At 43.0% G+C, this 72,089-nt stretch overlaps 1 protein-coding gene and 1 long non-coding RNA gene across 2 annotated transcripts; one reads left to right on the top strand and one right to left on the bottom strand.

Annotated features, from left to right (window-relative positions):
* The first annotated feature begins 36,877 nt into the window (after positions 1-36,877).
* Positions 36,878-41,232, top strand: LOC135452870 (uncharacterized). Its single transcript, XR_010441720.1, has 3 exons — positions 36,878-36,937; positions 40,036-40,089; positions 40,162-41,232. It is a non-coding gene; the product is annotated as an uncharacterized LOC135452870 (long non-coding RNA).
* An 826-nt stretch (positions 41,233-42,058) lies between these two features.
* On the bottom strand, positions 42,059-61,970 carry MLYCD (malonyl-CoA decarboxylase). Its single transcript, XM_064723335.1, has 5 exons — positions 61,479-61,970; positions 54,083-54,195; positions 52,427-52,583; positions 51,806-51,955; positions 42,059-43,366 (listed from the first exon to the last, which is right to left on the bottom strand). Exons 1-5 carry the CDS (start codon positions 61,959-61,961, stop codon positions 42,833-42,835), a joined length of 1,437 nt encoding a protein of 478 aa, XP_064579405.1. The 5' UTR covers positions 61,962-61,970; the 3' UTR covers positions 42,059-42,832.
* Positions 61,971-72,089: the final 10,119 nt, after the last annotated feature.

Genomic DNA, 72,089 nt, shown 5'->3' with positions numbered 1-72,089 from the left:
TTTGCTGACACAAATCCATGGGGACAGACAAATGGCTGGTCACAAATTGGGATATATTCAAGAACCCCCCAATTTAATATTGTTCAATTTTTTGTGCTGTTGAATGCTTTGCTTATTAAATAAACAGTTTTTCCATTTTTCTCCAAGGAAATCTTTTACCTGAACCAGCTGGGGGAGGACCCACTTGAATTTGCTTTTCTAGAGGAAACTCCTCTGGAGGTTGTTCTCCCAAAATTGCCCTAAACCAGGGCAATTTCGATAGAAATTCTTTCTCCAGGACAACACTGGAGAAGGAAACTGCAATTCTTGGGTCAACCTGGAGCAGGGATCAGTGATTTTTACATAAAAATAGCCACTGCTTTTCTGAGTATTCCAAGGAAATATTTGATTTGTTCTATTCAAGAGACAGAAAAATAATAAAATGCACCTTTTTTTTTTGCATGGAAATTCACATTTCTGAATATCACAGCACCTTTCTACCGGTGAGAGGGAGGGGTTGGTGACACCATCAGGTTAATGTCATTTAAATACTTATTCAAACACTTCTTCTGCACCCTGCCCTTCCCATCAGGTGTCCTGAGTGTTGCTCCATTTCACTACAACTTTTTGTAATTGTTGTTGTCAATAAGACAACTGTGGTTATACAACCAGACAGAGGGGAAAAAAAAAAATTGTAAAAATCCTGGTCTTCTGGTGACTTAGTGACTTCATTTTTAGGAGCATGCTGAAAATTATCACTGTTCCATAAACCAGATCCCTTCAATTACCCCCATAAACCCAACCCAAAGCTGGGGCACAGCTTTCCTCTCTGGTTCTGAGATATTTGAGTGACTTTGGGAGGGCTTGAGATTCCCAAGGAAAGTTCAGGCCCTTGGCAGCTCCTCCAGGCCAAACTGCACTCAGACTTCTCTTGGTGCAGCAGCAACTTCATTTGTCTGGTTCTATAATTAAAAAGATGCTTAGACTTGTCAGCAAGAGCACAGCCAGTTTGTTCTGAGTTTAAGCTCCATGACAAGACAGCAATCTTCAGGCTTTTGAACATAATGCATTAATATAATTATTAATGTCCTGGTGTGTTGGTTTGGTGTTTTTTTTCCCCTCAATTTTCTTCTCTTTCTCCCTGTTTTTTTCTTATTTTTAATTTTCTTTTTTTTTTTTTTAACTAGCAAGGCAACACTGCATTAGAAATAGCTCTTATCATTTTAATAGTCTTTAAATGAGGCTGGCAAAGCCTTAAATAAAGAGATATTTTGTTGGAGAAAATAAAGAAAATAGAGAAACTGTTTGTAAAACATAACTCTTGTGCCCAAAGGGACATATCATTTTCATATTTTAAATCTGAACGCATTTCAGTTATTTTGTGTTTTTGCAGCAATCAGTTCACATTATGAGAATAGGGTAGTATAATTATGGAAATTAAGTACAGATTTCAGTTGAATGAACTCATCAGATGGAATTACAGCCTTTCTAGATTGGTCGTCTGGCTTTATGTCAGATGATTTGCATAAAACATTTAGCTTAATGAGAAGTAAACAACAAGACTGCAGAATGTATTAACCCAAGGGGGTCTGCGCTGACATGTAAGAAATATTAAGGTTGTAGCTTTTTTTTTTTAGTATTATTATTATTATTATTTTAAAGACAAAAAAGAAAGCCTCGAGAGCAGATTAGGGACATAAAGGTAATTCTGGTTTGGATCATAATTCTTCATGAGTGGTATTTTTCACCACCTACAGTTACCCACTGTGAAGTAATTTTTCAGGTTTATTTATTTTCAGTTGCCTGTAAGCAGAATCTGACATAATCTAGTTACCCTGTCAGATAGTGTTCATGGCTGCAAACATGTCTTTGTGTTCAGTAGTTGAATTTTCTTCTGGTCAGTGATCTGGAACTTGCTCAAATTACTTTCTGGGATATGTAGTCATTTATCCATAATCTCTGGAGGGTCTAATTTTCATTGGGAAGTACAGAACCGAACTGCACTTTTGCATCTTTAATCATTAAACTCAGCAATGCTGCCATCCCAAAAGCATATTGATAGCAAGGCTGCTCAATGCACAGAATATTAAAGGGCTCCTTTTGCAGTTCCCATGGCAGCATCTCCTTGTGGGAGGGTGTTCTCCAGGAGGCCCCAGCAAAGGGTGTGAGGGGTGATTTGAAATCCCTGGGTTGAAATCAGGGTGTTCAGGCTCTGCCCCTGGGCTGCCTCCCAGCTGTGCATTCCCAAAATGTGATTAATTCAGGGCTTCATCCCACTGTAAATCCCCTCCAGATGTTTCTCTCTCTTGTGCCACAGACTGAGGGTGGCCATTCACCACAATCCAGAGTGACCCTTGCTCTGTGTGGGAAGAACCAGAATTCCCCCCCTGACTCTGTTCTTCTAAAGTTCTTCTAAGCTTTTTGATGTTTACATTTTTGTAATGGAGTTTCTTGTGCACTTTTCATGTAAGTAATGATTGTTTTGCATTCCTTTCTGGAGGAGGAGAGAATCAATGGACTGTTGGTTTGACCAACAGTCAACAACAGTGTGGTGGGAGAGGTGGCAATTTCATCCTCCAATCCATGGATTGGATTTAGAATTAGAATTCTATAAATATCGAAATCCAAAATAGAGTTCAGAATTCTATAAATATCAAAATCCCCAAATAAACACACTTTTTTACCTTGGACATCTCAGCATGTGTGTGTCATTCATTTCATGTTGTATTGTGACACCTGACATTTTAGACACCCAGGACTAAATGCTTTCAGCTCTGGACCCCAACATGAGTAGGAACAAATCAAACCCTGGGGCTCTACTTTTCATTTAACCCACACGTGAGCATTCCAAGGGAACAGCCCAGGTTAAGCAGTAAAGTGGTTGTTCAATTCCAAGGCAAATATTTTAATTAATGCAGCTCTGATTTAAAAGCATGAAATAAACTGCAGTGCTCAGACAGCCTCCTGATGGTGCAAATTTTAAATATTTTTGTATTTTAATTAAAAAAAAATCCCCATATCAGACTGAGTAGAAGAGGATGAATAATCTTTCAGGCTTCCATTACCTTTGCCCAGGAAGGATCAGTAGTTGGAGAGATTTCCTTTCCCCCATCCATGATTGCTGGTGACAACACACAGAGAGGAGAGTCACCAATTCAGTGGCTTGAAGAACAGCATGCCCCATGTTGTGCTTACATTTCAAAATAAAGAATCATATGGCAGTGGGAAAGGGAATAAACCACTCTGCTTGTGCTGCCTCGTGTGCTCTTTCTACTGCTGAGCTCTCCTTAATGAAAAATTGGCCCAGGCTGGAAGAAGCAGAGCAGGAGATGAGGAGGAAATGGAGGTGTGGGAAACTGCTGACCCTTGTGCCTGCCTGAATACAGAGACAGCAGAGGTGGGGGTGCCTTAAAAGAGTCTGTGAGGGCCAATGAGCTCATGGCTGGCTGCTTTTGGGGAAACAAAGTGAAATGAGGAAACTTCAGCCTGCTGGATGTGATGCCTCAGGTTTTAGCTTTTATATTTTTCACATTCTGCACTTCACGCGAGGGGATGGTGAGCTCTGTGCACAGAGCAGGGAGACAAAACAATTCCTGCTCCAGCTGGGCACCAAGGACAAATGATCCCAATCTCAGCCCAGGAGCACAAACCCCGTGGGCTGGAGAGAGAAAAACAAGCAGGGTGGGACTGCCTGGGCTAAAGCTGGAATGGGACAATGAACTGCAAGGTGCAAATGGAGCAGAACTGATCCCAGGGAGAGACCCCGGGAGCGCTCGTGCATTTTGGGGGGCCATTTTGGTTCATCTTGGGTGCAGCCCAGGCTGGGCTCTTGTGCTGTCCAAGGTGGATCCATTGAGGAGATCCTTTTAATAAATCCCTGCTTTATTCTTTAGCTCTGCCCAGCCTCTGCTCTAGCCCAGCTTTCACAAGGCATCAGGTGAAGGTGCACATGTGGCAGGGATGGATGAACTCTGGTGAATTAAAGGCTGGTGTCTCAGTGGCCACACAGCCAGGGTGAGGAGATCAGGATCACTGCTCAGTTCAGAAAAAAATTATGGAAAAAACATTTGGGGCATGGCCTGCAGCAATTCAGGGAATTGTCCTTGCTCTACAGCTGGCTGTGTGCTCCAGTTTGAAACCAGACATGTGCCACGAGCATCTTTGGGAGTTTCACACCCTTCTGGCTGGCCTGGTGGGTATCACACAGAAGCAAATCCCTGTCACACCTGCAAAGGTCTCTTCAGACAACACTAAAGAAGTTCTGTTCTGATATTTCTCAGCAGTGGGCCCAGTTTTGCCCTTGGGTAACAGATTCTGAGCCACCCACCCACCTCAGCCTGCCCAGAATGCTCCCAGTGAGCAATCACCACCCTCTGTCCCACAGGGAATGATTCCCCTACAAAGCCTCTAAACACCTTGGGATGAAGGAGGTTAGAGAAGTCTCTGAGGCCGGTGTGTTTTAAATGTGAAGAAAACAACATCCGTCCTTGCTCTGGTAGCAGAGAGGTGGAAAATGAGGTGCAATCCATGGAGCTCGAGTGACTCAGCAGCAAAGCTGCTCCTCTCTCCATCTCTAACTGAACTGAAGGATTGTTTCCTTCTCTCTGCCTTGGTTTATGCTCTGCTGTAAAGGCCCTCAGCTCAATCAGCAGCTAAACAAAGTGATAATTCGTGCTTAATGAACACCTTCCACCCATTGAGCACAAAACCCTTTCCAAAGGTAAACGAGCGCTCAAGACGTGGGGAAAAACGACCTCCAATTATAGGGGATTATGAAATGAAGCTGAAACAGACTGAGAGTACCACAAAGTGCACTCCTGCTCCCTCCTGCTGTCCTTCAGGACCATCCTTCACAGAGGTAATGCAGCTTTTACTCAAAATTTCACTGAGTACCTGAAAATTCCATTTCATAGCATATGGTGCAGAATCATCTCTTTTTTTTTTTTTTTTTTTTTTTTGAGAGGAACACATTTCTTGCTTCTAGTTCAGGCTGAACAACTTACACACAATTACAAACACAGCGTTCAGCATTATTTTTTTACTTGGTGCAACCTGGTCCCTTTTCCGGGCCCTTGCAGAGGGTGATAATTCTGCTCATCACTAGTTGGTACCAGCTTTTCCCTGTGGGATATATTGTGTCCCATGAGTTTCTAAAACCACCATTACCTAGAGTTTGGGAAAAATAAAATTTCCATCTGCTAGCCTAGGAACAGCTCCCACTCACCTAGAGTTTGGGAAGAATAACAGCTCCATTACCTAGAGTTTAGGAAAAATAAAATTTCCATCCCCTGGCCTAGGAACAGCTCCCACTCACACCCAGCACCACTAGGTGCAGAGATGAGATGTCCATCAACATTCCAGCTGATCACCCCAAGGGCTTTTCTCCTAAAAATGTAGTCCAGTGAGTTTTCCCAGAAAAAATCATATCCTAGGGGCTTGGAAAGGGTCTGCAAATGTGGATTTCAGAGGAGGAAAGACTGTCGCAAAATGAACACTACCCTCCAAATGTCCTCTTAAAGCTGGGCCTTGAGGGGTTTAGGATTCAGTGAGGAATGGGAGCAGCAGAAAGCACAGCCTGGGGACTGCAGCCCTCAGCTGGAATTCTTTGGGGATGTAATTTAAAGATTGTGAACAATGCTCAAGTGGTTTACTGCAAGTGAGCCCAAGCCACTTGTCCCATAAATCAGTGTTAGAGCTCCTGATGCCTCTCCCAGTGCCTCATCCATCTGTGTTCCACAGACTCCCATTAGCTACAACTTTTTATCAATTTTGCAGCAAATGAAGTAGAGGGTGAGAAAATTCTCTGATCTCGTTGGAGCCAAGAAAGTGATAAGGAAGCTGCAAACTTTCAGAACTATGGGAAGGGAAACCGCAGCAAAACATTAATCCCCCCAGATCATTCCCTCATGGACTGCTCAGAGTCACCAGGACTTCATAGATCTTTCATTTTCTCCTGATCATGAGGGATTTGAGAGCTCTGCACCATTCAGAAAAGCAAACAACACGTCTTGTAATCACAGTTTCATGTTTGATTCTGTCTGAGAGCACACAGGGAAAACTGTGGCTGGAACCACAAGTGTTGGTTGTGTTTCAACAGCTGTTAAAATGCATGAAAATAATATTTTAGTTTGCACAGGCATTGCTGCTCCCACAATTCAGCAAACAATGGCATTTCTGAGTGACACCTTTGAAGCCAAGAGGAGGAATAAGGAAACCTCCTTTTGCATGTGTCCTCCTCCTCCTCAGCACCTCCATCCCCTGGGTGTTGTGAGTGCAGAGCAGCCTGGGCACAGGGATGCTCTGCCTTTGATGTCTCAGGTTTTGGCTTTTATATTTTCACATTCTGTGCTGCTTTAGTGTGTGGGTCTGAGCTTCAGATTAGGGGTGGTGAGATCATTTCACAATTCACAAACATTTCACAATTTCACAGGTCACAAACACTGTGGGCTGGAGAGAGAAAAACAAGCAGGGTGGGACTGCCTGGGCTAAAGCTGGAATGGGACAATGAACTGCAAGGTGCAAATGGAGCAGAACTGATCCCAGGGAGAGACCCCGGGAGCGCTCGTGCATTTTGGGGCCATTTTGGTTCATCCTGGGTTCATTTTGGGACCATTTTGGTTCATCTTGGGTTCATTTTGGGACCATTTTGGTTCACCTTGGGTGCAGCCCTGGCTGGGCTCTTGTGCTGCCCAAGGTGGATCCATGGAGGAGATCCTTTTAATAAATCCCTGCTTTATTCTTTAACTCTGCCCAGCCTCTGTTCTAGCTCAGCCTTCTCACCTCACACCTCTGCATCACAGAGAACCCCAAACATTCCCACACCCCATGGGAAGTGATGGCACTCTCTTAAAAGGTGACATCTGAGGAACTTGCCCATAATTGAAATCATGCTGAGTTTTTAATTTTCTCCTCGGATAAATCCTTTCTGTCCACAGTTTTTTCTGTTTTTTTTTTCTATTTACTAATTTATTTAGGGTTAGATTTAGAGCAGAGAGTGTGTGGGGTGGGTGTGCTGCCCTTTGAGGTTTCTTAGCAGTTCAATGAGGTTTGTAAAAATGTTGGAAAAGACCTGTTGATTGCATCTGTGTGTAATTACCAGTTGTGGAATGTGAGCATGCAGTATGTATTTATTGAATTATGCTCTGAATGTGAATAGTACACTGCTGCTCCTTAATTGCCTACTCTGAGAGGTGCCTGACAATGGGGCTTTTCATCTCCTCCCACTTCTGCAGGAAGAAATAAATAAAATTTCCTATTTTTTTGGGTTTTTTTGTTTAACAGTCTGCTGACATTTTGTCAGCCAGAACACATATATTAGGAAATACCATTTCAGTACCAGTGTTGCTTAGTAAATTTTAAGAAGGTTGGGGAAAGAAGCAGCAATAAGAGAGAGAAAAGTACTCAAAACCAGATATTATGAATAATGTTAGTGCTTCATGAAGGGCCCACAGAGGTCATTGAGAATTCAAAGGTATTTTGCATCAGGTTCTTACGTGTTTTGCTCTGTTGTTTTTCTTTTCCCAAAACAAGGTCGAATTTTCTGCCAATGTTAGGGGATGAAACTTCACTGAAATTCTGGAAATGCACCAGCTTATTTCAGAAACATATGTTGTCTGTAATATTTCCACAGAAAGAAAAAATTCCAACAAAATCTGTCCCCGTAAAGGATCCTCACCCATTCCACAGCAGGAATTTCACAGTGATCATACTCATTTATCCACCTCTGCTCACAAACATTGCTCACGAGCCTTAAAGCAGCAAAATCATGGTTCCTTTCCATAATAAATGCCCTGAATATAGAGATGTGTTTATTACACCTGCAGCCATTCACACTAATTTAAAAGGAGCTTCAGCAAAGGGCACCTTAGGACATGGTGTGGAGGTATTGACAATCTCCTGATTTAATGCATTCCCACGTGCCACACGTGACTGGAGCAGTTTGATATCCCTGACAGAGGAGCAGACATGCAGCTTAATTGAGTTCAATTTAGAAGGGCTGTAGAACAAGCCATGTACAGTGGAAATTCTGTATTTTATGGCGGTAGCACTGTAACAATTCTTTAACAGTAGCTGGAACTCATTTCCACACTTCTGACTGAACAAAAGAAAACTCAGCCAGGGCTCCCAAGTATAATTAAATTGGTATTCATCACTCAGCCATAAAGAGCACCAGAGCACTGTGAAACAAAATCTCTGGCAGGGGGTCTGAGCCCTTCTGTTTCAATTTCCTGAAGGCCAAGACAGCTGAAAGAAGATAAGCAAACATCCCTGCAGAAATGGGAAATCAGAATGGATTTCTGTGAAGGACTGGACAGGCAGCAGCATAGCAATGAAAGTGCTCAAGTGTTTACAAATGCTTCCACGGGATGCTGCACAGCTTGGGAGATGGGGACTCTGCATGCAGATGGAGAAATGGAAAAACTCCTTTTTTATTGAGGAGCTGATCCAAATCCTGCTGAAATTTGTGCAAAGAGCTGTAGTTCTGTTTCCATGGATTTGGTGATGTCCTGTGTGATCCATCCCACCAGTGTCACCCAGAGCACAGGACCATGAGGCCACGATAATCACATCACAAATGGGCAAGTTTGAGTCCCTGATGTCTCTGTGGGTCAGGAGCACAGCAGGCATTTCCCACAGAGATTGAAATCACTGAAATCACAGTTATTTCTCTATATACTATACTTCATATATTTCACTAAATTACTTCTATATATATTAATATATTTCCCTATATTATTTCAATAACCATTGAAATAACCACAGTTATTTCACTATATACTATACTATATCTACTATACTTCATATATTTCATGATATTTTCTCTATATATTAATATACTAATATATTTCCCTATATTATTTCAATAACCACTGTATTTCATTATATATTATACTATATATGCCATACTATATATACTATAATTCATATAGTATAGTGAATTATAGTTTATACACTATACATCATTTATTTCACAATATGATTTCTATATATATTAATATACTAATATATTTCAATATACTATTTCAATAACCACTGCAATAACCACAGTTATTTCACTATATACTATACTGTATATACCACACTTCATATATTTAATGATATTATTTCTATATATATTAATATATTTCACTATATTATTTCAACAACCACAGTTATGGTCTTCCAAAAGAACTGTTCTGAGTAACTAAACTCAGAGTACAGAAATGGGTACAGCTGACAAGGGGGTTGCTTGTTTTCACAATCACAGTCATCCATTAAAAAAAAAAAAAAAAAAAAAAAAAAACAAAAAAAAAAAAAAAAAAAAAAAAACAAAAAAAAAAAAAAAGAAAGAGAGAACAACCACAAAACCCAGTGAAACTCTGAGCAAAACCCTGTCACTGCAGGCACGATTTCCTGCTTAGTGGCTCTGTTTTGCTGCAGTTTCTTGAGCCCTGTCTGAGTTGCAGCAATGCTCAGGCAGTGCTGACAAATGCCCAGTGCAGCATTGTTGGTGCACATTGTGATTTAGCACAGCACAAGTTTTAATCATTTATGGAAATGTTTGATGTGGGGCTTCAGGAAGTACTGCTCAAGTATTGATTGCTGCTTCTGATTGTGCTTGTGCATTCTGAGCTAATGAAATTTGTACAAGGACCAAAACTGGACAATGATGTCAACAGAACCGTGGCTCATTTGGCCATGGCTCAGTCCCCACAATTATATTAAGTGGTTTTATGGGAATAAAAGCAGGAAGCTAGCTGAACTACCCCCGAATGAGCAATGAAAACAATCCAGATATTCTGTTTGCAATGCTCACTTCACAGCACAAGCATCAGACAAACAGCCTTTCCTGGATCTGCTGCACTGTCAGAGTCACAGTGGGCACAGCAAGAGGGACAGAGGGACATCTGCTGTGCAGCATGTGGCACCCCAAAGCCAGCTCTGCGCTGGGAAACAGTGCAGAGTGCCACAGTGGATCCTTGGTGGGATTTCTGAAGCTATATCTAAATAAATTCCTTCTGCCAAGTGCATTTGATGGGGTTCCCAACCCAATGATAACGTGATTTTTCTGTTAGCTCCTCAATGTGTGTTTTTCTCCTGCATTTCTCTCCTGATTTACATGGCTGGTGATGTTTTTTCTCTCTTGCCTCAGGCAGGCTTTGTTATTTTGCTGATTCCCCTGCTGCTGCTCTGCCTCTGCTTCATTCCCTCACCTCTGACCTGGATCACCTTTCAGGTGGAGGGGATTCTCAGCTGCTGCTGCTTTCTGTCTCTGTCCTCTCTCCAGTCCTGCTCACAAGCCAACAATAAAACTAAAAGAACAGCAGCTGAAATTATAGTCACCTTTCTCCAGATTTAATAACAGCATGAGAAGAGTTATAAGACTTCCAAAATCTCATTTTCAGAGCTGAATTTTGTAACTAACCTGAAGTTTAAAAAAAAAAAAAATAATAATAATAACAATAGCAAGAGTCCAAGACTTTTGAATGAAGCAGAGGGCAGGAATCACAAAGTTATTGGAAAAAAAAATTAGAATCTTGCAGGCAACAGAAAGGAGGAAAGGCAGATTATTCTGGTCCATGAATATGCTTATAATTAATCATTCATGAATAAAACTTTGTGTCCTGTCAGCATGGAAACCTCCTATGTTCACTGCCTTGCCTCCTTTTCTGAATAGGTTGAACACAGCAATGAAATTCAGCTTTACACCTGAAATGCTTCCTGTCAAAACTGGCAAATACATCCCCCAAAAAACATTTTTCATTTCAACATCTGCATTTTTTTTCCACAAAATTCCAGCAGGTTGTGCTGAGTGGATATAAGGAGTGAGTTTTTTGTGAGGGTTTGGAGGCCCTGGGACAGGCTCGGAGAGGGGTGGGTGCCCCAGTCCTGGGAACATTCCAGGTCAGGCTGGCTCTGAGCAGCCTGATCCAGTGGAAGATTACAGAGAGCTGGGACATTTAAAAGTCTCTTCCAGCCCAAACCACTCCATTATTCTAAAAAATGTGGGTAACAACGCTGCCAGAGACCAGAAGATGGGTGAGGATGGAGGGAGTGTGGTGTACCCTGCAAATGAAGCTCTGTCCCTTCCCTAAAAAGGAGTCCAAAACCTTGTTTAAATGCTTTTGAATTCAATAATCAGAGCTCAGTGATTTAATGAACTTTGAATCCTATTCATTGCTGAAGCAGGAGCATTCAGACAGGAATTGTGTCCCTGGTAATGAGGCACAGCCTGGCACCCCAGACAGAGCAAAGGGCAATTTCCAGACAGAGCCATTTGGGTTCTGTGCTGGTCTCTAACAGTGGCAATAACACTTCCATCCAGTGGACACCTGGATGCTTGGAACAGGACAGAGAACATCAGCTCATTTCATTTTGGCTTGCAAATAGCTGCAGGTGGCAAAGCTGTTTGCTTGGTCACAGCCCAGGATGGGCTCCAAGTGCAAAGAAAAAGCCTCTGGTATCCCACAGCCCCCTCCTGCACCTTCCATATGGATTCATTTAGGATTTAGCCTGACCCAGATGTAAAATGAAATACCTTCCTCAAGGGGAAAAAAATTAAAATATATAGATGAAGTGACTTTACACAATTCTGTAAATATTTTTAAAATACAATCAGAGCCCTGAATTGTGTGGCATAACTACAATTTGTCACAGCACAGTTATCAAAGGCACTGCAGTGAATTTAATAATAACAGAGCCATCTTTACAGGCAAATGCTGAAAACAAAATATCTGAGTTCTGCTCTTTACAGACACTGGAGTTCTCCATGGTGGAAGCAAATGCTGAAAACACCAGATCTGATTTCTCTTCAGACTCATTTGAGTCCCCAAAGATCAGTTAAACCCTTTCTGTGATGGCTGAGTTTGGGTACCAGGTTTTATCATATTTCCTTTGAAATATGCAGCACAGCCAGGAATCTGTGCTGTGGCATGGAAGTGAAGAACAGATAAGGATGTCCACATAAAGAATGTGAAAAACAGATACTGAGGCCACAGTTAAAAGGGAAAAACATTTCTGGAGCCATAGGAAACTGGGTTTCCAAATTTGGGAATGGACCAGAACTAAGCTTGGAGGTGAGAACCCATCTACCTGGACAGAGTGGAATCCTGCTTTCCTTCCATTTTAAAAAGGGAGACAAACTGAATTTAAATGCATACAAGCTTGAGAGAAAAACAATTTATGAAGCCCATCTAGATACTCAGAAGAGAAAAGTTACATCCCAGGGAGGGAGAAAAGCCACAAATGAAATTGAATGGTAGAAATAAAAAAATGACACAAAGTCCCCACGCAGTTATTTCCTACAAATGCTCTCAGACAATACACAAGACATGGTTAGTGAAAATCAAAGTGATTTTCTCAGCCCAGGCCATTTCCCCGTGTTCCATCTCCACCAGCATTTTTGCAAGCAGAAGCAAATCTTCCCTTTAGTTTATGACACACAGAGCAGAAGGAGATGGGCAGAATCAGGGCAATAGAAACCCACTTTTGTCAATAAGGGAAGCAAGATTTCGCAGGGACAGACACAGCTCCACCTGCCAGCAATTACCCAGCCTTGCCTCTGGAGCCTCCAAGGACATTTACTCCCCACTGCACCACACAGGGGGCCTCAAATGGAAGAAAAATGGATTTGGAGAGGCCTCTGCAGCGAGGGCTGGGAAAGGGACAGGAAGCAAAAAAGCAGAGATGGAAAACTCAGTGAGTTCCATCACAGCTCTGGTGGGCACAGCTGGAAAGAAAGGCAAAGGGAAAATGGGAGAAGAGAGTTCTTCCTCCTTGATTCTCCTATGCCAAGAAATAGGCTCTTCTTTGGCTCTAAAACTGACTTTAAAGGCTCCTAATTTTTAAACAGAAGGCATGATTTTTCTTTCTCATTTCTGTCCCATAATGAGGCCAAATTTTCACAGAAATTTTCCTTTCTTTAGTAGGAAAATAAATCATTTTCTATGAAAGTTGCCATGGAATATGAAAAAAAATAATCCCAATATTATGTAATCTTAATTAATTATATTTTTAAAATTACTTTTCTTCTGCCTTCCTTACAAAACCCAGAACTCCACCGTTTATCTTGTTATATCCAAATTAGCAGCCTCCCCAAGCAGGTGTTACACTTGGAAGACAACATGTTGCAAGCAATTAGAGAATTGTATGTAAATACACAATTTGTCTGAGGAAAAGAAAGCTCTTTGGTGTGATTAAGTATCATTTAAAAAAAAAATTTGTGCTAAAGAAAAGTAAACAACTCCCCAAGTGGGTGATGCAGGATTGGAAAACGTGGTTCCCTGGGGGACCAGCCCAAGGAGCTCAGAAAGGTGTGAGAGAGCTGCCTCATTTTGCAATATTTGTTCCTGAGAGGCTTTGCTCTTGGAGGAATTGGTGATTCAGAATGTGATTTCTCCTCCATCAGCAAGTCCTTAATAAAGGAGTGGATTTGTGGCACAAATGTTGGGTGCTCTCACTGCTGGGGGTGGGAAGCACGAGCAGGGAATGCACGAGGAAAAGGGGGACAGGAATGCTCTGAGAAAAGGCCACAGATGGGAAAACTGAGCCCAGCTGGAGAAGCTTTTCCAGCAGATTTTATCTGGAGTTTTGTTATCAACTTCACAGCAGCCCAAAGGGGAGGAGAGGCAAAACCTGGTACAGAGCTGCACAACCCCACCCATGGATTCACAGCTGAGTTTATAAACCATGGAAAACTGCAGGAAAACTCCTGCACTCCACAGAAATCCTACTAGAATGCAGCTGGAATTCTCTCTATTTTACTGCTGGATAAACCCTTGTGAGAGACAGAAAATGATTGATCCTTCTCTCTGCTCACTTTTGGGTGTCCACTGCTTTCCAAATGAGTGAAAATGCCCACCCTGATGCCTCTCTCCTGTCAAATGGCACATTTTAACAGGAAGACAATGGAAAGGGAGGGATTTTTACTCCTATTTCTGCCACTAAGGATTGTAACATCATAGGCTCTGAGGAGACTTGTCACTTTAATTAGACCCTTAAGGCCCTGAGTGGCTGAAATCACTTCTCAATAATCCCACACCTATAAGTAGCAAAAGCAGAATTCTGTATATTTTCCACCCTAGTGTGTACTGGCATTGTCTAGTAAGCACTTTGGGCTACTTGTAGAAAACTTCTTAATAGCAGAACAGAAAATTTCCACCAGGCCTGACCTTTCTCTGTCCCTCAAGCCAGAGATCTGCAAACCCAGTGACCACAGCAAAACCGTAAAAAATTGTTACCACAGCACAACCTTTACCACACCAGCAGAACGCAGCTGTGCATTAAAATACAGTTCAGCACAGGAGAAAATTCCCCAAATCAGTTCCTTGTATTTTTAGGGGGTATGAAATAAATCACTTTTCCCTCCTGCTCACCTGTCTTAGGTACTGAGTGCCTCTCTCGTAGAACAAGGAAGGGATGAAGTCCAAGGAGTGAAGTTTTCCTAGAGGAAAAGCATGAGGAATCACCTTAGATCCATTTAAAAATATGACATTTCAGGAGTCACTGTTAAATCTTGGGTATTTTTCATACATTCTACGAGACAGCATTGCTGGATAGGCTGCAGCTGAAATATCTTTAGTACCTGACCTCCCTCAGCTGAATTGAGCTGGGTCTAAACCTCCAATCTGGGACACTTTACAAACATCCCCTGGTCACAGAGGAGCTGTTCTGCAGAGATATTCCAGAGATATTCCCTGGCCCCTCCAACAGGAGCTGCACTTCTTTCAAAAGTTCAGAATTCAACCCCTCAGCATGGCTTTGGCCACCTCACAGGGAATGGGCAGTGATTCAGGAGCACACTGATAAACCTGAGGGATATTCACACCTCCTGCAGCACCTCAAGGTGGTCCCTGCACCTCAGAAGGGACACAGGAATGTCACCTCTGCTTTCCCTGCCAGCAAACAGCCTCTGGGAGCTGGGTCAGAGCGTGGATGGCAGCAAGAGGAGGACAGGCCAGCCTGAATGATGCCTTGGGAAGCTAGAGCTAGAACAGAGGCTGGACAGAGCTACAGAATAAAGCAGGGATTTATTAAAAGGATCTCCTCAATGGATCCACCTTGAGCACAAGAGCCCAGGCAGGGCTGCACCCAAGATGAACCAAAATGGCCCCAAAATGAACCCAAGATGAACCAAAATGGCCCCAAAATGAACCCAAGATGATCCAAAATGGTCCCAAAATGAACCCAAGGTGAACCCAAAATGGCCCCAAAATGCACGAGCGCTCCCGGGGTCTCTCCCTGGGATCAGTTCTGCTCCATTTGCACCTTGCAGTTCATTGTCCCATTCCAGCTTTAGCCCAGGCAGTCCCACCCTGCTTGTTTTTCTCTCTCCAGCCCACGGGGTTTGTGCTCCTGGGCTGAGATTGGGATCATTTGTCCTTGGTGCCCAGCTGGAGCAGGAATTGTTTTGTCTCCCTGCTCTGTGCACAGAGCTCAGCATCCCTGATGTGAGCCCAGACCCACACACTAAAGCAGCACAGAGTGTGAAAAATAGAAAAGCTAAACCTGAGGCATCATAAAGAATGGTAACTCTTCACCTTGGCTGAAAAAAACCCTCTCTCTCCTTTTGGAGCCTTGATTCTGCCTTGCCTTCACTGTTGCACATGATGAATAGCATCCAGCAAATTAATATTTAAGAATTCATCACCGAGAGGTGATTACTCAGCTAGAGCAGACTCAAGTTATTGATGCTTGGCTCCCTAAGTGGGTTGGTTTTTTTGTTTTATTTGATTTTTTTTTTTTTGGAGTGCCTATAAACTAAATTAAGACATTTTAAACATTGTAGCATTACACATCATTAGTTTCCCTGATCTGCATATTTTAGCAATTGTTTATGTTGTGTAGCATGAAGAGGCATTTCTGGCAAGTTATTTCTGAGCAAAGCTGGGCAGTTTGGCTGCTTGTGTGTAATCAGAATGATCAGAATGATCAAAGAGCCTAAAAAACATCAGGGGCCAAAGTGGAGAAATAGTGGCACACAACAAGACTCAGGAATACAGAACTTTAAAGCATCAAATACAAAACTCATGAAGACCTGGCAAGGCCAAAGATGTGACCAATTTTTTTGGAGAACACCACTGCACTGGAAAAATGTTTGGATTTCCCTGCACGTACCAGTCTGTGTTGAACCAAAACCACACAGCCACTGGTCATAGTCAGTTGGATGAGAGAATGAGGATCCTGAGGGCCTGATGTGGAGTGGTTTTGGGTTAGAGCCAGGTGGAGCTGGAATCACATTTGGCTCCGTGCCACAGGGCAAGAGGACGCCACAAAAATAATTATCCCAACAATATTTTGCACTGTTAAGCAACAAAGGCATGATTTTCAGTGTGTAATGCCTATTCACTTGTAATTGATCCAAATGGGACCTCATTCTTCATGAGAAGGGCTTGGAAAAGGGCCTGACAAATTGTCAGCTTTGTGCTGTACCTACATATGTTCCACAGCATACAGGGGTATAATCTTGAATTAATGCATTTTATAACTCGAGCAAAACTCATCTGGTTCTGTGGTGTAGAACTGAATGGCTGCACTTGGCAGGCTTTTGTAAGCATTTAAGACCTCTCTTTATAGGCAAAATAACAAGACTCATCAATCCCATATTGTCCTCTTTGTAAAAAAAATAAAAAATAAAAAATCCAAACAAGAAAACAACAAAAATTCTGAATCTGGGAATACCATTTGTGAAGTGTCCTTGGGTTACTCTGAAGGCTTTAATAGGCTGTGTTAAATTTTATCTGGTTAGATGTGCAGCCAATAATTCAGTAGGGCTGAATCAGCTGTTGGTCCCCACTCAGCCCAGGGCTGGATTATTCCATGCCCTGGGATGCCACTGGGGAAGTTTCTGGTGTTATGATCAGAGGGAAAAGCAGCAATCATAATTAAAAAAAAAAAAAAAAAAAAGACACCTCAACATGACAGCAGTGCCCGACAGAAAAGGCAGAGCTGGGTGCATCTGTTTGGAGTGAAAGGTTTGATTAAAGGAGGCCAAGCCAGCTCTGGAATACCACGGAGCCATCTACTGGGAAGTGCAGCTCTGTGCTCCTGCCTCCCCCTGCTCTCAGCTCCCAGAATTAACCCCTCCTTGATGCCTTAAGATTTTAGCTGTTAGATTTTTCAATATTTGTAATCCTGCAATTATTTAGTTTATAACTCTGAACTCCACACACAGTGTGAGCTGCTGCTTTCCCATTTTGGACAGACACAACAATTCCTCTCCAGGCCTGGCAATCAAGGACACCTCACTGCCTCAGGCCCCAGAGATGGGAACAAAAGGGAGTTGGGGGGAGCAAAATTGGGTTAAATGAATTCATTACCTGAAGATGTAATTGGACAATTAACCCCCAATATGCAAATGGACCAAACTTATAAAAGTGTGCAAACCCATGACCCATCTTCCATTTTTGGGTGTAGCCCCTGGGGGGCTTTGTCTGCCCTAAATGCACCTGAAGGCCCTTCAATAAATATAAATAAAATCCTTTTTATCCCAGAGAAAGCATCATCCTCACCTGCCCATCCACCTCCCCTGGCTGTCCCTCTTGGTGCTGCAGGTGAATTCCAAACCATTCTTGGCCCTTCCCACCCTCCTATTCCAGGGAAAAGGGAGGAATCCCAGTCCCAGCTGGGTCTGCAGAGGAATGGGATGCTCTGAACACCCCTGAGTTGTGTGAGCAGGGACGTGTGCCCACCCTCCAGGGAGGTTTGAGGACAATTCAGGAGGAATTTGCTGTGCTTCAGGGCTGGCACTTGTTTCTGCAGGGAGCTGGAAAAGTTGATCTTGCTTTTACAATGCACTAAAAATGTCTTTTATGATGGTTTGAGTCAACAGTGCCGGGAATCATTGCTCCTGCTTTGTTGGAAGAAATATTGGGTAATCTTAGGTGCTACTGAGGTGACAGGGGCGTTTTTCACAGAATCACTGGATTGGAAGAGACCTTCAAGGTCATGGAGTCCAACCCAGCCACAACACCCCAACTCAACCCTGGCACCCAGTGCCACATCCAGGCTTTGTTAAACACACCCAGGGATGGGGACTCCACCACCTCCCTGGGCAGCCATTCCAGAACTTTATCACTCTTTCTGTGAGAAACTTTTTCCTAATATCCAACCTATATTTTCCTTGACACAGCTCGAGGCTGAGCCTGAGCACAGGCACCTTTCAGGAGCTGTAGAGAGTGATAAGGTCACCCTGTCTTCTTTTCTCCAGGCTGAACACCCCCAGCTTTTTATTATCTCTTCCTTTTTGCTCTTTTTTTTTTTCCCCTAATTTTCTTCTCTTTTTTTTTCTTGAAAGCTGTTTGTCTACCCAGGCAAATGCTTTGTCCAGACAGCACATGCTACTTTTTCCCCAGCAACTATTCAATTTCCTGCAGCCATTTGAGATGAGGGCCAAGATTAAAAGAATCATTCTCAGCCACCATTTTAAACATAGCCAGAGCTGCATTTGCATCTGCCTTAATCAAGCTGCTTGCTAAGTGAAACAGCCCTGCTAAAAATGAAGCTGATTGCTTTTTGTGTCCTGCAAAATGACTTGGGTAGACAACAGCTGAGCAAATACTCCTTAATCTGCTTTGATATTAATTTCACATCTATATTTGAGCTCACCATTGCATTGGAGTTTCCATGCCACAGGATTTCATCCTTGGGAGAGGAGGAGTTGAAGAGTTCAAGTGGTGCCACAGGGAATCAGTGTAAACACACAATTCCCAATGGTGCAGAAGGGCTCTGTGCTCCAGAAAGCTGAGGGAAAGAGCAAAACCCTCATTTAAACATGGCCAGTTCCACACAGCTCATAAAATTTTGATTTTATTAAATATCATGTATAATTTACATATGTGTAAATAATAAATATATTAACCTTTATCTTTAGTGCTCAGTGCTATTATTTTTTTAAGAGTTTTATGGAACCCAGTGGAACAAAGACCTTCTGTGTGCTTGACCTAAACTCTTGTAGGCTGTAAGGGCAGCTGTGTCAGAATAAGGGAAAAGAACTTCAGGGTTTGGGTCAATACAAATAGAAAAAAACATGGAAGTTTCTATGGATGCAACACAAATATTCTGCTGCTTGGACCCCACACCAATCACAGGAGCTTTGTGGGAGTGCAGGAGCCAAAAGGGCATGAACAGAGACTGAGCTGATAATCCTGCCCTCAGCTCAACTGGCAGGTAAATCAAAATAAGAAAACACACTCCACCAGTGAAAGGTTAATTAGTTGTCCCTTTTTTTCAAATGTGTGGTGTCCTGCTGTCAGGTTTGGGCAGGTTTTCCTCTAAGTGCAGCATCAGATGGGTTGAAACCAAGGACAATGAGAAGGAAATGTTAATTACAGGACAAAAAAGGATTTCTGCCTGGAGCTGGGGCTGGTGGAAATGGGAGCTGAGCCCTCCCTGGAGTTTACACAGCTGGGTAGAGCTGACTATCAAATTTAAGGAAATAACAACTATAGATTACTGTCTTTCCTCTCCTCCGCTGAAGCAATGTGTCCCCCTGCCTTTTTTTTTTATTCCATCCTAAGCTTGCTCTTCCCACACATAACACAGAGCAAAGCTGTCAAATCAGGGAAAATTGTTTCCACCAAATTGTTTAATCTTTAAAAAAAACCCCATCCTTACCTTCACTTTGTGGAAGGCTTTTCTTAGAACCATTTAAAAACCATTAAAAAATGGGTTTTTATCTTTTTTTTCCTTGTCCCTTAAACACTGAAATCCTAAAGCACTTCTAATTAACCACAGTTTGTAGGGGTTTTGTGAGGCCATTATGCTCTGCTAAGAGGACACACACTTTATCAAGGCTTGAGCACGCTCTAATTAATAGAGATCACATGCAGCCCATTAATTAACTCAAATTGGTAATCAAGCATGCAGAAATAGTGCTTAACCAACCCCTGGTGGCCCCAAGGGCAATGCATTCCCTGAGAGGTGGTGCCACAGTGCCCCAGGAGCACCAGTGGTACCCCAGGGTGGGGTGCAGAGGGGTTAATGTGACAGAAAATACAATAGCAGAGGAGGTGTTTGCATGGGAATTTCTGGGCCTGGGAAAAAAGGATAAATCAGCCTTAATGGGAAGTTAAAGATTTCCTTTTTCCCCTGCCTGCTCACCTGCTCTGACCTTGAGCTTGTCTCCAGCTGCACCAAGAGAAATGCAGGTTGGATATCAGGAAAAAGAGTTTTACAGTAAGAGTGATAAAGATGTGGAATGGCTGCCTGGGGAGGTGGAGTCCCCATCCCTGGGTGTGTTTAACAAAACCTGGATGTGGCACTGCGGGCTAGGGCTGAGTTGGGGTGTTGGGGCTGGATTGGAACTCAATGATCTTGAAGGTCTCTTCCAACCCAGTGATTCTGTGAATTCTGTGATTATTGCCCATCCCTATTCATCCATCCATCCATCCATCCATCCATCCATCCATCCATCCATCCATGCCAGCCCTGGAGCAGAGGTGAGGGCAGGGATTGTCCCACAGCCCCACAAAGAGCTGGAGCTGCTGAAAGGGCAGCAGGGGAGCAGAACCCACAGGCAGAGGGACAGGGCTGAACCAGCCCTGAGCAGCTGCAGTCCCAAAGCCAGGCATCAGAGTGCACCTCATTATTTGTAGACGTTGTTGATATTTCTAGAAGTTGTGTCAGCCCATCTTCCTCAGGAGCCCATGACAGCAGAATCATCCTTGGAGATGTTTAATTCCTTCCTTTGGACTCTCTGCAGAACCCACATTCCTAAATCAGAGCAGTTTTACCTCATCCAGGGGAAAATCAGGTGGTGTAAATCCCCACTTGAGGAATTAAACGTGACTCAACAGTGGGAGCTGCTAATCAAGAGTAGCTGTTATCATCTTCATGGGAATCAGAAAAAGAACCCATTCCACGTTCATATTTAGGTCATCAGCTTCTTTCCACATTCCTTAGACCTTCCCTTGGCACATTGCTGTTTCACCAGTGTTACATTTGGGTGAATCATAACTCCAAAAACCACTGTTCCTGTTTTCCAGGAGCCCTTACAGTCTGATGAAGGTCACAATGAAGGCAGAACAAAACAAAAATAACCCAGCTAACGAAAAAATGACTTCTGAAGCACTTTCCCCTGCTCTGATTCAGTGTAGTTAAATTACTAAGTAAATCAAACTCTAATAAAGCATTGTCCTCTGACATGAAATCACCACGCTATAATTCTGCTTCTAATCACTGCTGGTGCTAGGAGACAGTGAGCACTGTCATTACAGGCTGTGATCTCATTCAGCCTCGTGGAATTTTTACACCAGAAGGGAGAACTACTTTAATCTATGTGACTTCCAGTAGAATCCAGGTCAAAATGCATCACTTGGTAACATCCTGAGCCTGTTTTGTGGTAGGAGCCAGGACAGGTTGTAAGAAGGATTATAAAGTGAAATAATGAAAGTTGTTCTATAGTCTGTGTGTGAAATTTTAGCACCTGAAGCCTGAGTGGAATTTCTGCTGGCTCCAGTTTTCTGTCACAGGTCCCATCCTGCCCTCAGCCCCTGAGTTACTGTGTTTTGGCTCAAATTCAACACAGGGCAGTTATTTTTCCACTGACCTCCAGGGCCATAACTTCAATTGGAATGAGTCATTACAGTTAAAGCAAAATTAACTGGATCTCATCCTGCCTTGGCTTGTTAAATTAAGGAAATGTCTGCTGTGCCTCACACAAGCTGTTCCCTCACGTGGGCTTTAATCAAAGCACATCAGAGCCTTCATTCCAGCTGGACAATGCCATGATTACCTTGAGCTTTCCACATCAGCAAGTTGTTCTGAAGCTTTTCAGAGGGAAGCAGCGCTGAGTTGGCCTTGAGCCACTCCCTCAGTGCTCTGCCTCAGCAGAACTGGGGGAGAAAAGGAGATGGAAAAGTTCAGGGGTCAAGATGAAGGCAGGTAAACACTTTAATAATTGAAACAAGGCAAAGTGTGCTGCTACTACTGATTAAATTGTAGTAAAAAGGAGAGAGATATACTCCTATAAAACAAGGTGATGCCCAATACAATTTCCCACAAACCTCTGAGTGATGCCCAGCCTGTCCCATAACCAGTTCCCCCAATTCTTGTACTGGACAGGACCTTCTGAGGTGTGGGATGTCCCCATGAGCATTCTGGGGCAGCTGTCCAAAACTAGCTCCCCAGTTCCCAGTCTGGGCAGGATGTCCTGAGATGTGGGATGTTCCAGTTTGGTCCAATGTCCAGAACGAGTTTCCCAGTTCCCATACTGGGCAGTTCCCCCAGTTCCCATACTGGGAAGGATGTCCTGAGCTGTGGGATGTTGGGCCCAGCTGTCCAGAACCAGTTCCCCCAATTCCTGTACTGAACAGGATGTTCTGAGGTGTGGGATGTCCGTGGGGTTGCTGTCCAGAACCAGTTTCCCAGTTCCCATACTGAACAGGATGTCCTGAGGTGTGGGATGTTGGGCCCAGCTGTCCCAGAATCCATTCCCCAGTTCTCATACTGGGCAGTTCTCCAGTCCCCATACCGAGCAAGATGTTCTGAGGTGTGGGATGTTTCCATAAGCATTTTGGGGCAGTTTTCCCAGAACCAATTCCCCCAATTCCTGTACTGAACAGGATGTTCTGAGCTGTGGGATGTTGGGCCCAGCTGTCCTGGCCATGCTCCCTCATGGCTCCTCCTGCACTCCTCACTGCAGATCCATGGGGATCTCCTTGATTTAGGGTCAGCACCACTCAGCAAGAACCAAACCCACCAGCATTCTGCCCACAGCACCCTCACTGAGCCCCATCCCAGCCCAAACCAGCACAGCCACCAAAATTTCACCAATTTTGGAGCTTCTGTGCTCACCCCATGGCGAGGCCCCAGAGGGAACTGGAAACCTCCCATGAGTGCTGATCCCAGATCCAGAGCTCCCTCTGCAAGCTGCCGTGCAGCACTTGGGGAGTGTTTAGTATGTGCCACGCCGATTTTGTGCAGAGATAATTGGTTTTAATCAGAATGTTGTGCAGCTCTGAGTCAAACACATTACGCAAGTCTAAATATATTGTGTCAACACGGCTCCTGTGCACGAAGCAGGGGTAGGCCCAGCTCAGGAACTCCATGGAGCACCAGGATTCCTTAGGAGCAAATGTTGATTTAATGGTGCCTTGTCCCAGAAGAGCCATATTCCTAATAATGATTTCTGGTATGGAAATAATGGAAGGGAGGGAGAGGAGATTTAGGGACTGTGGTTCCTGTGCTCCCTGTGTGATGTGGGGCCCATTCTGTCTGATCTCGTGTGGGATGGGGCACGATGGAGGTGAAGCTCAACCCTGATTGTGCTCTTACTGCCATTCCTTCACTGCCATCAGCCCAGGAGGCTGCAGGAATTAAACATCGAGGCACCTTTTCTAAATTTAACAATGGCAGGGGGGTGAGGGAGCTGTCCAGGCATTATGTACATATATTGCTTTTCAAAGAAAAAAACAAAAAACAGAGAAACATTTCATATAGACAATAAAGGACATTTCCCAAAGACAGTAATGAACATTTCATATAGACAATAATGAACATTTCACATAGACAATAATGAGCATTTCACACAGACAATACTGAACATTTCATATAGACAATAATAGACATTTCATATAGACCATAATGGACATTTCACACAGACAATACTGAACATTTCATATAGATAATAATGTACATTTCACATAGAAAATAATGGACATTTCATATCGACAATAAAGGACATTTTATATGGACAATAATGAACATTTCACAAAGACAATACAAATAATTTGTTGAAGGTGCTGGGCAATGGGGGATCCCCAGAGCAGGAGAAACCCCTCAATTAAAGGAAAGGGCAGCCAAGCCCCCATCACAAAACAGAGCCCAGTGCTCATGCATTCCCCTGGCACTGGTTTGAAATCAATTTAAATGGGGTGTGAGAAGCTGTGGGCACTGTTCAGTGCAGAAAGCAGCAGGGGATGATGGAGAGGGGATCTGGCTGAGGAGCCAGGCTCCTGTCTCTGGCCATTCCCTCTCACAACCTCCTGTGGTCTCGCAGGGGGAAAGAAAAGAAAACCATTTGCTTCAGCTGGCAGGGGGAATCAGGAACAAATTGTCCTTAAGCACCACTCTAAGTGAATTAAAGTAACAAACTCACCTTAATGATCCCTTTGGAACAGACAGAGCCTTTCAGTATTTTACTGCTCCTTCAATTCTCCACGGAGGAACAAGCAGCTCCTGCTTTTCCTCAGCTTCATCCTGTTCATTCTTTAGACCACAACTCTCACAATGCTTTATTTGAGCCCTCAGCTCCCATTGGCACTCAGAGTCCATCACAATCTGGTCATATTAAAGGCACCATTTTCATTCCTGAGTATTTTAAGAGCTCTATAATTTTTTCCCTTTTACAAAGCCACCCTGCCCCAGCAAAATACACAGTGCATTGCTCAACAAAATAGAGCAAATACAGACATTTTCAGACATTCCAAATAATGGAAAAGAACAAAAGGAAACATGAAAAAATGGCTGCTTAAAAGCAATTTCCAGATTGTTTTTTATTCATTGATGACATAATGCCCATGACTTCTCTTGGGCTGCAGAGCCTGGGCCTGATGATAATGGGAAAGAAATATATTTATTAAGGTGGGAAATTGGGTAGCTTGGCTCTAGAACAGAGCGTTCACCTGTCGCTATCACTGACCTACCTGAGCCAGCACCCCAAGGAGCAGGAGCTCTCCCTTCCCACAGAGACCCTGGTGGTCCAAGAAGCCAATGCAGCCATAAACTCCATGGCATCCTGCACATAATTCTCTTTTTCACAAGCCCATGCCCATTTCACACTGCTGGGCAGTGAAGGACAAGAGTAAAATTCAGCAAAACTTGCAGGCACTGAGAACCTACCAGGGGCTGCCACACAAAGAAATGATCCACCTCATTATAGAAATGATCTTCCTTTAAGCCCAAGAGAAATTCTCCTTGCAGAGCAATTTGCAACAAAACCACTCAACAACATTGTGGTTATGGCACATTTTCATTGATATATATTTTTTTAATCAGAAAAAACCCACATTTTTCTCTGTGCTGGGCCTTGCAGATCAGTGTGTAAAAGAGGAGAATGTGGTGGTGTTCTCAGGGGTCTCAGGATGAGGGAAGACATGAGAATCTTGACTCCATGTTGCAGAAGGCTGATTTATTATTTTATGATATAAATTGTAGTAAAATAAAATGATATATTTAAACTTACTAAATGAATAGAAGAAAGGATTTCATCAGAAGGCTAGAAAGGAATAGAATGGAATGATAAAATCTTGTGACTGCTTCTGGACAGCCTCGACACAGGTGGCTGTCATTGGTCATCAAGTAAAAACAATTCACAAGCTGGGTAAACAATTCTCCAGATCACATTCCAAAGCACCAAAACATGGGGAAGCTGAAGCTTCTCAGCTTCTCAGGAGAAAAGATCCTAACAAAAGGAATTTTCATAAAACATGTCAGTTACAGGAGAATGGGGTTTCCTGTTTTCCTTTTCCCTCACACCAAGCAAGGCTTCACTGGAGCCATTTAAGGACCTCACCACCACATCCCCCCACCCTCTGTCACCTTTCAGAGCCTTCCTCTCTCCTGGGCTTGGACACAGCCCAAGGTGCACCATGTGTGTAGCACCAGCTCCTGCTATTTTGAACAGTGAAGAAGAACCACCCACAACCCTGGCTAAAATTCAGATTAATTATGGCCCCTCCAGTCTCTGCTTTCCGATGATTAAAGGCTTGCAGGAGCCTGCAGAGATGACACCTGTCAGCGTGAGTTATCAAAAGACATTAAGCACACATTTAGTGGGGGCTGGCTGGGTTTTTAACTAAAGGAAGAATTCTGTTTAATTCAAGCAGTGCTCAGTACCACCAGCATAGTTCTTCAGCACAAGGAGTTATTACAAAGCCACAACCCATTTTGAAAAGGGAAGAGAGCAAAGCCAAATTAAACTGGCAGAGCTGGAAATTTAAACTCTGTGGCAGTTCAAGTTATGCACTAAATTTAGCTAAAAAAAAAAAAAAAAAAGCCCAAACCAAAAACCCTAATTCTATTTTAAGGGCTCATTTTCCACAAATGGCTGAGCTGTTTAAGTTAAAGTGAATAAATACCTAATGAGCCATTAAAGTCTATAAGGTTCTATGGCCTCCAGGCACTGGTACCTGGATTCAGCCAATTATAGTTCCATAAGATAAGATGAAGACATCAGGTTGTTATTGGAATATATAAAGGTTGAAGGCACTGTTAATAAGTCACTACAGGATGTGATAAAATTGTTTAAACTGGTTAAAAACTCTCAATGTGCTTTGCCAGACACATTTTTACTGCCCCTTTCTTCCCCCCCCCGAAATGTCTCATCCCTCCTTTGTACAATATTGCATTAACACCAAAAGGTGATTTGTTTCTACATTTCCACGTTTTTAGCACATACTCTGGAGGTTATGAAATATTAATGGTGGCAATTCCTCAGCCACAGCATAGGAAAGAAAGGAAAGAAATTAGGAAATACTGTTAAAAAAAAACAACAAAAAAAGGAAAAAAAATCCCTGAAGCAACCATCTGAGAGAAGAGCCATAAATAGTGAAAGTTATATTTGCCTTTAAGCAATACCAGTCCTATGGAAATTATTCTCACATTGTCCTATATATGTGTCCTTAACATTTTTCTAAGCTGAAGAACTCAGCCTATTCATAATTAGAATTTTCTTGTGCTGAACATATCCATTAATCTTAAATTATTTTCCCACATGCAAGCACATAGGGTTTGACTGTACAATCCAAACACAGAAAGGGAAACATATGAAAAATCTCCCTGAACACAGAGGCTCCAGCCTTGCATATCCATATTTGTGGATGTGCATTATTTTCATCCCACTGGTTTAGGTTTTCCAGGGGGAGCCTGTGTTTGTCTTTTCACTGCTTCACCCTTAATATACCCCTCTTATTCCTCTTCTTTTGAACCCTTCTGTGAGCTCAGCCTTGCCAAAAGCCAGGCCTGGGTAAACTTTTGACTTTCAGACTGCTCATAACATTTTGGCGCTTCCTCTGAGCCTGCTTCCTGTACCCATCTGTTTTCCCTTGGCTTTACCTGGGAGATTGTGGGGCAGAGTCTGTCCTTTTTATTGTGTGTCTGTGCAGCAGCATCCTGATCTCTCTCCAGGGTTTCTTGCTGTTTCTCAGCTTAACTCAGTGTTATTAAAGCAGGGCACCAGGGGGGCTCTCAATGGGACAATTCAGAGCCCAAGGTTAAGCAGATGAATAAATCTGTACAGAATCAGAGGCTGCCTGATGGAGGCTGAAACATTTCATTTGTTGAAATCCTTTTAGCAGGAGAAAATTATCTCCGTGCAATTTTCTTTATGACTTGAGGATCAGTTATTTAAAAAACTGTGGCTCTGTCCTAAGAGCTGCCACATAAACCCATGGCCCACAATATATTTTTACAAGCACATTTTATAAACCTCAAGGGCTGACCAACGTTTCTGACAGGCACATTTCCATATTTTCCTTCCCTCTGCTTTCTCCCATGCCCACATTTCTGTTCACTCCTGCAAAAGGTGCCCTGCTCCACATGTACAATCTGGAAAAATCTGTAATATTTGTAAAATCTGGAATATTTGTAAAATCTGTAATATGCTTCTAAAATCTGTAATATGCTTGTGAAATCTGGAATATTGTAGCCCACCAGGAATTCTGTGAGAACATTTTACTGTCCTGATCTGCAGTAGGCGTCCATTGATGCCACAGGTGGGTGTCGTGGTTTTGGTTTGTTAATTTGAGGTTTCACTAATTTTGAGATTTTTGGATAATTTTGGTGATGAGTGTGGTGGGTTTTAGTGTTGGTTAATTATTAATGTATTTTTTGTTGTTCTGAGGTAGGATTAGGAGAAAGGTAAAGTAGGCTTACAACTTTAAAAGGGCAAAAAGAAAAAAATATTAGCAGTAATAAAAGAAAGAGTAATAAGAATGAAAAATAATAAGGATGAAAAGTTTAATGAAGCACTACAGGCTGCATCAGATCTTCATGGCTGGGTGGAAAACCCTGTCCCCATCCATCTGGTGGGATGATTTAATTGATTTGGACCCCCTGATTTCATCCCCAGCCCTCTCATCAATGCCCTGGGACAGCCCCTGCCTTCAGGGGCTCCTTTCTGGCACTGCTCTCTTTCCCTTCATGGCAACTCACCAGCCCTGGATTGTTCCAGACCTAAAAACAAAATAAAAGGAGGAGGAAAGAGGAGAAAGTTACACAGCAAAGCAAATAAGGAACATGACAGTGTGAAAAATATATTCCAAAGTGCAGCAGGCCTATCTCAGGCAATAAAGAGAGACTGAAAGTTGGAGCATTTAGCCACTGTCAAATTGCTTTTGCATGAGCCCTGCCTCTTTGTGTGTTAAAGATTGCTCATGGCTGCAAATTAAATATTTTGGGAATTACAGATAGTGGAGACCCAGCATGCTAATGGCACTTGGAGGCATAGCTGTGTAATGAAATCTCTTTTTTTATTAAGGGAGGTTCTTTTCTGCTCTCCTGATTGTATTCCCAGGTTATTTCTTTGGTTTTTATTTACTGTTCCTGGTGTGCATGAGGAGCATCCTGTTAGTTACAGGCCAGGACCATCAGTTCAAGGCTGCTCTGAGCAGCTGGGGGCTTGTTGGTCTAAGATAAATTGATTTAAAAGTCACAAAATATCTTACATATATCACAAGATATCTTTAAAAAATATCTCAAAATATCTTACATACCTATAGGTGACAGGGGAAAAAAAGTAAGGGATGTGTAAATTATTATTAATAAATAAAATTAATATTATAATATATACATTATAAATATAAAATATAAATATAAAATATAAATTATATAAAATATACATTATTAATTAATATAATTAATAAATAAAAATATTATTGCAAATATTTTCAAAACAAATAAAGATAGATGACACATAGGTTGGATATTAAGGTTAGTCTTCATTATTATTATTTTTAAAAGGCTCTGTTATTTGCTTACTACAAGTGAAGCAACACAAGTGGCATTTAATAACATTACAGTCAAATACATGCTCAAATTCCCACAAGAAAAGAAAGACAGACTCTTTGATTTGCAGCTGGAAGAAGAAATTTAGAAATTAAAGAGATTGCAGAGTATAACAGTAATCTCATTTAGTATAAACTACAATTACCAGCATCAAAAATGTGATGTGAGAACTACCTGGAGAGACAAAGCAAGATGGCAAGGCAGAACTTTCCCATCTGGGATGGGAGTTAAAGAAGAAGAAATAAAATACTAAAAAAAAATACTATCTATACTAAACAGATAAAGACCTGAAATCCTCCTGCTTTATTCAGAATCTGCTTGGATAAGAGGAATATTGGCACTGGAATATTCCTTCCCTGGGAATTGGGTATTACAGAGAGGGAAACTGAGACACACAGGGATGAAGAGCTGCAAACACTGAATTTCTGTGGCTCAGCTGGCCTGCTTTTTGGGGACACCAAGAAAACTCCTCTTTTCTTGTGCCAGTTGAAGTTGTAGCCTCTGATTGATTTTGCTTTACAATGCAAGGAGAAAGTGAAAGAATCAAGCCTTGGATTTTACTTTCCACATCTAACTACAAAACTGATCTGGCTCCTAAAATAATGTTGTAGAAACGTTTGGAAGAGCCTTTGAACTTAAAATGTAATATACAAGCCAAGGAGAAAAATTATTACACTAAAATTAAATATGGCAACAACAAATAAAGCAGACAATTTGTTGCACAGTATGGATTCTGAAGGAAAACACTGCATCCATTATTTCTTATCATTGCTCCAGGAAAGAAGTTCACAGCGAAGGCAAAAAATGAAGTTAGCAATGATTTTTCACTCGTGAACCTTTCTCCAGGGATGAGTTATAAAGGAAAAATATGTTGCCTGGAAGAAGAGAGAAGGCAAGAATTATTTATGTTTATATATTTAGTAGCACACTTGCACCCATACTTACTCTGCTGTAGGAGAACCATTCAACAGCACAGTTCCACTTTTTCCTAATTTTGTCCAAATACATGAAAGTACTCTATATTCAAGGAGCTGTAAAATATCCATGCAAGCTGATTCTTGCTTTTTTTTCTGGGGAAAGCTGAGCATGAAGGCTTTCTAAATATCATCTGGGTCACAGGGGAGCAATAACACTAACCCAGATTATTTGTATCCAAATGTGCAGGGCACAGGCTGGGACCTCCAAGGAAAACGGGCTGCCAGAACCAGAACAGAAGTTCTCCACAGCAGAGGGGCAGGGGAGGGAGTGCAATTAAGGAAAGGTGTTGATTTTAAAAGTAGTTCAGGAATATCAAAGAGTGGGGAGCCAAAATGATGAAGGTGTTTTGTGGGATCTCAGCACCTCAGGACTGAGGTGTCACCGAGACCACCCTTGGGGGGCTCGGGAGTCCTGGGATGTTGCCAGAAGTGTCTGGTGGCTGGACTTTGACCCTACACAGGAGACGACACCTGTATGAGGACAGGAGGGTTTCACCGGGGTGAATGGTGAAGGGATTGGTTAATTAGAGAGTGAAACACAGGGTTTAGGATTTCTGTACAGGGGGGTTTAGAGAAGTAAGATGGAGGAATTGGGACGTGTCCTGTCCTTCTTCTTCTTCTTCTGTTCCTCCATCTTCTGTGGTGATGGTGCGCTTTGGGATTGGTCATTACTAAAAGTGCACCGGACAATAAGAATAAAAAGGATTGGGGAAAAATGATAAATATTGTACATGTAACTATGGGTATAAAGATAGGTGACCGCCCGGAGGGCAGGGAGTGTGCTCATGGCTGGCTGCTGAGCAGAGCTCTGTCGGGCCGAGAGAAAATCTTTTAGATAAACATTTAATAAACATAAAAACCGAAAGAAGAACTGAAGCCTCTTCTCGTCCTTTGATACGCGGGCTGCCCCAAGGCCACTCCGGGCCTTTCCAGGCCATCCAAACAGCCGAAAACCGGACAGTGTTTGGGGGAAGAGCAGGCATTAGATCAAAGGTAATATGGGCATCAAACATCTCACCAAACAGGAGGCACTGAATGTAAATAATGAGTAAACAGAGGAAAAACTGCTGGAAAGAGGGAAGATGTGGAGGGAGCAGGACAGCCACAAACACAACAGAGCTGCCATTTAATAAATTTGCTCCAGCTGCTCAGGGGAGGATGGAGGGATTGAGTGTGGTGGTTCCTCATTTCAATGGCCAAACCAAACCTTGGAATCTTTGGGCATGTTTGCCTACTACAAAGGCAATAGTAAACCTTTTGCAGAGGCATTGAAAAGAAGCAAAAATGGGTTTTCTGCCTCTGAAGGGGATTAAACCAGTTTGCCAACAGCCTGATGCTGCCCTGGGGTGATCCCTGGCCGTTCATGGCCAGGCTGACACAGCCTGCAGCCGTCATTCATCAGGGTACATCACTAATTAGGTGAAAGAAATGGGAGCACACCAAGATTAAGGCTCTGCACACAACATGTAGCTTGTGGCACTGCAGCTGAGGAAATGAAGAAATGAAGATTCTGAGAGAGAAATCCCTTGGCAGTGTGGTGGGTCCCACCTGGACCTCTGTCAGGGGTTTCCTTGGGAAATATCCTGTGTTGAATTATTGATGATGTAAACAAACAGGGATGGAGAACTGACACATTTCCAAAGGGAAAACAAAGAGCAGAAAGGCAGGAAACGGAGAAATATAGAAAAGCTGAGGAGTGGAAGCACAGCCATTACCCATATCGAAGGATATTCCTGTTATTCCATGGCACAAAAACAGCATTATGCCTTCTCACTCATGGTGGTGCTTTGGTAAATCCCTTAAGTAGATTAGAAGGAATTACAGACACTACTGGACAAGTAAATCCCCTGCAAACAGGTAAAACAAGCATTTTTAGTGTGCACAGCTACCAACAAAACCATGGTGCAGAAATGAGTGGAGAAGCAGAACTTCCCTGGACTCCTGGTGGGGAAGCTGCCGAGGAAAATGGAGGTTAGGGATTTAAAGCCTTACTTGTTCCCTTCTGGTGATTTCCATGCTCAGCTGCTCCCCTTCCCTTCAGACAAGGTTCAAGATAAATTCCTTCTCTCTCATAAAATTTGAACCCTCAGCCACCTACAGGATTGCAGAAACCATCTTTGTGCTGCTTTATTTCATATCTCCATGTGTTGTGATGTGGCTTTTGCACTCAGGGAATTATATCCTATATCCAGGTTAAGCTGGAGGGGTCCCACTGAACCTAAAGGTGTTAATTCCTCTCAAGGTTCTGCTGATTTTCACTCTACAGCTGGTATTTTTATAAACTAAATTTATTGTGTTCTTCTGCACTCCTCTAGTCACAAGAAATGCTTCAAAACAAAACCCAGATCATTCCTTTAATGAGCTGCACAAACAGAAAACCTGAGCATGTATCCATGTCCTCTCCAGCATCTTGGCTGTATGGATGGGTTTACCATAAAGCATTAAATGTCTTTTTTGTTAGCATTCAAAAGAATGCTTGGTTGGTGCCTCCAGACATTTTTCATTTCCCTCTTCAAGCAGGATTCAGTATTTATCAGACCTCCTCATGCTTCTCTAATTGGATTCTTTGCCCATTGGAAATGCACAGCAACATTCTCCTCAGAACAATGCACCCAGACAGAACACACCTTGTTTAAAAATACATAAGTACATTTCTTGTTTGAGCACAGAAAAAACAACATTTCCAATTCCTCAAGAAACACTTCAAGGACATCAGAAGATGCAGAGCAGGCTGGTACTGACCCAGCAGAAGTGAGACCTGTGATAATTTCACTTTAATCCAGTTTTCTCCTACAATCACCTACTGCTTATTATTCCTTGTCAATAACTTGGTTTGTATTTTGAAATGCTTCTCTTTGCCATTCCCTGAAGTTTCTGTACTCCTCAAGAAGCAACAAAGGCGCCAAACACATCAGAAAACACACAGAGCACAGTCTTGTTATTCAGGGGGCACCTACATCCCACAAAACTAAAATACTGACAATAATTTCCCAGAATATGACACTGCATTACTATTACACAGCAAGATTTACTGAATTTACAGGAGGATTTACTGCCTGAAGGACTGCATGAAACAATGGCTAAAGTAGCAAAGCATTATTTTACAGTGCAGAGCAGAAAATCTACAGATCTGAGAGAATTTTAAGGGCTACCATAGACTGCAAACTCTGTAATGATCTGGAGGCTTCTTCTGGGGGCTTCAGTTCCCAGAATCTGAATCTTCCTTTTACTTGAATCCTACTTTCCACATCTAACTACAGAACTGATCTGGCTTCTGAAATAATGGTGCAAAAAGGTTTGGAAGAGCCTTTGAAATTAAAATCTTATAGATAAGCCAAGGAGAGCAATTGTTACACAAAATTAAATATGGCAACAATAAATAAACCTATAAAAAGGCTATGTTGGGGTAGGACCACAGTTTTGTAAAGGAAAGGTGAATATTGGTGTGAATGGAGGAAAATGGGGATTTCTGGATGCGGAGGCACCACAAGGAGTACCCAGCAGGTCTCAGAACAGCCTTTGTTTGTGGCACTCAGATTTGCAGCTCATCAGGGCTCCAAAAATGTCAAAAATGCATTTTCAAAACCTGCACATGGTCACCAGGCTAAGACAGGAGACATGGAATGGCTTGGCAGCTGAAGTTTTCCACCCTGTGATATTACACACTCCTAACCAAACTCCACACCCACAATCCCAGTGCTACCAATCAATTTTGGAAGCCTTCTCCACGGCCTCAGGTCAAATACAGAATTTTTTGGTGGGTTGGTGTGTTTCAGCATTGAAAGTTTAAAATTCTCAGCATCCAGCACTCCAACAGGTGAGCAGGGCAGTGCTTAGGGAATGTGGCACCCAGCTCCCACAAAACCCCATTAATGTTATAGGTAACATTTTTAACCCCAGTGGAAAATGCCACTCTCACCTGACATCCCAGTGTTTCCATTTCAGATTTCCTGCTCATCTGCGTGACCCTGAGAGGATGTGAGAAGCCACACACACGGTGGAATAATAGAAATTAATCACTGCATGGAAAGCAGTGCCTGAAGTGCAGCCCTTTGGAATGGAAATGCCAGCGCTCTCAGCAAGGGCAGGACTTCACTTACTGGATGTACCCTGGCACGGGGCCAGGGGCACTAGATCAGTGTCAGGGTGGCTCCAGTGACTGCTCTGGCACTGATGGAGCGCTGGCAATTCCTCTTTTTTCATTCCCTCACTCCCATTAACACATGCAAATGATGTGCCTTGCTGTGTCTCTTGTTTTAGCAACCTCAGTTAATTCCCTGTTAACACCGATTTTATTTTTTTTTTTCATGCCCAGTAGACATTTAAGCAGTCAATTTTTTTTCCCTTGGGAGGAACAGGAAAGAGAGAGAAACAAGCCCTGATGTGGAGAGATGAAGAATGGCACAGCACCAAAGCACAGCAATGAATGCTGAAGGACTTTCTCCTCCCATTAAGAACCTGCTCAGGAGTCATGGGCTAAAATGCACACCAAGAGGCATTCGGACAGCAGAGGTGTTTATAAACTCCTGAACACACTTGTCAGCCAATTCTGCATTGTGGATAGATCCCCACAGATCTGCAGAACAATGCTCTTTGCACATGCCTTTGTTTGGGACAGATTTTCCAGACAGATGCCACTCACTGGTGGCTGTTAAATGCTCCATCCATAAACCATTATGTGCTTCTGTACTGAGGTTTCTCTGCAACAGGCAGCTGTTTGACAGGGAATAAACTCCTGGGGACAGCAGCAAATCAAATTAAATATATCTCCACAGAGCTATCATAGGGGGCTGCATGGCTTGATAGGCTGCATCAAGAGCAATAAACACACACAGGAAGAGCAAACCTGAGATAAATCAAGAGAGTCCAAATGAGCAAAGGGGCTGACAAATCACCAGGGCCTCTGTGAAAGCCATTAGGAGTTTCAATGATCATTTCAACAGAGCCACTATTTCAGCTGTCTGTCTGTGGGCAGGAAGGTTTTAATCCTATAAAAGTCAGAGATGATCTAATTAGTGTTCTTTTCTCCCTCACTTTATGAACTTGGTTATGGAGAATTACACTCACTGATATGCCAATAAATAAATTCACTGAGGGGGGAAAAAAAGGAAGAAGTGGGACATGTTAATAGTTCTTATTTCATTCATTCTCTTTTCTAATATTTATTTTCCCAATATAAACCTGTAACCTGGAGTTTAGTATGGGCTAAGGAAAGAAAATTGCTTCATGGAACAGAATCAAACATGGATTTGCCTCAAACACTGGCTTATTCTGATTGAGAATGTTTTTTTACCTCCTACTTTAATGTATGCATCAAAGCCTATGGAATACAGACTGGTAGAGACACTCTCTGTACCAGGGAGGAAGGGAAACAGCAAAAGAGATGGCAACATAGTGAATAAATTCCTCTTAATTAATAAATTTCATCACATTAACAATGGCCTAAGCATAGCAGTGAGCACTTCAGGGAAAAGCGCTCTCATATCTTACTTCAATATATTTTATATCAAGAACCTGCTCTTTCAATCCTCCCTTTCTCAGCCACTTGTGTCAGACTGAATAGACTGAAATCCTCAGAATTATTTCCTTCAGGAAAAGAAATGAAGAATCTGTGTAGCAGGGAGAAGAGCCTTGTTCTGTTTTAAAAGCTCTCCCTCCTACATCGTTCATTCTGTTCAGGCTCCCTCAGCCAGCCCTGCACAGGCTCCTGATGCAGCTGGGGAGCTGCACTTTCCAACACCACATTTTATTGCCCTGATGGGCTCTGAGTGATCTTATCTAAATCAGCTGCATGTTAAAAACCAGAGGAATACACCTGTGCTGCTGTGCCTCACGGAACAGATCCTTGCCATCAAATATAAACTGCGGTTTTCCATGGTGGATCTGTGCCAAGAATCCCTCCATGGGCTGCTTGGGAACAGGTGGGGCAGAAGCAGAGAACAGCTGTCCCAAGTTAAACCAGCCTGATATTATTTTAAAATTCAGTCCTTTCAGTTTGAATGCTCCTGTGCACCTCCATACCTAATTTTCAGCAGGGAGAAAAACCCTCAATATCTGAGGACAAAGTTGTGAGGATCAGGTATCACTGTGCTCTGTGACGGTGTTCACAGGGGTCTGAGGGAAGAGATGAGGATCTGACTCCATGTTTCAGAAGGCTGGTTTATTATTTTATGATATATATTATATTAAAACTATACTAAATATGATAAATATGATATTAAAACTATACTAAAAGAATAGAAGAAAGGATTATATTCAAACTATCCTAAAAGAATAGAAGAAAGGATTTCATCAGAAGGCTGGCTAAGAATAGAAAAAGAAGGAATGATAATGATTTTGTCTCGGAGCTTCTGTCTCAGACAGAGCCTGAGCCAGCTGACTGTGATTGGCCATTAATTAGAAACAACCACATGAGACCAATCCCAGATGCACCTGTTGCATTCCACAGCAGCAGATAATCAATGTTTACATTTTGTTCCTGAGGCCTCTCAGCTTCTCAGGAGGAAAAATCCTAAGGAAAGGATTTTTCATAAAAGATGTCTGTGACAGTGCTCTGCTGTTATTGCAACTTCCCAAAGATGCTTCAGCACCTTTTTCCCTCAGTGCTCTGGTGGTGGAACTGGGAGATAACCAGGTTCTTGTGAAAGCTGGACAAATCTCTCCTGATTTGAAGCCTCTGAAAGTCTTTTCTTGCACAGGCCCAGGGGAAATATCAGACAGCTGAATTCTTTGGAGCATTTGCTCCACTGCTTGGCCTGCAGGCTCTGAGCAAGAATCCCCTCTCCAGCTGTGTCCCTGACACCCAGGGCAGGGCAAAGCTCTGGGAACCCCACCTGGTGAGAGCAAACTGTGAGCCCAGCCCTGCTGCTGCTCACCAAGAGAATAAAAAGGACATGAGGGGCTGGGAGCCAAACCAGAGAAAAGCAGCAAGGAGAGCGGTGGGGCAAGATCAGCAACAGGAGATGAAAATCTCAGATCTGAGGAAGAGTTTTACTGGGGTATGAAATGGAAGATTTTATTTAAAATTTAATTTAGATTTTAAATGTTGGGATAAGAGAGGCTGGTGAGCAGCCCTGCAGGAAGGGATCTGGGGGTGCAGGAGGATGTCAGGGGTATCCTGGGAGCCAGGAGAGCAAATCCAGCCTGGGGTGATTCAAATACAGAATAAACAGAATATTTATTGCTCAGAGCAGCTGTGGCTGCCCCTGGATCCCTGGAAGTGCCCCAGGCCAGGGCTTGGAGCACCTGGGACAGTGGAAAGTGTCCCTGGCCATGGATGGGATGGAGCTGGTGATTTTTAAGGTCCGTCCCTACAAACCCCAGCACTGTCCCCTTGCAGGGAGGCTGCGCCATAAATCCAGCAGAGAGCTGCACGTTTGGAGCGGGACATCAAAGATCTACGGTGCAAAATGTGTTTCAAACACAATCTGAAGTTTGAGCAGGACTCAAAAGATGATTATTCAAAAATCCAATTAAAAGTTTATCCTTTGCCTAAAGGCATCCTCTTAACTCCAACAGAACTCGTTAGGAGAACTTTTTAGTTGCAGTAAAAATATGAAATTTCAAGGCTATCTCATCAGGAGGATATTCTCTGAAATAAAACCACAACAACATTTATTTTAAAAAATTTAAGCAAACACAATTTAAATATTTAAATTGCATTTTAAATACCATTCTGGAACATGAAGTCTATCTAAGTATATTCTCAGATACAGACTGTAATAATGTAATGATTTTTTTCCTGTTTAAAGTTCTGGCATCATTTCCTTTTCTTCTGTAATTAGGCAGAAACAACATGTGTCAATTTAATTCTCAATCTTTCTCTTTTCCACCACTCCCCTAAACAGTCCCAAATTCTGACTCTGGCTAAGATTCAGTAAATAATTCCAATCCAATCCCCAGTAGCTGGGTTAATGAATTGTCTCATTTAAAAGTCACATTTAGCAGAGAGTTTTGCAAATCTGCTTCAGTGACTGTTACTTTAATTTTCCTTCATACTTTTCATTCTTTAAAAAGAAAAAAAGGCCTATTAGCTTCAACAATCTAGTAAAAATTACTTTTTTCTTAAAAATGGAAACAGAATATCTTTTATTTCCTCACCATCTGACCAGGTACTGTTTAATTGATCTCTTTCTGCCACAGCTGCTGCCTTCCAGAGATTATCTTTGTTAATTCTGCCCACAATTAAGAGATGATAAAGAGGAAGAGATGGATATTGATTAGCATTACACATAATATAAAAATGCCATACAACCTTCTGGTTTTCAATGCTGAGCTGTTGCAGGGAGCTAATGCATCCTGCAGGCAATTATGGCATCTCCAGCAAAAAAACACAGAAATCTGCATTTGCACATAATCATTACAGCCTTAGCAGCAGATTTTATTTGTTTGTTTGATTGTTTGTTTTTTTTTTGTTTAAAGCCAAAATGTCAGGTTACATCTTGCTGTTCCCCAGCCCTGCTACAGATTTATGAATATACATTCATTTATTAGATACAAGTGGCAAAAAGTGATTTTGTTTTTTGGGTTTTTTTTTTCTGAATAGTTTTGGGTACCCAATAAAACACAAAACTTAAAATTGACTACGAAAGACCTTGAATACAACCCAGTTATGCTGTGTTAATTCCCTGGCTATAAGCATTTAGCTTGGAAGGGACACACCAAGGCAATCCAGCTTTCTCTCATAATCTGTGTTTGATACTTTGATGGAAGATTTATGTGGGAAAAATGTGGAAAAGTGCCAATCACCTGCCAGAAAAATGGGTAAGTGCAGGAACACACCTGGACAGGCTCACGGCATCCCTTTAGGTCCATTTATCCTTTTTTCACTTCACTGTACTCCACAGTGAACATTTATACAACACCCAGTGCTTGACACTCACTTGAGAAAGATTTGGGTTGAAATTTCTTGAAAAATTCAAATGCTTTTGGAAGCACTAAAAATACCAGACAATAAAAGTGATGGCAATAAGTGATTCCTTATTTCCTGAAGAAAACAATGCTAAAAGTGTTTTCACTGCCTCTGATCCCTCCTTCCTGGAGGACTTTCCTCACAAGAGGGTGAAGAATCAACTGCTCTTACATTAATCTATCTTTACAACACCTTTGCACACATTTACCCAAGGAGGAATTCCCACAGGGGGCACATTTGGTAACTTGTGACAGTCAATAACTAAAATAAACTGCAGAGATACACATGGAGAATTTGTCTGCTCAAGCATTTCCTTCTTTTAGCAGTTCTGTGATGGCCCAGCACCTGTAAATGAACTGAAAAGTGCAAATCCCCCAGCCAAGCAGTGTCTGGGCTCAGTGCTCACACTGGGCACAGCTCAGAGCACAGCTCCCAGTCAGCCACACACAGCTGGCACTGAGGGACACAAAAAACACAGCCCTGGGACACAAAAACCAGTCCTGGGACACAAAAAACACAGCCCTGGGACACAAAAACCAGTCCTGGGATACAAAAAACACAGCCCTGGGACACAAAAACCAGTCCTGGGACACAAAAACCTGTCCTGGGACACAAAAAACACAGCCCTGGGACACAAAAACCAGTCCTGGGACACAAAAAACACAGCCCTGGTACACAAAAACCAGTCTTGGGATACAAAAAATACACTCCTGGGACACAGAAACCAGTCCTGGGACACAAAACACAGTCCTGGGACACAAAAACACACTTCTGGGACACAAAACACAGTCCTGGGACACGAAAAACAGCCCTGAGACCCAAAAACAGCCCTGGAACCCCAAAAACAGCCCTGGGACACAAAAATCAGCCTGAGTTGATCATAAACAAGCCCAAGTTACAGAGCAACATAATTTCTATTGATTTGCTCTCAAAGGCAGGATGCAGCTGTGAAACTGAGATGGTTTTCTAAGCAGCCCCATCCAGCCCAGCAGCTCCCAGTGCTCACTGAGGAGAGGCACCAAAAGCTGCCTCTCCTTTTTCCTCTCCACAGCCTTCTGTGCTCCTCAGAAATGGCACTGCAGTGGCACTCAGTGACAGGGACACAGAGGAACTGGGTGCAGAAATGGCACTGCAGTGGCACTCAGTGACGGGACACAGAGGAACTGGGTGTCTCTGTTATTTCAGTGTTGTGAAAACTCCCTGGGACAAAGCACACTCCTCTCCAGGGACATTGTCCTGGTAAGTAGCACAGATGGTGAATATTTAATTTTTTTTCTCCTCAGCATCTTTAATGCTAAAATTTCTCCTCAGTAGCAAGCTGAAAAATCCAACAGAAAGACAAAAATCAATGGCCAGTGAAAGAAAACAAATAGCACTTAACAGCTGACGGCTTTCATGGGCATCCTGTCCCACCTCCATCTCCAAAGATCCCTCTGCAGAGCCGTGGGTGCTGTGATGGGACACAGAGCTCCCTGCAGGAGCCCTGGCCTCACATTGCCACCCCATCAATGGAACAGATGATGTGACCTCAGAAAGCACAGCACAACCAGCACAACTGCTGAAAAGGAAACAACTCTGCAGGTGCTGAGCTTCTGATGGACACCAGATGTCACCTAACAAATGTACCCATCCACAGGAGCTCCAGGAGGAAGCTGCTGCAGCTTTGCAATGTCCTCAGCCCCATCACAACCAGCAGACTGAACTGACTGATGCAGGGATGAGTTCATTCAACACCCAGAGAAAAGGTGGCAGCTGCACGAGGGGACAGGGACAGAACTGGTTGTGACCATGGGTCAGCAGCTGAGGAACCAGTCCTGCAATGTGGATCAGGGAGAGAGAAATGGCAATTGTTTCTCACAGTGAGAATTGTGAGAATTTTAGGAGTTGTAGGAATGTGATACTTGTTAGTACAAACAATCTACAGGTAGCGTTTTTCCACTTTGTTTTCCTCAAGGACAGGATGTGAAAAAAATGTTTTTTATTAACTAGAGGAAGCTGCTGCAGCTTTGCAATCTCCTTCTCAGCCCCACAGGTTGAGCTGGCTGCTGATGCAGGGGTGAGTTCATTCAACACCCAGAGCAAGGTGGCAGCTGCACAAGGGGACAGGGACAGAGGTGACCGGGACATGCCCTGGTTGTGAGCACACGGGTCAGCAGCTGAGGAACCAGTCCTGCAATGTGATGCCAGCCTGGTCAGGGGCAGAGAAATGACAATTGTTGCTCACAGCGAGAATTGTGAGAATTTTAGGAGTTGTAGGAATGTGATAACTTGTTAATATAAACAATCTACAGTTTGAATTTTTCCACTTTGTTTTCCTGTTCTTCTCAAGGACAGTTTGTGGAAATGTTTTTTATTAACTAGCCAATCAAGTAGAATATGTCATATCAGTCTATATAAACCAAAGAATCCTTTGTAATAAAAGCTCTTTTTCTCCTCTCATCTGTTCCTGTGCCATTCTTAGCTCGAGGGTGACACTGCACCCATGGGTGCAGGTGGGAATGTGTTTGCCATGCCCAAATGCCAGCATCCATCCTGATTTGGAGGTTGGTAGGAATCAAACCAGAGAGGAGCCCTCTCTTCCCTGAGCTGTGTGAGATGTGGGCAGGCAGGTCTGGGAAATCACTGCAGTGTTAGTGAAGCATTAGCAGCTTTGCTTTTCCTCCCTCACATGCTGCTATCATTTCATGTCACTGAACCAATTCTCATACAATTGTCTGAGGCTCCAAGTGGAAAAAACTCATTATCCTTCGAGTCCAGCTGTTAAGAATATGGGATTATGTTGTATTTCCATCTGCAATACAGCAGAAGCATTAGCTCTTTTTGAACTATGGCCAGGAGGATGCAGATTTAATTGCCCTCATAGCTCCTCCTGCTTCAAAATAAAACCATCTTTCAAACCCATTGCATTTTCAGAACTCATGCACTTGAAGTGTGACCTGGTTCCCTCAAACCTGAAGAGTTTAACAAGGAGAGGGTTCTCTTGCTCTATTCCTGCCAGCCAAGAATGGCTTGTATGTGATATACAAGCAGCTAAATTTCACCTTGAAACCTGAATTCTAAGGCAGTTTAGAAAGATTAGAAAGCCCAAGAGAATGGAGCCAAGCTCTGCTCATTGTTAAAAACGGGAATGTCCTGAGTGTTCATTGTGTGGTGAAACTGCTGTCAAGGGTCACTAAGTGAAGGAGGGAACCACAAACCATGATTTATTGAGAAAGTTTGTTTTATTGGTTTATAAATCACACCTACCTCGTAATTAAAAAAGCTCTTTATCAAATTAAAACATTACCAGAGCCAACATATAAATACATATTTAGAGACTCCTCACTTGATTCCCAAGTAAAAGTCTGCCTTGTTCTCTCCTATCTGAACACTTCCTTATTGCTCATTACATTTTAGCAGCCAAACATGCAAATCTAACATAACATACCTGCTGTACTGAGACCCTGATTTTTCAACATTACTGCAAGGCTCTTCCACCCTCCAGCAAAGCAAAGATTCTGTGAGTTTTAGATTTAAACAGGAAAATACCAGGACACTTTACATGAGATTTTTCTGAGGGTGCAAAAGACATAGATATTGTAGAAATAAACTGTAAATTGCTGTTTTGATAATATATTTGACCCCAAATTTACCTTTATTCCAGGTACTTTGGTTCTGAACAATCTATAGCAGCATTTTGACAGAGAAGTGCAGCTCCTTTCAAACACAGCTGATATAATAAATTACCAACACAATAACGTTGGCTCAGCTATTTATTTTGAGTCACCCCTGGGCTGTACCTGATGAAGATGATTTTACTCTCCATTAATACAGACCACAGGTGATTCAAGCAGGTGGAGCACACCTTGTGAGCAAGACCTGCTAACCCAGGTAGGCCTGAGCACATTCTGATTGAAATAAGACAGTGCAGGTGAGCACAGCTCTTTGCAGTCAGCACCGCTCACTGTGATGATGATGATGATGATGATGATGATGATGTCCCCTAGAGCTTGCTGTTCTGCTGGAACTGGGCCACCAAGGCCAGCACCTGCTCGGAGGCCCTGACCTGCTTGGAGGCCAGGTAGAGGGCGCTGTTGGAGGCCGTCTCCTCCAGGAAATACCGGTAGTTGACCATCATGCCGCAGGAGGCGCCGATGCCCCTGGGGCTGCTGTCCCCCATCCAGTTGATCCTCCAGAGCACCGAGCCGTTCTGCAGGTGGAAATTGGCCACGGGGTTGAGGGCATAGCCCCTGTGCTTCTCCCCATACAGGTACCAGGCACAGAGCCTCATCAGGGGCGAGTGCAGCACCTGGGCCAGCTTCTCGGACCTCACCCACTCGTTGGTGTTCAGCAGTTTCTTCAGTGTGTTACAGGTGGGGTCTCCTGTGAGCTCAGAGATCTCCTGCCACTCAGATTCTGTAAAAAGTTCATTCCTTCCCTGCTCTTTTGTCTGGGAGGAGAGGAGACCAACGAGCCATTTTGTGAATCCTGGGATAGGGGAAAGTGTGGAAAAAGCTTCTATCTGAGGAAGTTCTTTCTGGAGAAAAAAAAAAGAACAAATAAATCGTGAGTTTGGTTGTGATTGACCCAGAGAAGTTGGAGTCAAAGGGCAGCTGATGGCCTTGGCTTTTTGGCAAGTGAAAACCAGGGACTGATACACATGGACACAAAAAAATGGGAAAAATTCCCCCTGGCAGTAACAGGTTAGCGATGAGAAGGCACTGGGAGCACACAGAAATTTTAACACTGCCTGAATCCATTCCTCACACACCATCTCATAAAAGCACTTTTGCAGTACTTAACACCACTGGGTTCTGCTGTTATCCTTTTACAGGCAGAAATAAACATAAAATCACAGGCCATAAAGAAGTGATTCTGAAGAGAGTATTTTTTAATAGACATGCAAGTTTGGAAAACCATTTAAGTACTATTTATTTTTCATTAATACCTTTTTTTTTTGTTTATTTAGTTTATTACTTTAGTCTATTGTAAAATCAAGAGGTTTTATATTTAGATTTTTATGGAAAAAAGTATTTCCTGAAGTTTTGAACTAAGTTCTTTATAAAGGCCAGCTACCTTTAATGATATTCCCTAAACCAGCAAGAAATACAAAGTGTGTGAATATTTTTTTTATTGCAAGTATAACACTTGTTTTAACCATATAAAATTTCTTATCTGCTCCTGCTAATTTCTGATTAAACTTTGCTAACTATGAAATCATGTAAATCAAAACATACATAAGGAAAACTGTGTTAGCTTTGGGAATAATAAAGTCACTGTCACTTGGAATGAACCCAAATGGATCAGCCAACCCTCCTGGAGGAGTGGGGAGCCAAGGAACAGAGGGAAGACAGAGCTGAGCTCAAACCACCCCAGCGTTGGTTTAATTACTGTTCCAACAGAAAAAAAGGTAAGAACCAAGACATTCATCAACATTACAGAAGCATCTTAACGTCGGCAGAAAATTGTCTTTAAATGACTACAAATGGCGCTTTTCTACCTCGAGGATTACCGAGGTACCCATTAAAAAGCCATCAGGGCTCAGCTGGTGCTGCCAGGTTGTGAGAGCTGCACAGCTGCCACCTGCAGCCGGCCCGGGAGGCTGCAGGCTCCGGGATCCAGCTCGGGCTTCCCAAAACCTTCTCCCTTCCCGCAGCAGCGTCCCAAACCTGGCCCTGCTGTCCTGTGTCGTGTGCCTTCCAGCGCTGTGACACACAGCCAGCCCTGCAGGGTCACTGTGACACACAGCTGGGTCACTGTGACACACAGCCAGCCCTGCAGGGTCACTGTGACACACAGCCAGCCCTGAGGGCTGGGGACACAGCTGGTCACTGTGACACACAGCCAGCCTGGGGACACAGCTGGGTCACTGTGACACACACAGCCAGCCTGGGGACACAGCTGGGTCACTGTGACACACAGCCAGCCCTGAGGGCTGGGGACACGGCTGGGTCACTGTGACACACAGCCAGCCCTGCAGGGTCACTGTGACACACAGCCAGCCCGGGGACACAGCTGGGTCACTGTGACACACACAGCCAGCCCTGCAGGGTCACTGTGACACACACAGCCAGCCCGGGGACACAGCTGGGTCACTGTGACACACAGCCAGCCCTGCAGGGTCACTGTGACACACAGCCAGCCCTGAGGGCTGGGGACACAGCTGGGTCACTGTGACAGCCAGCCCTACAGGGTCACTGTGACACACAGCAGCCTGTGTCCCCCTGCAGCCTGGGGACACGGCTGGGTCACTGACACACAGCCAGCCCTGCAGGGTCACTGTGACACACAGCCAGGCTGGGGACACGGCTGGGTCACTGTGACACACAGCCAGCCCTGAGGCCTGGGGACACTGACACACAGCTGGGTCACTGACACACACAGCTGGGTCACTGCGACACACAGCCAGCCCTGAGGCTTGAGGACACGGCTGGGTCACTGTGACACACAGCCTGCCCTGCAGGGTCACTGTGACACACAGCTGGGTCACTGACACACAGCCAGCCCTGAGGCTTGGGGACACGGCTGGGTCACTGTGACACACAGCTGGGTCACTGTGACACACACAGCCAGCCCTGAGGGCTGGGGACACAGCCTGGTCACTGTGACACACAGCCAGCCCTGAGGGCTGGGGACACACAGCCAGCCCTGCAGGGTCACTGTGACACACAGCCGGGTCACTGTGACACACAGCTGGGTCATTGTGACACACAGCCAGCCCTGCAGGGTCACTGTGACACACAGCCAGGCTGGGGACACAGCTGGGTCACTGCCCTACCCTGAAGCTCGTTGTTAATTAGACGCGGCAGCCTCAGAATTCTTCTGGGACCAGGCAGGGACAAGAAAAGCAAATCAAGTTACATCTTATCAAAGGAACACCTCATTTCATCTCCTTAGAGAAGCAGATAGAGAAAACCAAGCAAATTATTTCCTAAAAACGCTTATTTCTGTATCTTTTTGAACAAATCAGCATTTTTGTCATCAGAGCTCCCAGGAGATCCTGACTGGGTCATGCTCACAACTGCTACAACTGCCACACTCAGGTAGTGAAATTCTAGTAAAGAAATAGAAACTTTTTTCAGGTTTCCACTGAAAGACATGATGATATTTTATTTTTAAGAGCTGATGTCCTTAACACCATCCGTGAAATCCAACCATCAGGTTTCCTTGCATGTGCCATTTTATAAAATTTAAAAAAGTTCCTTTACAGCCGTCTCTCCCACTGCTGTTTGCTCCTGAGCAGAGCTGCCAGGGCTCTCTCTCAGGAGCTCAGCACCCTGATCCTTCCATGGGTACCAACCCCAATCCCGTCAGCCTGCAGAGCCCCAGGGCACCTGTGCACCACCCACATGACAAAAGGGACAATGAATTATTTCCTCCCCTCTCTCTGTGCTAATAACAACCTCTGCAAAGTTCCTGATGAAACAGTGACAGGGATTCCTGGGGCATTGCCTGCTCCTTGGTCATCCCCCCTTCAGGAGTGACCTGCTCACCCAGACACCCCAAACACTTCACAGCTTGGTAGCTCCTTCACTATTAAAAACACCAAATGGGAAATTGTGGGTTTTTACTTCTCAGGACAGATAAGACATGGGGAAGTGACCCCATTTTGAAGTGACAGCACCAACTATTACATATCTGATAAAAGCTTTATTCAGAAGCTTATCTGAGGCATCCATTTCTAGTGGAAAAATAAATAAATGCACTGGAGTGGGAATATTTATGTTTTGCTAAATTGATGTGCTGGTTTCTAAGGCTATTGGTGGAGATCCATTAATGTTTACTTGTCTGTCAGCAACCCACACATCATTAAGAAACAGCTGCTAGTTTTGGTTCGGGGTAGATTTCTGTGTCTGATTGTTGCTTTTTGTTGTTGTTTTCTTTTTCCTTTCCTTGCAGAAGAGCACAGATTTCCCCCATTATCCCTATCTCATCTGAAACTGTCTTTGCACTCTGAAAGCTGCAGTCCAAGGTCACATTTTTCATCAATGAAATCAAAGCCTGTTTTGGAAATTATGATCTCCCCAGGTCACCTAGATCAAATTAAGGTAGCAATTATCAACAGCCCAAGCAGAAAGCTAAAATCTGCCACCAATTGTTGAGCCTTCTATTGAGTCACACAGCAGCTATCAGTTTTCTCCCTCAAATGCCACAGGCTATAAAATCCTAAGCAGTTTTCTCAAAGGCTTCAGCACAGTTATCTGTGTCTGTCATCTGCTGACTGAATTGCCACGATGTACCTTCTGCAGAGCCACAGACTGCTCAGAGTGCCATAAACACATGGGGAATTAAATGTCTGGCTAATGAGAAATGCATCCACCTCCTCGCTCACCAGCACCTATCAGCCTGCTAGAAATGATCTGCCTGCACTCCATTTGGGCTTTGTTTGCTTTTTTGTAGTTGTCTGAAATAGTTTCCAAATCCAATTCATTTCTGGGAACAACACAAGCTTCAATTTCAGAAATACAAGAGATCATTTTTGCTGCCTGCTCCCTGCTTTATATACATTAATATAAACAAGAGACTGCACAGAATGCCTGCACAGCCTATTCCCAGATTTGTACAGGGACAACTGGGATCAAAGTGGTCTCAGTGGCCTAATGAATTCATCCCAAAATAATCCCAACAGGATATGATCAGGAACAACAGAAGCCTGTACATAAACCCCTTCTATATTACCTGTGTGGCAAACTTTTGTCAAGAAACTGCCAAAAACTGAATAATCTGCTCCTGAAGCAGCACAGGATGTCCCTTGTAGGTGACACCAGGTCCAGTTCTGATCTCCAGAATATTCCCCCCACCCTTTACCCAATTATACAGAACAATTCCTGGGGCAAATGCCAAATCTTAATATCCAGGTAAAAGTTAAGGATTCCAACTGCAAACTGTTCACACAGGGGAAATGAGGACCCCATTCTGTGCCTCAACTTCATCCATCCTCCATCTGCTTAAATTCCTGAGACCCAAAAGCAGCAGCCACTCATTTGTGCACAGTGCCTCAAACCAACAGTGGAGGTGTGAAATCCCCACCAGTTTTCCCAATAATCCTAAGAAAAATCCATTTTCAATGAATGCTTTCAGGAGGGAATCAGTGCTTGGCACCCTTTGAAGGTTACAAGTGCTGCCCCACACATGCTCATGCTTAGCAGTGACCAATTCAGGCAAATTAGCAAGATTTCTAAAAAATTAAATTCTATTTTAATTGTGTATTAATGAGATATTAAGAACTATGGTAGTAACTGGATTTACAGCCATTATTTCCTAGTTTAGATCAAGGTTTCAGTAGAGTTTTCTGAAATCCTGTCAGATGAAGGCTTTGATGCAGAGGGGTTCTCAGCACACTCCTAACTTTGTCCATGTCTTTTCCTGACCTAATGATGCACATTCATGACAGGCCCAATTTGGAGTTTTCCTCATGAAGAATGACAGCTGGGATTTCAGTCTGGAGGTTACAGGGGCACTTACAAGTAGAAGTGTCAGAGCAGGTTACATTAAGGTAGAAGTCAGGTAAAGGATTTTTACTGGAGGATAAAAGAAGTTTTAAGAGCCTGCAGCACCTTGGGACAACACAACTCAAACAGAATTGTGCAGATCAAACAGATGTCCACAAAAGTTAGTTCAAATGGCAAGTTACAAAAATGTCCTAATCATCAATTTAAATAAAATGAAAAACAAAATCTTCAACCTTTTCAAATGGTCTCCTCCTCCCAATGCATTTTATTACCAGTTAAATTAGAGAGAGTCTCAGCTTCTGTAGCCTGGAACACTCCGTGATTTAGCAGCACTTGAAAAAAAGATTTGTTTATTGCAAAGCCATGCAAAGGTGATATAAAACATCCTCCTCCTATCAGAGACCTCACCCATCTATTTTTACACAGGCTGCTGGACACTGCCTTAATGAGATGTAATTTTTGACCCAGGACTTTTTTGCTGAGGCTGGATTGTCACAGCTGCTGTCACCAAGTCCACTCAGCACTCCCGTGCACCATTTGTCCCTCCTGTAATTCTGCTCCCAACAATTATGTCCAACCTGAATAGAGACAACCTTGGCAAGTCCTTTGCTGCACCTGAGCAGAGAGAAAGAGAGCACATGTGTGCAATTAATCCACTGAAAAGGACTTCCAGAATTTTGGGAGCCAGATAAAACAGGCTGCCAAGAGTATTTACTCACTGCATGCCCTGCCTTTGGCCTGGACAGCCCTGACTTTGTAGAAATTCCACACTGGAAGTGTTTAGAAGCTGAAATAGAGAAGTTCTCTCTCCTCTGAGGGGTGAGGTCCCATGGGATGGGAGGCACAATGTTTGCAGCTGAAGCTGGATGAGGAGGCCTTGTGGAAGAGCATCAAACCTGTCGGGTTTTCTCTGCTGTTTGAAGGGCCTGGAAAGGCCCGGAGTGGCCTTGGGGCAGCCCGCGTATCGAAGGACGAGAAGAGGCTTCAGTTCTTCTTTCGGTTTTTATGTTTATTAATTGTTTATCTAAAAGATTTTCTTTCAGCCCGACAGAGCTCTGCTCAGCAGTCAGCCATGAGCACACTGTGCTGCCCTCCAGGCAGCCACCTATCTTTATACCCATAGTTACGTGTACAATATTTATCATTTTTCCCCAATACCATTTATTCTCATTGCTGGGTGCACTTTCAGTAATGACCAATCCCAAAGTGCCACCATCACCAAAGAAGATGGAGGAGAAGAAGAAGAAGAAGAAGGACAGGACACACCCCAATTCCTCCATCTTACTTCTCTAAACCCCCCTGTACAGAAATCCTAAACCCTGTGTCTCACCCTCTAATTAACCAATCCCTTCACCATTCACCCCGGTGAAACCCTCCTATCCTCATACAGGTGTCGTCTCCTGTGTAGGATCAAAGTCCAGCCACCAGACACTTCTGGCAACATTCCAGGACTCCCGAGCCCCCCAAGGGTGCTCTCGGTGGCTCGGCACCTCAGGACTGAGATCCTGAGATCCCACACAAACCATTGTGGGAACAACAGGAAAATTATTTAGGGTCACTTCACAGATGTAAAATGTGCAGTGGGAAATGGTTCTTGCACCATTTGAGACAAACTCGAGGACAACACTTTGGAATGAAGGCGGAGAAAGTGTGAAGGGGTGGGAAGAACAGAAGAGAGAAAAATATGAACATCAAACATGAAGCAAAAACTATTAGAGAGCCACATCCCCAATGGATAAATATTGCTGGATTATCCTTTCTATTTTCTTTAGCCCTAGGGTGGCTCCCTCCCAAACAGGAGTGGTGTAGGGCAATGCACAGAGCTTGTTGTACCTTTAATGTGTGCACACTCAAACACCTCAGTCCCTGTCCAATTTGTCACACAACATTTTCCTACCAGCAGGTTTTTCACAGGAAATTTGGGTAGGGAGGAAGATCTCCACCTTTGGCACTGCATGGAAAGCACTCAAGTTTTCAAGTTATTTAAGACTGAGGGATTAATTTTATGATTAAAATGTATTTAAAGGCATCTCAGCAAAGGGTTTCCTTGGATGAACACTGAAGAGGGGCTGGGTTTCAAACACTGAAATGTAAAAACTTTGCCATAAGTAGAAATACAAACCACACTTTTGTTGGACACACTGAATTTTAAAACCTGCATTAGGTTATGTAAGCATGATGAGTCTGTTTGCCTTTAGAAGTCAAAATTTTGCTGGTGTTGCAAGCAATTAGTGATGGACAGATACAATGTCAATTGGGTTATTTTATGAGAGCAACTCAATTATCCAGACATTATTTTTCAGATGTGAAAGCAGATAACTGCATGAATTTATTCCAATTTCCCCTCAGTCAAGATCAGACAGATGGCATGGCCTAATTATACCTGGACTACTGCATTTTCAACAATTAATCTAAAAAACATTCCAAAAGCAAGATGCAACAAAATTCAGCCAAAATAGCCATTAAAAAAAAAAAAATCCCCAAAACTTCAGGGCAGCTATGATTCAGCAATTAAATAATCTATCACTTTCTGGCAGTAGAAGTTTGGAGCATCCAATTTTAAGATGTTTTTGTAAGTAGAACTGAAGTTCTAAATCACAGACAGTTTTCCAGACATGGTTACTAATCCAGATGTGAAACAATGAATACAAACACAAGTAGTGATCATTACTTTTAAGTGGTGGATTTGTCAGCAATTTAAGTAGTAACAACTATTAAATAAAATCATGTGCTCAGTGCAGGAATGTGATTGGCTCTCACACCACTCTGTACATGAATTTTCATTCCTTTCTCCAGTTGCTTGGAAGGCTCTCCAAGTACTAAAGCTATTAACAATAATCCCTCAGCCTGAAGTGATATTATCTAAATTAACAGAACTGACTGGCAGAGAGTAAAAGATTCTTTAGACTTTAAGGCATTTTCTTTACTATATTGCAAGACATACCAGGGCAAAGAAATCTCTCTCTTTTTTATTTTTCCCAGCAGACGTATTCAGGGCATGCCTGCACACTGCATAAATAACCAGTGGCAATTCAATATAACAAACAAAATAATGAACTAATTAATAAATAGGAATGTTTCTGCTCCTGGAGCAGCTGTAAGATTTTGGAAAAGGCACTGTCAGATACTTTGAAGAGAGAATGTCTTGATCAGGCTCTTACCTGTCAACTGAGGGACAACTAAGTTGGATCAGAGACAGAATACAGGTCTGTCAAAGCCACCTCCAACAAAAATATTCTCATTTAACTTCAGGAATCACACAAGGAATTCACACTGACCATGTCAGGAACAGGATCTACACCTGGCAGACATCAAGCAAGAGCAGGAAATGCTGTTCCAGGAAATGCCCTTCAGGAAATGCCCTTCAGGAAATGCTGTTCCAGCTCCCCACACCTCCAAAGGCTGCTCAGGGAGGAAGTTCCAAGTGCAGGGAAGCCCCAGCAGCTCCAGGGCTGAGCAGTGACACAAATTGGGAACCAAACCACGCTGGGCAAGCAGACCCTGAGCCCCCCTGGCACACCCACCTGCAGCTCCTTGACAACTCTTTTGATGAGGTGAGTGCCAAGTTCCACCCCCTGCAGGCCCTGCTGAGTCAAACTGATGGAGTAGAAAATTGCTGTTGTGATTTTCTCTGGATCTTCTGTCTCTGGAGGTGGCACTTCTTTCACTATGGCCTGGGAAAATCAGGATTAAAAATAAAAAAATTTAATAATAGGTATTATCAGCATTATGGAGAGGTTTTTCTTTTTAAAGGCATTAACACTTTTCCCCACTGTTTTATTCATTAACAATAAAAATCTGATAACAACCTAGGAAGAGCTGCTTATTCATTAGTAAGTGCAGAGAAAACTGTAATATAGTTTAAAGTTTTCAGAAGTAATTGCAACCACTTTGAAATTTTAGTCTCATTTTCTCTATGTATTTCTTATCTTTTATTATTCTTCTTACTCTTGAGCAAACCCTCAAAATTTCAATTTAAATAATACACAAGACAGACAAAATACCCCTGTAATTTCTACGAGCTAATTCTCTCATCTCTTATAAGAAGAAACAAAAGCAAATATTGCGAAATTATTGGGAATTGTGGATTTTTAAATAAGCACACTGCAATCTTTGCTGTGCACTGAATGCCTCAGGGGCTGCACCTGGATGCTGCTGGAGATGTCACTGGTGAGGGCCACGTGCAGGACAATCAGGGGCTCTCCTGGGATGGCACAGTGAGAGAAGAAGTAGCACCTCCTGTAGGCCCCAACTCGCCTCTTCATATCAAGCCAGTTCCTCACAGGGTGCACAGCTTCAGAACTCAGGGAGAGAATTTAAAAATAAAATTACTATTATCATTAATTCATTATAATTGTTATCATCATCATTATTATTACTATCATTGTTGTTATTGTTGTTATTATTTCATTTAAAATAGAGGTCAGCTGCCCCACAAGCTCAGTGCTTTTCCCACTGATGTCAGTGACAAAACTTTCCAATCAAAAACAAGAATCAGGCTGTGAATAACACAAAATTGTCAGCAAGCTGTGCCAAAGTGGATTGTAAAGGAATATTGCACACCCACTCACTGGTGTGTTTGCCAAATTACCTTAAAGAGTAATTAAATATTACTAATTATTTTTAATTTGAGTATTCAGCTTGTACGAGTTCTCTTTGTCTCATCAACACTCAACACACTTTCAGAACATTCTAAAGATTATTTTTTCTTCAAGATTTTATATAATAAGGCGGCCCACCACATAATGTAGTAATTTTTAACTTCTTCACAACTTTGACTGTTTGACAGAAATTCAGAAATCAATGCTGAAGGTTCAGAAATCAATACTGAAGGTTCAGAAATAATGTTACAGATTCAGAAATCAATGTTGTAGGTTCAGAAATCAATGCTGAAGGTTCAGAAATCAATGTTACAGATTCAGAAATCAATGTTGTAGGTTCAGAAATCAATGCTGAAGGTTCAGAAATCAATGTTACAGATTCAGAAATCAATGCTGAAGGTTGAGAAATCAATGTTGCACATTCATAAATCAATGTTGTAGGTTCAGAAATCAATGTTGTAGGTTCAGAAATCAATGCTGAAGGTTCAGAAATCAATATTGAAGGTTCAGAAATCAATATTGAAGGTTCAGAAATAATGTTACAGATTCAGAAATCAATGTTGAAGGTTCAGAAATCAATGTTACAGATTCAGAAATCAATGCTGAAGGTTCAGAAATCAATGTTACAGATTCAGAAATCAATGTTGTAGGTTCAGAAATCAATGCTGAAGGTTCAGAAATCAATGTTACAGATTCAGAAATCAATGCTGAAGGTTCAGAAATCAATGTTGCAGATTCAGAAATCAATGTTGTAGGTTCAGAAATCAATGTTACAGATTCAGAAATCAATGCTGAAGGTTCAGAAATCAATGTTACACATTCAGAAATCAATGCTGTAGAGCACACTGTATAAAAACCAAAGTGCTTTCTTCACATGTAGTTTACAGGTGATCCTGTGGACCTCGCCAGCCAAAACTGTTGCATCATCTCTGGGAATGTGGGAAGAGTAACTGAGAAATTTGGAAGGAAAGACAGCACTGTACCAGTGCAGGGTGAGAGCTACAGGATCAAATCATGGCACAAATGATCCCTTTACTCTTTACTTCAATCTGTTTTTAAATTGGGCTCTACAGCACATTAACGCAAATATTTCATAATTATACTTTGCCTTGACTCAGAAAAGCAGAGTCTTGAAAACAGAGAATCTCAGCAGTCCCAAACATTCCATCACCTCCTCATCAAGGAGCCTTTAGCACTTACTCACTAATTTTCTGGAGCACTTCACAGGGTGACTGCCACGTGACCCGCTCCAGGCTGAGGAATCCTGTGCAGAACCACTCTGAGAGCATGTTCTTGAGAACTCCATTCATTTCCTGCACCAGAACAGAGATGGGATGAGCTCAGAGCATGTTCTTGAGAACTCCATTCATTTCCTGCACCAGAACAAATGAACGAGCTCAGAGCATGTTCTTGAGAACTCCATTCATTTCCTGCACCAGAACAGAGATGGGATGAGCTCAGAGCATGTTCTTGAGAACTCCATTCATTTCCTGCACCAGAACAAAGGATTGAGCTCAGAGCATGTTCTTGAGAACTCCATTCATTTCCTGCACCAGAACAAAGGAACGAGCTCAGAGCATGTTCTTGAGAACTCCATTCATTTCCTGCACCAGAACAAAGATAGGATGAGCTGCTGAATAAGAAAGGTGGAACATGGAAATGTGGCAGAAGATAACCCTGATTGACTACAACTACAACACTGAGAGCTTAAAGGAAACTTTATGGATCTGCTTTAGGAGATGAACCACAAAATAGCCCAGGATTGAACCAGGAAAATCCTTGAAGGGATTGTCTGCAGTGCAAGCAGGGACAGGGAAGATCAGGAAAAACACTGTGGACAAAAACCAGACCATGGGTAGAAGGTTTTGAGCAGACCTGACCACAGGCTCAGTCTCACAATAGCTCAGATTTCAATACCATGGAAATATCTTTCAACAGGATGCAGACAGAATTTTTCTTCTCTAAAAACATGAAAATATTTGAGCAAGACAAATAAAACCCAGGAGCATAAGACAATAGAACTGGAGAATCAGACCAGCTTTGGAGCAGTATGAGATGAAACCCAAGCGCAATGTCAAAGCCTTTCTCTGTAACAGTGATTCACTCTAATCGTGATTTTTATATTCCCTACCAGTTTCCTGCTGCCTGGATTATTAAAGATTTCCTGTCTAAATTTATTTGAATTTAACAAGTATTCTTGAACTCAGCACAGCATGAATATCCCTGAAAGAGATTCCTGAGCTTGTTCTGCTTTCTTCCATTTGCCTTGTACACAAGGCACAGTGTGATACCAACTTACCAACAGCCTGATCAGAAACCTGGGCTTACCTGGAACTAACTTCATAATAATTTCCTTCAAAATAAAACCTCCTCATCTTCCATTCAAACTTTTATTAAATAGCTACTGCTGCACATAGAAGAGATAAAAATTAAGCTCCAATGTATTTAACTTGCTACATCAAAGAAAAACAACTGGAAAAATATATAAATCTAATCAGAAAAACTAAAAAGTTTTCCTAAGTTGAGATGTAGCCTCAGGACTGTCATAAAAAACAGAAATATTTCCTGTTATAATCTAAGTTGCAGAGGCACTTGTCAAAAGACAAACATCAAAGCAGGTTTCTGCTGGCCAAAGTAACTGCTACAAGTATTCCAAGACTGAATGAAAGGACAGGTTTATTCATTAGCATACTAGTAAAAAAAAATTCAAACACAGAAGAAACAACCATTCAATTCTATCCTCCATGCTATTTTCTTCAATACCTTTTTTCTAAACAAATATATTCTGATTGGTTTGTTTATTCTGACTTTCAGGTACCTCCCTTGTGCATCCTTCTCTCTGCACAGCTCTGAAGTTTTTAGTTAATAACCATAAATCACTTTGGTCAGATATCCCACGGTGTAGTGGAAGTCTCCAGGCACTCCAGGATTGTTTGGTTTGTTTTCCTTTGTAGGGACACACTGTAAACCAGAAAAACGAGCTGGAGTTGTGAGTTGTGTTAATTTGGGACTTACAGATCTACTCCCAGCTGGAGCTGTGAGATCTGGGGGCAAAGGAGCTGTCGGCTTTTTGGCATTTTGAGGCATGAGGCCGAGGTGGCCCCCACTTGTTGCAGCCCGATCGAAGGACAGGAAGAGAGCTCAGATCTCTATTCAGTTGTATGGTTGATTATGTTTGATCTAAAAATGTTCTTTCAGCCGAACAGAGATCTGCTCAGCAGTACACATGAACACTGTGCTAGCACTGGAAGCCACATCTTTTACCATGGATTACGGAAAAAATATTCATGTTTTCCCAATACCATTTATTCATTGTGGTTGCCTCAGTAATACAATCAAGAGTGCCACATGGCCAAAGAAGTGGAGGAAGAAGAGGAAGAGAAGGACAGGACACGCCCCATCTTACTCCTCTAAACCCCCTGTACATAAATCCTAAACCCTGTGTCTCACCCTCTAATTAGCTAATCTTTTCGCCATTCACCCCGGTGAAGTCCTCTTATCTTCATACAAGTGTCGTCTCCCGTGTAGGGTCAAAGTCCAGCCACCAGACACTTCTGGCAACATTCCAGGACTCCTGAGCCCCCCAAGGGTGGTCTCGGAGGCCTGGCATCTCAGGACTCAGATGCTGAGATCCCACAAGGAGCAGATTCCTCAGGCTCTCCTGCCATCCATGTGCATTTTGAGCTGCAGTGCAGCAGCAGAGCAGGATGGCAGCACTCCCACTCTGCTCTGCAGCTCCTGCAGTCACCAGGCCCAGGAGGAGCTCAGGACACTCATCCTGCAGGGAAATGAACAGTGGGAAGCACTGGAGTCTGGAGTTCTGCTCCTCTGAGGGCTCAGCAAGGATGCCAATGGCGGTTTCCATTGCAGAGCTGCTGCAGGGTACAGCTGTAAGCAAAGAAGCACAAATGCTTTCAGCAATGATTTGGGGAGAAAGAAATATTGCACATGTGCTTTCAGTTATGATTTGGGGAGAAAGAAATATTGTGGATATTGTTGGGGAATTACAAGTCAAACGTGCCAGTTGTGAATAATGAAGTTTGATACAACAACAGGGCACTGGGCAGGAATTTGAATGGCTCCAGGTGGGAGGGATCTGCCACCAGCACTGAGTCCAACCCCAGCTGGGCCTGGAGAACACAGGGGTGGATTCAGACTGAAAGGGAGCAGGTTTGGATGGGATGTTAGGAATAAACTGCTCTCTCAGAGAGTGGGTGTGCTGGTGTTCACAGGGGTCCCAGGACGAGGGAAGAGACGAAGATCTGACTCCATGTTTAGAAGGCTGATTTATTATTTTATGATATATATGATATTAAAGCTATACTAAAAGAATAGAAGAAAGGGTTTCATCAGAAGGCTTGAAAAGAAAGAAATTGAATGGAATGATAATAAAATCTTGTGACTGACCAGAGAGTCTGACACAGCTGACTGTGATTGGCCATTAATTATAAATAACCCCATGAGACCAATCCCAGATGCACCTGTTGCATTCCACAGCAGCAGATAATCAGTGTTTGCATTTCATTTCTGAGGCCTCTCAGCTTCTCAGGAGGAAAAAACCTAAAGAAAAGATTTTTCATACAACGTGTCTGTGACAGGGAGGCCCTGGCAGAGGCTGCCCAGAGAGGCTGTGGTGCCCCAGGCCAGGCTGAACAGGGCTTGCAGCACCCTGGGACAGAGGGAGGGGGCCCTGCCCAGGGCAGGGGGGCACTGGATGGGCTTTGAGGGCCCTTCCAGGATTCTGTGCTGACAAAACTTTCACATCAAAGTTTCCAGCACCCAAAACTGTGCTTAACTCAGGTCATCCAAACAAGATTCTGACTTGTGTTTAATATCTCAACCTCCAAAAAGCTTCACTCCAACAAAGCCTGTGGTAGTGTGTTGTTAAGTTTCTTGTGTTATTCCCCCAATTTATGTATTGTTCTCCCCTATTATGTGTAAAATGGTTTCGTTCCCCCAGTTTTTCCCGCCACTGCCAGCCTGTCAGCTAAGTTGCCATAGTAACCGCTATTCATAGTTGCCGATGTGTAATTGCTCCTCCCCTGGTTTCCCTTATAAGTGAAAGTTGTTTCCTCCCTGTCCAGTCAATCACTCCCTTTCTCCTCCCAGGTTTCGAGAACCTTCTCCTCTCTGGAGATGGTGGCTGGCTGGGGTCCCAGGACACCTCCTTTACCTTTTGATTATTGGTCTCCATGGAGTGTCAGTTCTGTGAAGTTCATCCCCTCACCTTTCCCGATTGGCTCCGCCTGTACCCACCCTCCCTCCTTTATAATCCTGTTTCACCCCCTATGAAAAATCTTTTTCCCGGTTGGTTTCCCGGTGTTTGGACCCCGCATCACCTTGAATAAACCGATGTTTAACCCCCGGGAAATGGTCAGCTCTGTTCCTCCCCAATCCCAGCGGTGTGAGCCAGGCACAGCCAGCACAGCCCGAGGCCCTCAGACGCCGAAGGGCGCTGGCCAGGAATTGCAGAGGGGCGTCGGCCTTTCGCCCTCAGCAGCCGGACTCTAAACTTCGGGCCACATATGCTCCCCTCTGCAAAAGCCAGGCTCAATTGTGGGTCTCTTATTTTGCAGATTTAGTGGCAGCTTCTCTTATTTTGGAAATTTAGTGGTATGTAAATTCTTATTTTCATTTCAGATGCCTTTTTAGCCATAAAAATTACATCTGCAACACTTCATTAAAAAGAAAAGCAAACACATTCATTATTCAGCAACCCAGTCTTAAATTTGAGCAATAAGACACACTCAGATTAGTATTTCAAATTACCAGCTATACTTCAATTCCTGCTAGCCAAGTCTAATAAATTGTGGTTATTTTTTTTTCCTTGTTCCATGTTCTTGCTTCGAGACAGCAAATTACAGCCTTTTAAATCTTCACATCAAGTACCTATTTCTTGGGCAGCAAATGAGAAAACTCTTATGAAAACCTCCAATTAATTATATTTTATTAAGAAGAAACACTTCTCTGATGAAGGAACTATTTCACTTTCCCTCTCAAGCTACTAAATAAAATATCCATCACAAGAGTTGAGTTTTCACATGTTTTTGGGAAGTTTGAAGTTTTTAATTTGCTTTATTTAATTTTGGACTTACAGATGTACTCTGATATTGCCAAGTATTTGATGGTGTCTGTGCTGGGGGGTTGGTTTGGTTTGGGTAGGCTTTCAGGGCTTTTTTTTCTGGTATTTTTTTATTTTATTATTTTTTTCCCCACAAATTACCTTCAGAATCCACATAAAGAATAACCCTGGTGAGATACTGGAAGAAAATCCCCACCAGCAAAACAGGGTTCAGTAGTGACACCAATTAAAAGGGACTGGTTTCTGCTTTTTTATTGCTAATAGTAATTATTGCAGTGATAATGGCACTGCTCAAAACTCTCCTGGCTCTTGTGGTTTATATTACTGGACATCTTAAAATTAAAATCATTATTTCTTTTTTTCCCCCCATTTCTGCTCATTTGGACAATGAGTAAATTGTGCTCAAGCACTTTCAAGTGACTTCATCACTTAAAGATGATATTTTACTGCAATCTGTTGAACAAACACAAAATAGAAATCATTCATCACCCAATACCTGAGCAGCCTCAGCTGCTTTTATGCTGATAGTGCTGAGAAAATAAAAAAAATATTTCATATTTCCCACACAGCAACGGGCAATCCCAGCTTTAATAGGTCTTTCAAATTACAAAGTAAAAACTAAGGATTGACTAAGAAATATTTTAGACATTTTGAGCAAAACCAAAATCCCAGGAGGTCCCATAATGCATTCTGTAATTCTCCACCAGCACCAAGAAAATCCATTTAATTTTATTCCCACATTTCCTTGTCAGTGCAGACACAAATAAAAGACAAATATACACAAGGTTATAAAACTCTTGTTGCACATTTGTCTTTATGTTAGACTTGAAATCAGCTCTGCACTAATGAAAGGCTGCACAGGACTTTTGATAGGCAAACACCAAACACTTTTTTATGGACAAACTTTTAACAATGATGGTGCTTCTTTATTTTCCCAGTAGATCAACACAAGGCCAAGATTACAAATACACTCCAACCACTGCTTAATTATGGAAGGAGCTTTATAGATAAATCAATTTGACAAAATTGCTCTCTTTTTCATTATCTTTTGCCAGCAACTTGAACTTTTCACTGACTTTTTCTAAATCCTATGGAAAGATGAAGAATGTTTTAGAAGCAATTGTTGGATGATTTGCCACCTGAGATCATAATGTTGTCAATTTGTCACCAGAGTCGTGTTTCAAGGGCTGAAATAAGCAAAGTGAAGTAAGGAAGCGAGATGTAACAAATCTCAAGAGGAAAATGCTGGCACAGGAAAAGTAAAATGTTGCAGGTGAGAGGGTTCTGAACAGAAAGAGGAAGAGCTGCAACCACGAAACAGATTTGCAGCAAATTTCACTCTGTGCACTGCAAAAGCTCATGAGAAATTCAACTGTTTATAAGGACAGTGGAAAATCAGTGTCCTGTGGTGAAAAGAAGGAACAGAACATGTGAAAAGAACATAAGAGAGAGAGGACAAAAACTGAAACAGCAACATGAAAAATAACCAAGCCAGCTCTGCTGTAAATTAACTTTTAAAACAATGTTTTGTGTGCCAGCACTTCCCAGTGCCTCTCTATTGCTTCATAGCAGGGGCCAGCTCCTTCCTGAGTGTCAGCACAGGCAGCTCCCAGTGCTGCCATGGCCTGGGGACAGTCACTCGTGTCCCTCCAGAGAGCCACGGAATCATTTCTGCTGGAAAACTCCATCGAGTGCAGCCTTTGACCATCAGCACCCTGCCAACCACACCATCAGCAGTGGCTTCTTGAACATCTCCAAGATGGGGACTGCACCTCTCTGGTCTGTTCCAATGTTTTATCACGCTTTAAAAAATAAATTCTTATTTATGTGTAAGCTGAGCCTGCCCTGGCCCAGCCTGAGGCTGTTCCCTCTCCTCCTGTCCCTGTTCCCTGGGAGCACGGCCTGATCCCACTGTCCCCTCCTGTCAGGAATTGTGCAGAGCCACAAGGTCCCCCTGAGCCTCCTTTTCTCCAGCTGAGCCCTTCTCAGCTCCCTCCTGGCCTCTATCTAGACCCTTCCCATCCCTTGAACGCACTCCAGCACTCCAATGTCCTTCCTAAACCTACCTCAGTGTCCTCCCCTGAACCCACTCCAATGTCCTTCCTGAACCCATCCAAATGTCCTTCCTGAACCCACTGCAACGTCCTTCCCTGAACCCACCCCAGCAATGTCCTTCCTGAACCCATTCCAATGTCCTCCCCTAAACCCACTCCAATGTCCTTCCTAAACCAACTCCAGCAATGTCCTTACCTGAACCCACTCCAATGTCCTTCCCTGAACCCACTCCAGGAATGTCCTTCCTCAACCCACCCCAATGTCCACCCTGCACCCACTCCAATGTCCTTCACTGAACCCACTCCAATGTCCTTCCTGAACTGAGGGACTCATAAACCCCCAAACAGTGACCTGGCTTCCCGGCACTGCCTCCCAGCCCAAAGCAGCTCCACGAGCAGACAGCCCCAAACCACATCCCCCAGATTCCCTCAGCGCCCCCCAACCCAGCCCAGCCCTCACCTTGACGTGGGGCCCATCCACGGCCTTGCTCGCCAGCCCCTCCATCAGGTCGGCCCTGAGCTCCACGAGGAAGCGCAGCCCGCCCTCCAGGCGGCCCAGCTGCTGGAAGAGCCCTCGGTACTGGGGGTTCAGGTAGTAGCGGAGCCGGTCCTCGGCCTGCAGCAGCGCCCCGGGCTCCCTGCGCTGCTCGCGGGCCTGCAGCACCTTGGCGGCGGCCTCGGCCACCCGCCCGTGCTCCACGCCGAAGTCGCGGGCCAGGCGGGTCAGGAGCTCGGCGCGGGGCGGCCCGGGCTGCAGCGCGCGGTAGAAGCTCACGAACTCCGCGCCGCGCAGCTCGGCGGGCGGCGGCGCCTTCTCCTTGGTCTCGTAGGGCGGCAGCGGCGGCACCGAGCGGCGCAGCAGCTCCTCCATGGCCGGGGAAGCGCCCGACGAGAGGCGGCGCGGGCCCCGCGCGGCCCAGAGCAGCGGCCACAGCCGCCTCATCCCGCACACCACCGCAGGCCGCGGCACCGCCCGCCCGCCGCTCCGCGCGCGCTGATTGGCTGAGCCCGCAGAGTGACAGCGCGCACAGCCAATAGGGAGTGAGAAAAGCGTGGCGGGGCTGGGGGTGTGTGAGGGGTGTGTCGGCCGCCATGTTGAGTGTGGCGATCAGAGGTCACGGGCTGGCCCCTCACGGCCCGGGGATCCCCCGGCACCGCCCTGCCCTCGGAATGCACCGCGCTGCACTTTGGAACCGTACAGTCATATCGGACACGGTGCCAGGCTGTGCCAGGGGAGGGTCAGGCTGCACGTTAGCAGGAATGTCCTCACAGAAAGGGTGATCAGACCTTGGGCTGCCTAGGGAGGCGGTGGAGTCACCTCCCTGGTCGAGAAGTTGGTGTTCAGTCACAAGTTGAACTTGATAATCTCAGAGGTCATTTCCAACCGAACTGACTCTGTGGTTCCGTGAATCACCAAGATTGGAAGAGACCTTTAGGATCATCCAGCCTTAGTGCTCACCCAGCGCTGCCACTGTAACCCTTAAAGCACAGCAACAAATGCCAGATGTAGGCACCTAAACATCTCCAGGGATGGTGACTCCACACCTCCCTGGGCTGCCTGACCTCCCAACCAGTGAATAAATTCTTTTCAAATACCTAATTTGAATCTCCCCTGTCTCAGTTTATGACTTTACACTGTCCACTGTATCCCTGTCCCCTGTGACTCCCATATTCCTGCTGGGGTGTACTGGGTTTGTGGAACACCAGGCTTGCACAAGTCTGATATAAATCATCCATGTGTGACTACAAGTGACACAGTTGTGGCTTGGTGCACAGCAGGAAACAAATCTGATTTCCTGGGCAGCTGCTCCATGTCCTGAGGAGGCTGTGGCTCCTGGAAAGCTGCTGATATTTTCAGGGACCACAGCCCCAGGCCAGCCCTGCTGCAGTTTTAGCTCTGAAACCTCTGCAGGAAACAACACAAATTTGGTTGTGCAATTTTGAGGTCACAGACCTGAGCGTGGCCTGTTCTTAAAGCCCTGTGGCAAAAAACTCATCATGAGCCCACAGAGTGCACTCTCAAGTGTGTCCGGACCTTTGTTAAATGAAGTTAAACATCTCCATCGTGCTCCAGCTCAGGCTTACAAAGGCAAAATTCCTCTGGACATTAAGGATTTGCCTCCTTTAGACATTAAAGCAGCAAAACACACAGGTGATGATGTCAGTGAGGTTAGAATTGAGCAGCAATTGTTCTTAAAAGTGCAGGGAATTGTGATTCTCAGTGTTAGAAATAAGAATTGAGGAGAGGATCAAGCCCTCTTTGGCAGTGATGAGACAAAAGAGAACTCTGCCTAATTACACATTTTAGAACAATGTGTTAGAGATTCCCAAGGAAGGGAACAAAATATAAAAGAACACCATGAGCAGTATAGTGCTAGGGAACTGAGGAGCATAAGATAAACTATTATACCCTTAAGGGAGGGAAAACATGACTCAGAGGCATTAAAATATATTAAAAAAAACTTTTTAAAAAACGCTTTTATCTCATTAGCAATGAATTAAGCTTTAGAAAATCCCTTCCCACCTAAAGAACTTAATTTTCAGCATAATAAAAAGCCTTCAGAGTTGGCTGGTCAGTCCTTCTCCTTCAGCTCCCCAGGAAAGGAAGGGGCTGCCAGAGAGGCTCTGTCTGTGCCAGATTCCCAGGATAAAGTCTTTGGAGACAGAGGGGTAGGTAAGAACTTCCACCAAAATTCATGATGATATTTCTATATGCAAATACAGAATTTTTTTAATATAAATTCTTCAGTTTTAAATAGGGATGCATTAGAAAGGTACAACTTTTTCCACTTGAAAAGTAAAATAAAACGTTTTTAGCCATGCTTTATAAAAAGAGGTGGACAGACTTTTATTTCAGAGGTGGACAGACTTTTATTTTGCCTCTTTTTAACAAAAGACAGCTAGAAAATGAATTTTTCATTCTATATGTTTAATAATGATCTTAAACCTGCTGTGCTTGTTCAATGTATGATTCTATAATAAACTTCTTCACAATCTGATGCAGATTTATTTGATATAAACCCTAAAATTGGGCTAAAATTATTCTAGTTAGTCTTTTCTATTCAATGAAAGCCTTGTTCCAGCTCAGTTCCTGATTCAGAAATTTCAGGAAGGCTGAGATAGAGATGTTAGCACAGGGGGGAGAGTGCTGATGAAAGATGAAGGCTCCAAGCTGCCAGAAAATGGTCAGCATTTCTCAGGATCAATTCCTTTTAAAAATCCTATCTAGAAATGCTTCTGTTCTTTCCATTTTGACAGCACTCTCACATTGGCCTTGGGTGGGATTCCTGCAAGAGCAGAGCTCTCCTGCATGACCCAGGGCCATGAAAACCAGCAACCAGAACCCTCTGAGGTGCAGCTTGTAAGGCTTTCTCAAGTAAGACATTTCTTTTGAAACATTCTACTACTTTCTTTTTTTTTTTTCTTTTTTTTTTCCCCAGGGAAAACTTACTATCTGCTTCAGCTGCTGCCTGGAAAATGAAAATACAGCTCTGGCTGTGAGGACCTGAGGCTTTGAGACCCTTCTGCACAGTGCTGGATGTGTCATGTCACCCTCATCCCAAATTCCAGCCCCTCTTCCCCAGATCTGCCTTGCCACCATGGACCTTTACTCTTGAAAACGTTTATTACAGAAAACTGGATGTTATTATTGGAAAACTGGAGGTTGAAAGAGCTTAATTGCACTTCAGTAATTGTAAATTTTGTCTCTGAGCAAAAAGAGAAGCTAATAAAAGATGGGAAGTCAATTTGAGCCAGTCAATCTGATCCTCTTTCTTTTTTTTCTCTTTAATCTGTTCAAATGTTAGGTAAAAATAAAACACATGCTCTGTATTTTATTTGCCTCTGCTCAATAAGTCCACCTTAGCAAAGACAAACTGATTTATGATGGAAATGAAGGTAGGCCTGTGGCTTGGGGTTTGTTTTGTTTCTTTTCTGTATTTGCTCTTACATGCAGAGTGCCACATAAATGTATTTAGGACAAGAGTCTGAGCTGGGAAATAGACTGTGCTATTATTCAAGAGAATAGGAGAGCTTCAGTTCACCTCAAAAGAAACAAGATGGAGCCAATGATTTCCAATAAATCTGTGTTTGTGCCTGCACAGTGTTCATCCAAGGGAGATTTGCCAGGAAACATCTGACAAAACCCTCTCTATCCAAAAGAAGTCTTATTCTTGTAATAACAGTGTTTATACACCAATTTCTCTTTTTGAGCTCTCAAACTAAAGATTTTTTTAAATATATTTTGGAAAATATTCAGGATATCTCTGTGATCAGCTGAAAACCAGCCCTTTTCTGGCTGATAAGAGGAAATAAAAGGTCTCCTCTTCTGTTTTCCTTTCAGCACAGTGCTTGCAGTGGGAGAGCAGAGTGGGAAGCTCTGAGCACATTTTGTAATAGCTCAGAACAGAGTTTGTAAAATTACTTTAAATGAGCAAGTATCCTATTTTGAAGAGTTCATAAATCTCATAAAATACTGGAAAGAGCAAACTTGCTGTAGTTACTGAGTAAAAAGCAGGATCTTTTCAGCTTTTTTGCTCTTCAATTATTCAGCCCCTCCAAACAGGCAGTTCTGAGGGTGGTTTTGTTCCAGCTCCCCAAGCTGGGTGTTTAAAATGAGATAGCAACATTCCAGAGCTGTAGGCAGTGTTCAGCTAAAATTAATCTTAATTTTAGATAAATACATTTTTTTTTTTATAGAATTACCTGGCTTTAGGCACAGGAGGCTTGTACTGAGAGCCTGCAGGATCAGCTCTGTGCAGTTTTCTTCAGTTCTACCTGGGTTCAGGATTTCCTTCCTGAGATTTTCTTGCTTAATTTGCCTGCACTGAGTTGTTCTTCAGGTAATGACACCAAGTACTGAACAGCAGAGGTGTCTGCCCCTGAAATGAGATCATGGCAATATTTGTTTTAAGTGATTAATCTCTATCCAGCAGTTCCCTGAAATTATTATGAAGCTGAGGATTTTTATTTAGAATGCTGTCGAATCAGAACTTTTATCATAAAACTCTGGCTTCTATGTCTTTTTGTCTACCAAATTTAGGAATATTTATAACTGACAGTGGACCATTTATAATGGTTTATCAAATATTTTTTTTTTTAAGGAAAACCAAAGCTCTCGGAGATTTTAAGAAATGTCCCTAATATCTCACAGCATAATTAAACAGATTGTAATACGTTTTTATTTTCAGGCATGGGTCGTAAATACAATGTTGAAAGATGCCAATATTCATATGAACATTGAATTTATTTGCTTTATTGTCTGATACTCAATTTTGCTGTTACAGGGTTGATAGTAAATAAAAGTAGAATATAATACATTAATTTATAAGTCATGTAAATTCTTACACTACTTATAAATTCATGTACTATATTCTACTTTTCACCCTTGGTACCACAGAATCCTTGCAATTATCACAGAGATTGCTCCCACAGAGGTTTCCACTTTCCCCCTCCTATTTATGCTGGTATCATGAAAAAGAGCAAAAAAACCCTAATTTCTCTTTTAGTTTGAAAAACAAAAGGTAAATGTCAGCCAGAGTTGTTTCCCCACCACCTCTTTACAAACATCCCTTTCCTTTTTCCCTTATTTTGTATTTTCCTCACTGGAAAAGTCTTCATTGGTGATTCAATTCCTAGATAAATCTTCTACTGCCATTTACCAGCTCATTCAGCTCCTTGATATTAATTCTTGTTCAGGCTTAGATGGCACATTAGAGGAAAATGAGGCTAAAGATTTAAGCAGATACTTTTAATTATGTCTGGCTCTAATAGAAGATGGGCAGAATCTTACAGAATATTAAACTACTTTCTCCTGCATGAAACTTTTATGCTTATATCACAACCCATTCAGTGTAGGAGCAAATTTTTCCTTATTACAGTTTTTTCAAACTGATGTTTGTAGTTTTTCTCCTTCATTGCTGAGACAGATTTTTTTTGGTGTGTATGTGAATTTGGGCACCTAAGTACTAAATGAAATTCCCTTCCAGCCTACAGAAAAAGGAAGAGTGTAAGAGTGAGAAGCTGTCTCCCTGTTCTCCAGCTTGCAATAAAAATTAGATTTTTAAACACCTGGAACAGAGAGCAAGGAGGAAGAGGAACAGAGGACACCAGGAAGAGGAAGCTTCAGGATTCAAATATGGAGGGAATCTCACTGAAATCCATGAGAAATTCAACAAAATATTTGGGATTCTTTGGGAAAGGACAAAACTTTTCGTCTGCTGTGGGGCTGAACTCCCTGGGGCTGTGCCTCAGCTGTGAACAGAACAGAACCCCGGGGAATTTTGCACTTTTCATTTCTCTCTGGTTTTTACCTTCTCCATCCCAAAGGAGCGGATGAATAGCGCATTACTGAGCTGGGTGGTGCTCAGGGAAAGGACTGACCTGGCAATCCAGGTGTTTATTGGAGTCAGTGCCTGATTTTTGTGACTGGAACACCTGGGAAGGGTTGGGTTGTCCATGAGTGACCTTGGCACTGCCCTGGCTAACCAATCTCTCTATCTCAGACTTCTTGAAATTTCTGAATCAGAAACTGAGCTGGCCCATAAGGCTTTCATTGAATAGAAAAAAACTTAGACTAATTTTAGCAAAATTTTAGGTCTTATGTCAAACAAATCTGCATCAGATTGTGAGGTTTGTTACAGAATTTTTGCAGCCCACTCCAATTCAACTCCAGGCATGGACTGGATTAAAGAAGGAGGAGTTCAGCTTTCAGTTTGCTTATTTACTGAGTAAATGTTTCTTTTACAGTTCGTGTTTAAGCCTACAGGGATGAGTATAGGCTGCCTGTTATAATCCTATGCAAATTTATTTAGTCTCCTGTATGCTAAAAGCGTTCATTAGTTTTAATAAACACAAAGATTGGGAAACTGAGAGCTGTAATAATTGCTTTACACAGCATGCAACTTAATAATCAGGAAACAAACTCCTTTAAAACCTCTTGTGTTTATACTACTGGCAGTGAAAGTACTGCTTTTACACTGTTGTCTTCCACAGACCTGATTTTTAGTGTTGCTGGTGTTTCCTTGAGGCAATTAGTTTGGGAAATTATCTGTTGGAATCGTTGTGGTGCCTGGACTCAGTTTAATTGCAGAATGCTGACTTGCTTTGTGACATGGTGTTATTTCATAAAGTTACCAGCAGCCTTAACAGATGTGAAATGCTGCAGCCGAGGCACTGAAGTGTTTACAGTGTTGAGTTTGTGTGTAAATCCAGGAATACAGAAATTGCAAGGATGTCAGAATTTATGATAGCAACCTATTAATCTGTCACCAGCTCTAAAGGCCTCTAAAAGCTCAATTACCACTGAGGTGTCTCCATGTTATTCCCCCAGTTCTGCAGGAGTGAATCATGGTGAGGAAAAGGTGATGTTTGTTTTGGTCATTTCGATTGTTTCTGTGCATTTCCTACACCCTGTTTGTTTTGTTTCTTAACATTTCTACAAGTGTGGAATTTAAAAAAACAAAACCCACCAAACATTAAATCAATGCTCTGACAGCCAGTTAATTTAACCTTTAAAAATGATGTTTGCAGAGGAGCTGGTGAATGGGAATTGCATTCAGCTGATCTCTCTGGGTTTGTTTCCACAGTCAGTGGTAGGATGGAGGTTCTTCCAGAAAGTCACTAGATGTGTTCCTTCTTCCAGAAAGTCACTAAATGTATTCCTTCTTCCAGAAAGTCACTAAATGTGTTCCTTCTTCCAGAAGGTTCCTAAATGTGTTCCTCTTCGAAGATCACTAAATAGTTCCTTCTTCCAGATGGTCACTAGATGTGTTCCTTCTTCCAGAAGGTTCCTAAATGTGTTCCTTCCAGAAGATCCCTAAATGTGTTCCCTCTTCCAGAAGATCACTAAATGTGTTCCTTCCAGAAGGTCACTAGATGTGTTCCTCCTTCCAGAAGGTCCCTAGATGTGTTCCTTCCAGGAGGTCCCTACATGTGTTCCATCTTCCAGAAGGTCCCTAAATGTATTTCTTCTTCCAGAAGGTCACTAGGTAGGATGGAGGTTCTTCCAGAAGGTCCCTAGATGTGTTCCTCCTTCCAGAAAATCCCTAAATGTGTTCCTCTCAGAAGGTCACTAGATGTGTTCTCCTTCCAGAAATCCCTAAATGTGTTCCTTCTTCCAGAAGGTCCCTAGATGTGTTCCTCCTTCCAGAAAATCCCTAAATGTGTTCCTCCTTCCAGATGGCCCCTAAATGTGTTCCTCCTTCCAGAAGGTCACTAGATGTGTTCCTCCTTCCAGAAAATCCCTAGATGTGTTCCTCCTTCCAGAAGGTCCCTAAATGTGTTCCTCCTTCCAGAAGGTCCCTAGATGTGTTCCTCCTTCCAGAAGGTCCCTAAGTGTGTTCCTCCTTCCAGAAGGTCCCCAAATGTGTTCCTCTCTCTCCACCACCTGCAGGAAGGTGCTGCTGTCACAATCAGTGTTTTCCAAGCAAACGAGACAGAATTTATTCCCTTAAACTTCCAATCACGGCAGGAAATTCTTCTAAAATCCATAATAACCATGGCCAGGACAAGTCCATGGAGAGTGGGCAGAGCTGTCCCTTGGCTCTGGGACAGCCCCTGAACCTGAGCAGCCCTGGAGGTGTGGAGCCATCAGCCAGGCCCCAGTGGCTGCTGAGGTAATTATCACCAAACCTCTCCATCCTTCTTAATTAGAACCTTTGTTCTCCCTGCCAGCAGCAGATCTCATCCCAGTTTATGTCCTAATAAAATTGACAAAATCTCTCATTTCAGAGATCAGAAGTGCTGCAGAGTGCCAGCCCCCAAGAGTTGGGAAGAAGTTGCTGTGAAGAGTTTGCTGTCAGATTTTCCCCATCTCAGGAGCTCCTGCAGCAGCTCAGAGCAGCAGATGCCTGGGGCTTCTCCCCAGTTTCCAGAATGTTCTTCCCCTTGAGCCCTGTGCTCTGTGTTTCACAAGGAGCAGAGTTTAGGAGCAGCCTGGCATCCAGCAGCACTGGGATGTGGGGAAAAAACTAATAAGTTTTTAATTTTAAATTAATATTTTCTGAATTTTAAATTAAGGATGAATACTATCTGAATTTTAAATAAACATCTATGTTAATTTAAATACTTCTCTGAATTTTAATTTTTTTTTAATTTTAAATTAACATCTATGAAAGTGCTGCTCTGCTACTGCTTAGAGATCTAAATACTGCTGGAGTAGACTTGATTGTTTTCGTTTAAGCTTTTATTGATTATTGACCACAAAGAAATTGCCCACAGCCTGGAACACCACAATCTCTACTGTGCGGATTTGTATTTCATTTAATGTGACAGCAAATACAGTTGTATCAGAGGGGAGAAGCATCTTCAGGAGACTTTTCTGATGCTGCAGATGGCTTTTTGCAAAAACATAAAAGGTACTGGTGTACTGTACTGCTGGCTGGTGAAATCTCTGAAGGATGGAATGAAATAAGTGAGGGCCACAACCTCAATTTGCAGCACACAAAATCAGAAATGGAAAGGGTTTTGGGGAAGGCACTGATTTTGTGAGTCCTGGTGTGTGTCTGTGTCCCTGCCCTTGTAAATGAGTGTGTAAATCCCTGAGGATGTGCAGTGGTGCTGCCCTGCTGCAGTAAGGTAGAAAAATCATGAAGGCTTCATAAAATCAGGCCTGCTCTCCTAGAATCAGTGCTGGCCTTGTCAAGCTGGCACTGTGCAGGTTCCCATGTGGAAGCAATCCTGGTGTGAGCAGTTGGTTAACATAACAATCTATCCTGGGTAAAAAACAACTCACACCTGTATAAACTGGTTTTACACCTTAGATAGAAAAATGAAAACTATCTCTCACAAACAACTTTGCCTGCAGGTACACACTGAGAGTTTGAGTGACCAATCAATCCAGAATCACAATTTGTTACTGGCCAATAAAGTGATTGGCATGAAAGCCCCTGACCAGTTGGAGTCCCACACCAGGTCTGTAAAACTGGATGAAAGGAGTTTTGTGAATAAAGAATGGGCTTTTTCCCCATGCAGAAAATGGAGTGTGTGATTTATTCCCATCCTGCCCTTCCCTTTTCCAGGAGTCAGAGGGTGGGGCTGATGGATTTGGGGTTTCTCTGCAGGATTTTCACTTTCCAGGGGGCAATGCTGCAATGTCCCTGATGAGGCTGTGGTGACAGGGTGTGTCCATAGGGCTCAGCTATCCCAAGGGTAACCCAGGGATCTCTTTCCAGCCTATAGAATATTTACATCATCTTTGATGTGTGTGGATCAGTTTTCATGGATAACCCAGGAATATCCTTCCTGCCTATGGAATATTTACATCACCTTTGATGTGTGTGGATCAATGTGCCCACATGTTTTTTTCCATAGGTAAACCCAGGGATCTCCTTCCTACCTGTGGAATATTTCCATCAGCTTTGATGTGTGTTTATCTGTGTGTCCACATGGCTCAGGTGTTTCCATGGGCAACCCAGTGATTTCCTTCCAAGCTATGGAATATTTCCATCACCTTTAATGTGTGTGGATAAATGTGCCCAAGTGGGTTTTTTCCATAGGTAACCCGGTGATCTCCTTCCTGCCTGTGGAATATTTCCATCACCTTTAATGTATGTGGATCAATGTGCTCGTGTGCTCTGGTTAGGAGTGATTTATGGGATAGGAACTGGAGGCTGATCTAGTGAAATAATCTTGTTTTACATATTAATTGCTGCACTATTTGATGTTTCCTTCAAAGTAGAAGCTTTTATCAGCAGTTTAAGTTGAGTTTGGATGGATTAACAAAGATTAGAATGGAAGTTGGAAGAAAATATGAAGTGTAATACATTGTCTAATGTTCATTCGGGACAAGAAAACACTTAAAAGATTAAGTAGCAGAATAACAATGAATTTTATGATCTTTTTAAAATTAATATAACTGTACTTTTTATCTTCAAAATACTCAATAAGGCAGTGTCTACATTATAGATGGGTTGGAGGAAGAAATGCTGAAGTTTGAAGCTTCAACAGGAATTGCTGAATTTTTCTGGAAAGTTCATTCAGAGCCTGCAATTATCTGTGTGACGCAGAGGGAGGAAGAAGGCTCAGTGCTGTGATTCTCTGGTGGATGTTTTGTTACTGCTTAGGGGAAGTG

This window comes from Zonotrichia leucophrys, chromosome 11 (assembly GCF_028769735.1).
Source record: "Zonotrichia leucophrys gambelii isolate GWCS_2022_RI chromosome 11, RI_Zleu_2.0, whole genome shotgun sequence".
Taxonomy (NCBI): domain Eukaryota; kingdom Metazoa; phylum Chordata; class Aves; order Passeriformes; family Passerellidae; genus Zonotrichia; species Zonotrichia leucophrys.
The sequence above is the reverse complement of the archived record's forward strand: the minus strand, read 5'-3'. Positions and strand labels throughout refer to the sequence as shown.

Coding starts and splice junctions, on each gene's coding strand:
- MLYCD (XM_064723335.1), bottom strand. CDS start 61,961: ATGAGGCGGCTGTGGCCGCTGCTCTGGGCCGCGCGGGGCCCGCGCCGC. Junction 54,196..61,478: donor TGGATGGGCCCCACGTCAAG/GTGAGGGCTGGG, acceptor GTTCTGGTGCAG/GAAATGAATGGAGTTCTCAA. Junction 51,956..52,426: donor ACATCTCCAGCAGCATCCAG/GTGCAGCCCCTG, acceptor TGATTTTCCCAG/GCCATAGTGAAAGAAGTGCC.